Genomic DNA, 72,089 nt, shown 5'->3' on the forward strand with positions numbered 1-72,089 from the left:
TTGTCAAGTAAAACTTTGTATTTATTTTTTGCCATCGTCTCTGATCGTCCCTTTGTTCTGCGCTCCACTGACAACGTACTTCTGCTGCTACGCTGCGCGCATTACTCTGACACTTTCACCCTCCCTACTCAACTTGTATACAGTTACAGAACACATCATGTGACATACATGCGGGGCTTGACAAATCCAAGGCCAGAGTTTATTTATTTCATGTCAAAAGCATTGCATAATAAATAAACTTAAAAAGGGATGAAATAAAGGAAATCACAAGCAGCTAAATAGTTTTAGACCAAAAGCGGGCAACAGCGACCGCATTGTCCGTGGTTTTAAACAACTCTTCCTCCGTGTATGAGGCTAGAGTTAAAATTGCTGGAAGAAACAAGAACAACCTTAGGTATGCAGATGATACCTGTCATAGACAGAACGCCACCAAATAGAGTACAACACAGTTTATTAAAGTTACAGAACACAAAAATGCCCGTAGAAAACAAAGGACTAGGCAAACACTTGTCTTCAGTGTGAAAAGTAACAGAAACAGCTCCGTTTGAACTAAAACGGTTCGAAGGAATAAACCGGATTAAACAGGAGTTTAATCCGGATTAACTCAAACGTGCTTACTTCAGCCTGGCAGTTTAAACAAACAAAAGTTGGTAAACAAAGGTCAAAATGAACATCAAAAGCTGGAAGCAGATTCCTCTCTGCTACCAAAAGCTACAGATGAGTAACTCAGGCTGTTACTCATCCGTGCAACGAGCGAAATCCGGGTCCAGGCACATCAATCAGGATCACGGCGGTCAGCAGGGTCCCAGTCCAGTCCGAGGTCGAAAGCCAGGTGCGGGCGTCTAAGGTTCCACGAGTTCCACCGATAGCCACAGAAGGGATAGTCCAAGGTTGTAGTCAGTCAGTCAGTCCAGCGTCAATCCAGAGTAGGTAATTAATGTCCGTCAAAAAGACGACGGAGGTCCAAGCTATCAAGATTAAACACAAGTTGCACAGAAAAACCCCACACAGTTCCTCCCGCCGTCTATGCCCAGTGTCCTTGGTAACTTACGTATTCAGCAAACGAATCACACCCGTCTTCAGGAAGTTCCCCAACAAGAGCCCAAGCGTTCGTCCAGATTACCTTGCCCAACGCAATTAGCCATTGATCCTAAACCCCATTTTATGCCAGTTCATAACTCCTCATCGCTGTCAGCTGCTATCCTAATTCCAGGTGCCTCCTCATCATCATCCTCATCAGAGCTAAAACACCTTTGACTACGCCCCACAGCATCCCCAGCTGTGGATCCCGCTCCATCCCTCCAGCCCGTCCATGGGTCTGATCCTGCAACCCGCCAATCGCCTCCCATGCTATCATTGCCTGTGACACCCAAATCCTCCCTCACACGAGTCCACTCCATGCCATCCTCCTCTGAGCTAACCACCTCTTCCTCCATTCCCTCGGTAAAACCCTCAAAGGAGTCTTCGTCTGTTGGTTCTGCAAATAAGTCTCGGAGCCGTTTCCTTTCACACTCCTCAAAAGAGTCTGACTCTCGAGGAGTCTTACGACCCCGTCTCCCAGTACCGGAGCCAGAAGGCTCAACCATAACAATACCACTCTGATGGCTGAAAGCGAGGAAGAGCTGAGGAGCCTTATCACCAAGGGGAAAGGAAGAAGAAAGTGCAAAAGCTGGGCTGCAGTTAAACGTCAAGAAAACCAAGATCATGGCAACTACACCTATTGATAACTGGCAAATAGAGGGAGAAAACGTGGAGGCAGTGACAGAATTTATATTTCTAGGCGCGAAATCAGAAATCCTGCAGCCAGGAAATCAGAAGACGTTTCCTTCTTGGGAGGAGAGCAATGGCCAACCTTGACAAAAGAGTGAAGAGCTGAGACATCACACTGGCAACGAAGGTCCGCATAGTCAAAGCAATGGTCTTCCCCATAGTGACCTATGGATGTGAGAGCTGGACCATAAGGAAGGCTGAGCGAAGAAAGATAGACGCTTTTGAACTCTGGTGCTGGAGGAAAATCCTGAGAGTGGCTTGGACCTTGGCAAGAAGGTCCACCCAGTCCATCCTCCAGGAAATAATGCCCAATGGCTGCTCACTGGAGGGAAGGAGATGAGAGGCAAAGCTGAAGTATTTTGGCCACATCATGAGAAGACAGGAAAGCTTGGAGAAGATCACGATGCTGGGGAAAATGGAAGGAAAAAGGAAGAGAGGCCGACCAAGGGCAAGATGGATGGACGGTGTCCTTGAAGTGACTGGCTTGACCTTGAAGGAACTGGGGGCGGGGACGGCCAACAGGGAGCTCTGGCCTGGACTGGTCCAGGAGGTCACCAAGAGTCAGAAGGGATTGAACGAATAAACAACAACAACAAATAAATAAATAAATAAAATCCATGGGCTTCAGAGCAAAAAGAGGTGCCAGCACATAGAGAATATTTTGAAACGTTTTGAAATGGATCTTTTGCCAGTAAAGGTACAATTAGCAACATTTTCCCACTTCCTCTATGTATACTAACTTTTGGGATACCTTGTATATGTTTCTTACCATTCCTTTGTTTCAAAAATGGATTTTAACTATGTTGCACAGTGACTAAACTTGAGCTGGAGCTACAAAAATAAAATGTATTATCGTTGCTGTTGTTGTTGTTTAGGGCAAAATAACTGAGAATGACAACATTTCCAAAAGGATCTCTAGTGTAAACTATGGGAATTGGTATTCCAGTGACAAGCAAAGAGTTTAATGCATATAAGCACCAGCAGAGACTGGGAATGCATCTACAAATGCACTTTGATGCCACCTTGATTGCAATGGCTCAGTGCAATTGACCCATGGGAGTTGTAGTTTGCTCCAAAAGAGTCAAAATCGATGAAGGGGAGAGAAACGGAAAGCACTGCAGCACATAGAGAATGTTTTGCAAGGTTTTGGAATGAACATTTTGCCAAAAAGGTACATTGAGTGACAGTTTCCCACTTCCTCTATGTTAGGCTAACTTTTGGGATACCTTGTTTATGTTTCTTACCATTCCTTTGTTTCAAAAATGGATTTCAACTATGTTGCACTGTGACTAGTCTTGAGATGGAGCTACAAAAATAAAATTATTATTATTATATTATTATGACACAGCAAACAAGATAGACATGCTGGATTTCGTACCACAAAACCACAAGTCGAACACTTCCCAAGTGTCTAGGACTGTGTGATGTATTTTCGAATGATGTGTGCAGATCCCAGTAGGGTGGCCTTTTGCAGCTGGCAGATTGTAATTTTGTCAATGTCTATTGTTTCCAAATAGACTGAGATCTTTTGGCACAGCACCCAATGTGCCCCATTCTTGAGGTGTTGCCAATGCTATATTGCACTTTGTCCATTTTAACTGTGAAATTACCTTCCCCATTTCGGCCCATTTCGGCACATGTTGCACGTTGCCTGGGTTCTATGAATTAGTCTCCAGGGTTAATATTGTATGTTTTATGTTGATTTTAACGATTGTTTTTACTGTAATTGATGTTTTTATTGGATAACTGTTTTATTGCTGTGTTTTGATATTTGATTGTTTTATCGGGCAAGGCCCCATGTAAGCCGCCCCGAGTCCCTTCGGGGAGATGGGGCGGGGTATAAAAATAAATATAAAAATAAAGTTATTATTATTATTATTATCACCACCGGGGCCACCTGCACTGGTTTCTTTGAAGTTCAATCTTGAGGTCCTGAGAGCAGCTGAGTTTTTCCTGTTGTTTTTCATCAATGAGACTGTCACCTGGGATGGCGACATCAATGATCCAAACCTTGTTCTTTTCCACAACTGTGATGTCTGGTGTATTGTGTTCCAGAACTTTGTCAGTCGGGATTTGGAAGTCCCACAGTATCTTTGCGTGCTCATTTCCCAACACTTTTGCAGGTTTGTGATCCCACCAGTTCTTTGCTGCTGGGAGGTGGTACTTGAGGCATAAGTTCCAATGAATCATTTGGGCCACACAGTTGTGCCTCTGTTTGTAGTCTGTCTGTGCGATTTTCTTTCAGCAGCTGAGGATATGATCAATGGTTTTGTATTATTATTATTATTTAGAGCAAAATAATTGAGAATGAAAGCGATGGCAAGCATTTCCAAAAGCATCTCTCCAGAGTTCAATACATACGAGCGCAAAAAGTGATGCCTGCCAGATGGATATTTCACAAAGGCACCGTGGGCATCTGAGCCAACAGCAACATGGGATGCATCTGCACTGTGGAATTAATGCACTTTGATGCCACTTTAATTGCCATGGCTCAATGCTATGGGCCCATGGGAGTTGTAGTTTCCTCCAAAAGAGTCAATATCGATGGAGGGGAAAAGAAACGGAAAAGACTGCAGCCAGTGAGGTGCCGCAGCTGACCAAAGGGTCAACGTGTTTCCTTTTGGTTGCACTTCAGTCCCAGTCAATATTGGATTACTCAAAGCCAATTTGGAGGCATTCAGGGTTCATTGTACGTAAGACAAATTTAATAATAACCAATGAGTGAGGAAATCTTATTTGTTAATTGTCAGCGCCAGCGAGACGTAGCGACCGGAGGCACATTTGCACTGCAGAATGGATGCGGTTTCTGGCACCACTGTAGCAGCTGCGGTTCAGTGCTACGGCATCACAGGAGATGTAGTTTGATAACTACCAAAGAGGACTGGTGCCCAAGGCAAACTGTACATCCCAGGATCCTATAGCATTGAGCCATGGCACTAAAAGTGGTGTCAAACTGCATTCAATCTATTTATTTATTTTATTTACAGTATTTATATTCCGCCCTTTTTTCTCACCCCGAAGGGGACTCAGGGCGGATCACATTATACACACATAGGGCAAACATTCAATGCCCATAAACACATCAAACAGAGACCGAGACAGACACAGAGGCAATTTAACCTTCTCCTGAGGGGATGTTCGATTCTGGCCACAAGGGGGAGCAGCTGCTTCATCATCCACTCTGACTGCACTTCCTCATTCCAACGTTGTAAATTAGTTAAATTTGCCTCCCCACTTTATACGTGGTACCTTATTTCCTACTTGATAGATGCAACTATCTTTCAGGTTGCTAGGTCAGCAACGAGCAGGGGCTATTTTTATTTTTTAATTGACGGGTGTTCACCCTGCCACGGGCTGGCCTCGAACTCATGACCTCATGGTCAGAGTGATTTATTGCAGCAGGCTGCTCACCAGCCTGCACCACAGTCCGGCCCCAATCTATCATTTAGAGCAGGCATGGGCAAGCTTTGGCCCTCCCTCCACGTGTTTTGGACTCTAACTCCCACCATTCCTCACAACCTCGGGCCCTTTCCTTTCCCCCCTCGGCCATTTTCAATGAATACCTCACCATAGAGTCTCAAACAATTCAACCTGGACAGAATGTTACTGGAGAACACAAGAATGCTGGACCACTCACAACCACCACGTCAGGCGACACAGAGAAGCCACTGAAATCCACAAGAATTTCAACAGAAAGGAGGAAGGAAACCATGAAAATGAACACAATCTGGCGACCAGTATTTAAAAACTCTAGAATCAATGCACAGCACTCAGAACACAGGGAATACCAGACAGGAAACAATCAGGGCCAGCTAATTGCCTTCAAGCAAAGGATTCCCCCAGGCAGGAAGCAGACAGGCTTTGAAACTACAAGGCCATTCAGTGCTAATCAAGGTGACAAATGGAAACATTCACACTTGCCAGACAAGGGTTCCTTCTTTCCCCCACCTTGGACATTATTCCAAGTATCAAAACCCCACTGGCCTAGTTTCCAACAGACCTCACCGCCTCTGAGGGTGCCTGCCACAGATGTGGGTGAAACGTCAGGAGAGAATGCTTCTGGAAGATGGCCACACAACCCGGAAAATGCACAGCAAACCCAGCGATTCAACCTAGTTTGTGGCCAGGAAAACGAATTTTCCGAAGTAGAACAACTCCTTTCAAAGAAAGCCCTGCAGAATGAAGCAGGAAATAACACTTTCAAACCAGGGTCAGAACGTGCTTCAGGTTTTGTTTTCTCGTGTTCTAACGGCGTCTTGGCAAACCCTTTGGGGCAGAAACTTTAACTAACTTTGGTTTACTTCATCCAATCCGTTGAAAGTAATGCTGAGTTTGGTAGAAAAGAAGGCTGAAGACCGCACAGAAGGACAGCTCCCGCGGTTCCGCAGCACTGAGCCACAGCACAAAGCGGAGTCAAACTGCGTTAACTCTACTGTGTAGAACAGGGGTTCCCAAACTAAGGCCCGGGGGCCAGATGCGGCCCTCCGAGGTCATTTACCTGGCCCCCGCCCTCAGTTTTATAATATGATATATTGTATATACATATAATATTGATAATATTATTATAATGTAATACAATATAACACTAATAATAATACCATATAATAATATTAATTATATATTCTATATTACATATAATATTACTAATAATATTGCAGTACAGTGGTATAGTTCAATATAGTAATATATAATGCTAATATTGTTCTATGCTAATAGTATAATATATTGTATGTACATATAATTTGTAAGCCACTCTGAGTCCCCTTTGGGGTGAGAAGGGTGTGATACAAATGTAATAAATAAATGCAGTAAATAAATAAATAATAAATAAATACATTTTGGACTTAGGCTCGTCCAAAGTCTGAAATGACTTGAAGGCACACAACAACAACAAAAACAACAACAATCCTAACTAACTTGACTATCTCATTGGCCAGAAGCAGGAGCACACTTCCCATTGAAATCCTGATAAATGTATGTTGGGTTAAAATTGTTTTTATTTTTAAATATTGTATTGTTCTTTCATTGTTGTTGTTGTTGTTGTTGTAGTTTTTGCACTACAAATAAGACATGTGCAGTGTGCATTGGAATTTGTTTGTTTGTTTGTTTGTTTCAAATGATAATCTGGCTCCTCAACAGTCTGAAGGATTGTGGACCGGCCCTCGGATTAAAAAGTTTGAGGACCCCTGGTGTAGAAGAACCCCAAGTCACAGGATGCCAAAGACGCAGGTTGGGCTCAGAGTAGACTCTGCAACTCTATAAGCAACCACCGGGATGGCCGGAGGGTCAAGGCCAGCCTTGCAGTGGATAAGTGTGGGCAAGAGAGACCTAGAGGCCTCTGGCCAGCCATCCTCCTTCGCATAGGATGCTTTGGCCTGTCACGGCTGGACTCGCCATTCCAAGGAGCGGCAGGAAGGGTCTTTGGCCACTAGATGGAGCCCCAGGCACAGTTTTCCACAGCAAGGCTGGAAAATAATAATAATAATAATAATAATAATAATAATAATAATAATAATAATAATAATAATAAACTTTATTTATACCCCGCCACCATCTCCCCAACGGGGACTCGGGGCGGCTTACATGGGGCCATGCCCAGAACAATACAATATAACAAAATATAATAGAACAACAAATCATAGCACATTAAACAACACAATAAAAGAAAATATACACTACATTAAACAAGATCAAAAGAACAATAAAACCAAGGGCGGGCCACATGAACACTAGATTAAAACTCGAGGTGAGAAAGGAAGTAGGAGTAAAAACCACAGAGGACAGAGGCCTATTTAGCAAGAATCATCCTCATATAAGAATTTCTGAACATAGAGACAGCTTATATTACGTCATTAGAAAAGGCCATTCTTGGTTGAAATTTCTTTACCAAATCATCCCTTTGCGTGTGTTGTTGAAGGCTTTCATGGCCGGGATTGTCAGAGTAATACGCACAGCGTAGCAGCAGATGTTTGATGTCAGTTGAGCGCAGAGCGAAGAAACGTCAGAGATGAAGTAAAAAGTATTTACAAAGTTTTACTTGACAAAACAAACAGACTTGCAGACGATAGACACAGGATTTTCAATCTAGGCAAACAGCACAGATCTTCTCAGTAGGCAGAACAGATCTCATCTGATGCAATCAGCTCTATACAAACACACTTGTAGTCTGGACACTCCTCTCTGGTCCAGCCACATATCCAAGGTCAATACAGCTTCTTACCAAATTAACTCTTTACACACTACAGCATTTCCTGGATGATGCAATACATGCTAGACACAAATTTCATTTAAACACTACCTATACACAAATCCCACATTAACAGGGATCACAGGGTTGTTGTATGTTTTCCGGGTAGTCTGGCCATATTCCAGAAGTATTCTCTCCTGACGTTTCGCCCACATCTATGGCAGGCATCCTCAGAGGTTGTGAGGTATGGAGAAACTAAGCAAGGAAGGTTTATATATCTGTGGAAGTTCCTGAGTGGGGGCAAGAACTCTTGTCTGTTGGAGACCAGTGTGAATGTTGTAATTAATCACCTCCAACAGACAAGAGTTCTTTCTCCCACCCTGGACCTTCCACAGATATTTAAACCTCCCTTGCCTAGTTTCCAATATACCTCACAATCTCTGAAGATACCTGCCATAGAGGTGGGCGAAACGTCAGGTGAGAATGCTTCTGGAACATGGCCATACAGCCTGGAAAACTCACAGTAATCCAGTGATAGCAGCATTTTGAACTGCTTTTTCTGTCAAATTTGTTGTATAACATGTTTTTGGTGCTTAATTTGTAAAATTATAACCTAATTTGATGTTTAATAGGCTTCTCCTTAATCTCTCCTTGTTATCCAACGTATTTGCTTATCTGACGTTCTGCCGGTCTGTTTATGTTGGATAAGTGAGACTCTACTGTAATGTAAATAAATAAATAAATAAATAAATAATCAGAAGTCCCAGAACTACCCTGTTTCCCCTAAAATAAGACATCCCCGGAAAATATGACCTAGTAGAGGTTTTGCTGAATTGCTAAATATAAGGTCTCCCCTGAAAGTAAGACCTAGCAAAGTTTTTGTTTGGAAGCATGAACATCGAACAGAACACCAGAGCATGCAGGATCAATAAATGTATGTACCATATACATGGAAATAATGGTAGTAATAAGAAATTCTTGATAGGATTCACAGTTTGTCTGGTTTATGATGACAACTACTGTACAGTATATAATAAATGTTCATTTTTTTGTTCAACAATAAATGTGAATTCTTCTTCATGGAAAAATAAGACATCCCCTGAAAATAAGACCTAGAGCATCTTTGGGAGCAAAAATTAATATAAGACACTGTCTTATTTTCGGGGAAACACGGTAGATACTTCTGTTGTTTTGTCCTACAGACCTCCGGCACAGAGTGTCAACACTACAGCAAATGTTTTATCCTCTGCTACTGCACCGGCATCCTCCTTGGTATGCAGCCCCATACTTGTGATGTCTCATGGGCCTTGTAGTCCCGTTCCTAGTGCTATTGTGGCAGACGAGGAGGAAAACATGGGATTTCCACCGGTTCAGTTTGAAACGGAGCCTCTCCACCTGGAGGATGTTTGTCCTCAGGAAGTTACCCAAACAAGCTTTGGGCAGAATTCTCCCCCGTTTTCCCGAAAGGACAATTATAATAGAGATAGAGGAGTCAGGGAGGCTAATCGCCGGAGCCTCAGAATCGCTGCCAAACAACTAGCTGATTAAGTCTGCTTCCCTTGGGAAATTCTAAGGAGTCATGCATCTGGACAGAGTTGGGTTTCGCTTCTTGTTCTCCAGGGAAAGTGTTCTGTTGGCGGGAAAACAAGACCCTATATAGGGGTTTTGCCGCAAGGGGAACCTTGCGGAGTCAATTGATCAGCTTGAGAGAGAGATCGTGTGTGGACTTCGTACTCCTTGTTCCCTGCTTCCCGGATCTAGTTTCAAGTCTTGCCTTGTCTCACGTTTTGCCACGGACCTTGTTTCATGCTTCAAGTTGCCACGTTTCAAGTCTTTGATCCAGCCAAGAATCAAGCTCATGATCCAGCCTTGTTGTCAAGCTTCAATGGACTGAAAGACCTTGTCATCTCCCCACACTATTGCTTGGCAAAGTGTGTGTTTCGGCTAATGGATTATAACTTTGAACTCTAATATCTTATATTGGACAATATTCTCTTGGACTATATTTGGCCTTTCCTGAAAGGTCTGCTTCTGAACTATATTCTTCACTTGTTTTTATTGACTTTATATAATTCTTTAATAAAGATATTAGATAGAATCTGGTCTCTGCGCATGGTTATTGGTGCTCTGCAGCCTGGGTCCTGACAATACTTCTCTGTATGCGCGTGTCATTGAAAATGACTACACGTGTCAGTGCTGACACATGTGTCATAGGTTCGCCATCACGGATGTCGGAGGAGGCATCATTGCCTGTACAATCAATGGAAGAGGAGCAAAGGGGTCCCGGGCTGTGCCATCCAGCCATCCTTGCCCTTTCCGTGGAACGGCCTCCTTCACCTTCTTCTCCTTATAATAATATAATAATAATAGCCGGTTCTTGTAAGCTGCTCCGAGCCCTAGGGGAGTGGCGGCATATAAGTTTGAAAAATAAATAAATAAATAAATAAACATTATTTTTATATCCCGCCTCATCTCCCCGAAGGGACTCGGGGCGGCTCACAACAGGGACAAGCCCGAACAACAACAACAACATATTTAACATAAACTTAAAACATTCCAACAATACACAAAATAAAATAATGGACAATTACATTAAAATCCAAGCAGATAAAATCAGAGTAATTAAAAGCAACCCAGTGGGGACAGGTTTCATAAAGTGCTGTATCATGGAAATAAGTAGCAGTGATAAAGTGCCATATGCTTTCAAAACAGAAAGAAGTATTCTAATAACAGCTCTATTGGGCCTGTTCATTTAAACGCGCTCTGGAACAACCATGTTTTCAATTCCCGACGGAAAATGGGCAGAGAAGGAGCTAACCTGATCTCCTTAGGGAGAGAGTTCCAGAGCCGGGATGGGGGCCACTGCCGAGAAGGGAGTGGGGAGGCTAATTTACGACACCATAAAAATCATCCAGCTGCCACTGGAATGAGGAAGTGCTGTCGCAGTGGATGATGAAGCAGCTGCTCCCCCTGTGGCCGGAATCAAGTATACCCTCAGGAAGCTGGAAGCTGGAGAAGGTTTAAATTGCCTCTGTGTCTGTCTCTGTCTCTGTTCTATGTTTATATGGCATTGAATCTTTGCCTTATATGTGTACAATGTGATCCGCCCTGAGTCCCCTTCAGGGTGAGAAAGAAGGGCGGAATATAAATACTGTAAATAAATAAATAAATACACGTGTCAGTGCTGACACATGTGTCATTGGTTCACCATCATGGATGTTGGAGGAGACACCAATGGCTGTACAATCAATGGAAGTGCCAGCCAGCCAGCCAGCCATCCTTGCCCTTTCCGTGGAACGGCCTCCTTCACCTTCTTCTCCTTCCCTTCCTTTCCATTGAGTTGCCTTTCCCTCCGCCTTCTCCTCAATTCTTAGAAGATCCAGCCGCGTTGTTTCCTTCATCTCTCCTTGTTTTACAAGAGAAGGGCTTTGCTCCTTTCATCCCTGGCTTTGAACAATCGCTGTTTCTGAAGGTCTCCCTTCAGTCGGAGAGTTTCCAGCTGCTTTAATCACAGTGCCGTGTTTTACCTGTTTGCAACTCTTTCTAGTTAATAACCAGGCAAAGGATGAAAGGTGCCAGGGAGGGGAGAGGCAGAGGGGCTTATTTCCACCTCCCTCCCTCCCTCCTCTTACTCAAAAGTCTCCCCAAGGAATTCCTGAGACAACCCTCTGGCCTCAGTTTCCCCTTTTCCCCTGAGTCTCGCATTCCTGGGAATGCTCCAGTTTCTGCCATTGGATCCCACTGTTGTTATTGTTGTTAATGTAGACAAGCCATGGGTGTGTCTAATACAGGGGTCCCCAAACTAAGGCCCGGGGGCCGGATGCGGTCCTCCAAGGTCATTTACCTGGCCCCCGCCCTCAATTTTATAATATAATATTTTAATATCATTTTAATAATATAGTGTATTTACATATAATATTGATAATAATATGATAATGTTATACAATATAATACTAATACCATATAATAATATTAATTATATGTTATATATTACATATAATATTACAGTATAGTGCAGGGGTCTCCAAACTATGGTTTGGGGGCCGGATGCGGCCCTCCAAGGTCATTTTCCTGGCCCCCACCCTCAGTTTTATAATATAATATTTTTATATCAGTTTTAATAATATATTGTATATACATATACTATTGATAATAATATTATGTTATACAATATAATACTAATAATAATACCATATAATAAAATTAATTATATGTTATATATTACATATTATATAATACTATAGTGGTATAGTTCAATATAGTAATATATAGTGCTAATATTGTGCTATGCTAATAATATAATATATTGTATGTACATACAGCTGCTCTGAGTCCCCTTCGGGGTGAGAAGGGTGGGATATAAATGTAGTAAATAAATGCAGTAAATAAATAATTAATTTTAAACTTAGGCTTGCTCAAAGTCTGAAATGACTTGAAGGCACACAACAACAACAACAATCCTAATTAACTTGACTATCTCATTGGCCAGTAGCAGGCCCACACTTTCCATTGAAATCCTGATAAGTTTATGTTGGTTAAAATTGTTTTCATTTTTAAATATTGTATTGTTCTTTCGTTGTTGTTGTTGTTACACTACAAATAAGACATGTGCAGTATGCATAAGAATTTGTATTTTTTTTTCAAATGATAATTCGGCCCCTCAACAGTCTGAAGGATTGTGGAATGGCCCTCTGCTTCAAAAGTTTGAGGACCCCTGTATTACAGTATAGTGCAGGGGTCTCCAAACTATGGTTTGGGGGCCGGATGCAGCCCTCCAAGGTCATTTTCCTGGCCCCCGCCCTCAGTTTTATAATATACTATTTTTATATCATTTTTAATAATATAATATATTGTATATACATATAATATTGATAATACAGTAGAGTCTCACTTATCCAAGCCTCGCTTATCCAAGCCTCTGGATAATCCAAGCCATTTTTGTAGTCAATGTTTTCAATACATCGTGATATTTTGATGCTAAATTTGTAAATACAGTAATTACTACATAGCATTACTGCGTATTGAACTACTTTTTCTGTCAAATTTGTTGTATAACATGATGTTTTGGTGCTTAATTTGTAAAATCATAACCTAATTTGATGTTTAATAGGCCTTTCCTTAATCTCTCCTTATTATCCAACATATTTGTTTATCCAACGTTCTGCCGGCCTGTTTACGTTGGATAAGCGAGACTCTACTGTATTGATAGATTTTAATATGCATTGGTTTTATATTCTCTTTTAAATCATGTGGCCCTGTTGATGGCGCATATTGTAACTGTCTGATTTTGATCTTTGTGATTGTTTTGAATTCTATGTTCTTGTTTTATGTTTATTATTTTTTACTATTTTTAATTTGTTGTATGGTTTCTTTTGGGCAATTGAATGTTTTGCTATGTTGGGACCCGCCCTGAGTCCTCTTGAGGAGATAGGGCGGTATATAAATAATGATGATGATGATGATGATGATGATGATGATGATGACTGTACCCGCCAGGCTTCATGCTCGCCTCTCATTGGCACCAAACCTGGCCCTGGTTCTCCCTCACTTTGCCCATTTCGCCCTAAATGACTCCTCCTCCTCCTCCTGCTCACAATCAAGATGGTCCAAAGACCACCCAAAGGCCCCTCTTTGCAGCCTTTGCTGGGAGGCCTCCTCCTTAGGAAGGTTGCAAAGCGTAACCATCACCGCAAATCCTATTGACACACAGTTTGGGAAGGAAAGATTTTGCGTTTGAACACATCCAAGAAGAGGATTTGGGTTCCTGGGAATAGAGTTCCTGGGTTGCTGAGAGTTTTTCAGGCTGTATGGCCATGTTCCAATAGCATTCTCTCCTGACATGGGAGAAAAAATCCTTGTCTGTTTGAAGCAGGTGTGAATATTGCAATTGTTGTTGTTTATTCGTTCAGTTGCTTCCGACTCTTCGTGACCTCATGGACCAGCACACGCCAGAGCTCCCTGTCAGCCGTCTCCACCCCATGTTGCAATTAGCAAGCTTGACGAAGATTTCTCTCTCAGAAGACTGTTTTAATAGCATAACATGAAGGCATTTCTTTGCCCTTTGACCTCCCTCTTATTTGCTATTTTGAGACTTCTGCACACACCACGAAATTCCATCAAGAGAAGTGGCCTCATTGCTTTCGCTTTCAAAGCCACAGGGCTCATTAGTGTTATCAAACTGTGATGACTCATGGGCCATGTAGTCCCGTTCCAAGTACTATTGTGGCAGACGAAGAGGAAAACTTTGGTTTCCCACCGTTTCAGCCAGAATTGGAGCCCTTGCACCTGCAGGATGTTTGCCCTCCAGAAGTCAGCCAAACAAGCCTTGGGCAGAAATCTCCCCCATTTTCTCGCCGGGATAATTATAATCGAGATAGAGGCGCTAGGGAGGCGAATCGCCGAAGCGCCAGGATCGCTGCCAGACAATTAGCTGATTAAGCCTGTTTCCCTTGGGAAATCTTAAGGAGTCATGCATCTGGACATAGTATGGGTTTCACTTCTTGTTCCCCAGGGAAAGGGTTCCTTGGCGGGAAAACAAGATCCTATATAGGTGTTTACCCGCAAGGAGATCCTTGCGGAGTCAATTCGTCAGCTTCAGGAGTGAGATCGTGTGTAGACTACGCTACTCCAGTTCCTCGTTTCCAGGACCTTGTTCTTGTTCCAGCCCTGCCTTGTTCCCCGGACCTCGCCACGGATTTCGCCACGGACCCTGTTCTTGTTCCTTGCTTCTTGTTGCCTTGAATCAAGCCTTGTTTGCAAAGAATCTAGTTTGCTCTCCAGCCTTGTTATCAAGCTCCATTGGACTAAAGGACCCTGTCATTTCCCCACACTTTGCTCGGCAAAGTGTGTGTTTCGGTTATTGGATTATAACTTTGGACTCTAATATCTCATATTGGACATTGATTTCCTGGACTATATTTGACCTTTCCTGAAAGGTCTACTTCTGAACTATATTCTTCACTTGTTTTTATTGACTTTATATATTCCTTTAATAAAGATATTAGATAGATTCTGGTCTCTGTGCATGGTTATTGGTGCTCTGCAGCCTGGGTCCTGACACAAACTGAGACTGGGAGCTGCTCTCCCTTTCTGCTTCTTGAACTTGAAAACCATCGTCATTAACAACATCATTTCTTCCCGTGGGAATGCCTCCCTGCTCCTCTTCTCCCACAGCAGGAACACTCTGCACCTGAATCCCATAATTCCCATCCGAGTCATCTTGAAACTCATCCTGAACCTGAATCCCATCATCTGGAACCTGCATCCCAGAATCCTCATCAGAGTCACACAAAGGCTGAGTCACAACAGTCTCCTCCAAGTCTAGGATGTGTAGTTCTCTGAGCCTCCCTGATGCCGCCTTGGGGTGTGGACTGCAGATGTGGGAAGAGCATCTGCCAAGGGAAGGGGATCGGTGTAACGCTAAGTGCTGATGCAGACTTCACCTTGGCAGCGGAAGGAAGGAAGGAAGGAAGGAGCCCAGAAATGTGACACGGGACACTCACCTCCGCACCTGCCAATCCAGGGACCGAGGGCAGGCACGGGCCGCACTGCAGCAGTGACCTTTTGGCCTGAGAAGGGCTTCCTTCCAAGGAGCGGAGCAGAAACAGCACTGGCCGGAGAGCGGTGCCCAGGTGGATGGACACTGGGCAGAGGGAAGCTTTTCAGATGTTTCTTGTCTTATCTCCATACCTCTGTTGTTGATCTATGCCAGGCATGGGCCAAGTTGGGCCCTCCCTCCAGGTATTTTGGACTGCAACTCCCACCATTCCTAACAGGCCCTTTCCTTTTGCCCCTCAGCCGCTTAAGTACTTATATTCCGCCCTTCTTTCTCACCCTGAAGGGGACTATATGAACATATATATGGCAAACATTCAATGCCAACAGACACGCAACATACAGTATAGACACACAAAAAGGCAATTTTAACATTTCCAGCTTTGTGAGGGTATGCTTGATTCTGGCCACAGGGGGAGCTGTTGCTTCATCATCATGAGTGACACTGAGTGCTGTACTTCCTCATTCCTTTCCCCGTGCTGCTAGCAGTTTTATGGTGTTATAAATTAGTTAAGGGGCCCCTGATGGCACAGTGTGTTAAAGTGCTGAGCTGCTAAACCTGTGGATCAAAAGGTGCCAGGTTCAAACCCCGGGAGCTGTTCGAAAACATGCAAATGTGGTATATCAATAGGTACTGCTCCGGCGGGAAGGTAATGGCGCTCCATGCAGTCATGTTGGCCACGACCTTGGAGGTGTCTACGGACAACGCCAGCTCTTCAGCTTAGAAATGGAGATGAGCACCAACCCCCAGAGTCGGTCACGACTGGACTTAACATCAGGGGAAAACCTTTACCTTTTTTAAATTAGTTAAATTAGCCTCCTGCATAAAGCATACCTAAATATCCTACTTGACAGATGCAACTGTCTTTCGGGCTGCATAGGTAAACAGCAAGCCGGGCTATTTAATGGTCGGGGCCTTAACCCGACCCAGGCTTCAAACTCATGATCAGTAGTGATTTATTGCAGCTGGTTACTAGGCAGCTGCGCCACAGCCCGGCCCCCATTGGACTAGTCTGCTTGCAAGAAGGTCATGGCAGACTTTATGGAAGGAAGTCCTTCCTGAAATCAAGATCTGCTCCATCCGCAGCATTCCCTGCATCTACTAAGCTTGTAACTCTATTGGAAGAAGAGATAAGATAAAACCATGTTGACTTTGAGCGATCACGGCATTCCTTCCTAAGTGATTGCAGAGTGCCTCCTTCTTGATCTTCTGCAGATCTTTCCTGGTCCTGATGTCAGGCTGACTTGACCTTAGTCATTGTTTGGTTCCTCTTTTTTTCCCTTCTTGAAGATCAGGGCAGCATTGGCCCTCGTCCAGCCTGCTGGGATTTCTCCTGGGTCTCCAAAGTCCTGTCCTCAAAGCCAGTCCTGTGGCAGCAGAAGAAGAAAGCAAGAGGCATGCCAAAGCACATGGGAGCATGCTGCTGCTGCTGCTCAGTCTCTCCGACTCTTGGTGACCTCCTGGACCAGTCCAGGCCAGAGCTCCCTGTCGGCCGTCACCGCCCCCAGTTCCCTCAAGGCCAAGCCAGTCGCTTCAAGGATACCGTCCATCCATCTCGCCCTTGGTCGGCCTCTCTTCCTTTTTCCTTCCTTTTTCCCCAGCATCGTGATCTTCTCCAAGCTTTCCTGTCTCCTCATGATGTGGCCAAAATACTTCAGCTTTGACTCTAATATCCTTCCTTCCAGTGAGCAGCCATTGGGCATTGGGAGATGAGGAGCAGGGAATTTTTCCCATGGGAAGAAATGATGTTGTTTCTGATGATGGTTTTCAGGTGCAAGAAGCAGAAAGGGAGAGCAGCTCCCAGCCTCAGCCTAATAACACTAACGTGCCCTGTGGCTTTGATGATGAGGCTTCTCTCGATCGGGCTAGTCAGTTGGAATTTCGGGGGTTGTGCAGAAGCCTCCAAATAGCAAATAAGAGGGAGGTCAAAGGGCAAAGAAATGCCTTCATATCATGCTATTATTAACAGTCTGCGGAGAGGAAAATCTTCATCAAAGCAATCTCCTTGCTTGAATCAAGAACCAAGTCTGCTTTCCTGTATTATCTTGTAGCCTGGATGTATTCTCGTTACTGGGACTTTGGCTTCTTTGGAAAGGACCTTGTTTCATGCTTAATGTTTTTATGGATTCGTTGTTTACAGCTTTGTTTTTATAACTATCTTTTGGAACTGAACTTTTACCTTTTATGAACTATCTTTTCCCTATTTCCTAATAAACTACAAAATACAACGTTCTTTGTGCAGCCTGGTGTCTTTAGCAAGGTGAAGCTATCCTGAGGTGCGATAAAAGGAAGGGGCCTGAGGCTGTTAGGAATGGTGGGATTTGGAGTCCAAAACACCTGGAGGAGGGCCCAAGTTTGCCCAGGCCTGAACTAGCCCCTTCTATTTGCTAGCGGGGTGATGCTTAGCAAATTCCAAAGAGTCCCATGTACCCCTACAGAGCAAAAACCCACCAACGAAGAGACAATCAAAGCCCTCCTGACAGATGGCCACCCAGCCCCTGCTTAAAAACCCCCAGAGAAGAAGGAGACTCCACCAGACTCCAAGGCAGCAACATACTTCGCCATCAAACACCTTTAATGGTCAGGAGTTTCTTCCTGACGTTTAGAGGGAATCTCCTTTCCTACCATTTGAATCCAGCAGAAAACAGGGGCCGGGCTGTGGCACAGGCTGGTGAGCAGCCTACTGCAATAAATCACTCTGACCATGAGATCATGAGTTCGAGGCCAGCCCGTGGCGGGGTGAGCACCCATCAATTAAAAATAAAACATAGCCCCTGCTCGTTGCTGACCTAGCAACCCGAAAGATAGTTGCATCTATCAAGTAGGGAATAAGGTACCACGTATAAAAGTGGGGAGGCAAGTTTAACTAATTTACGACGTTGGAATGAGGAAGTGCCGTCACAGTGGATGATGAAGCAGCTGCTCCCCCCTGTGGCCAGAATCAAACATCCCCTCAGGAGAAGGTTAAATTGCCTCTGTGTCTGTCTGTCTCTGTTCTATGTGTATATGGGCATTGAATGTTTGCCCTATATGTATATAATGTGATCCGCCCTGAGTCCCCTTTGGGGTGAGAAAGAAGGGCGGAATATAAATACTGTAAATAAATAAATACTGTAAATAACTAGCTTGGCTCAATGGGACATCCTTTCGGATATTTGAACCTGGCTCTTGTGACCTTTCTCCGCCTTGGACTCCAACCTTGGGCTTGATAGACATACATCGATACACACTGAACTCCTAGGCGCAGAACCGACATTACGCGGAACAAATCTCTGCGCGGATCGTGTTTCTGAACACTTCCGTTTGAACAGTGATATTGTGCAACCGAAGGCACAACGCACGGTGTGGGCACACCAAGGCAGAACGGCACTGTGCGCTCAATGCCACTTCTGCAACCTTGAAGTGAGTTTGGATCTTCCACCAAAAAAAGGCTGAATCACCTCTATAAGGGAACTTGGATGTGAATTAGACACCGGCTGGATCTTGGCCAAAGAGGGAGGAAAAATGAATCAAAAGCAGGAACGCACACACCATGACACACACAAACACCTACGTCTCCCCAATTCAGGGCACAGTAGCCACAACTACTAGCTTTGAAGCCAGGGCAGACATCATAAGGCCACAGGCAGGGATCCCCCAGGGCCATCTAGTCCAACCCTCTCCTGCCATAAGGAAGACCTCCAAAGATGGAGAGGCCACCGCCCTCCAAGGCCATCCGTATTCAGCTCTCAAAGTCAAGAGGTCATAGATCCGGAAGGAACCTCTAAAGGCCATCCAGTTGGACCCCCTTCTGCCATGCAAAAAGATACCATCGAAGCCTTCCCGATAGACACCATCTAGAATCTTAGAATCCTAGAGTTGGAAGAGACCTCATGGGCCATCCAGTCCAACCCTTCTCTGGAATGGTAAAGAGAAGGCTAGATGGGCAGATGCGGGGAATGCTGTGGGTGGAGCGTACAGTTAGGTGGATCTGTAATTGGCTAAGCGAACGAACCCAAAGGGTGATTCTCACCAATGCGTTGTCTTCATCTTGGAAAGAAGTCACGAGTGGAGTGCCACAAGCAGGGTTCCGTCCTGGGCCCGGTTCTGTTCAGGATCTTCATTAACGACTTAGACCAATGATGGGCGACTTTTTGCACTTGGTGTGTCAAAATTCACCAAAAAACCTAGCATGACTTGGGTGGTGTGTCACTTTGAGAAAAAAACCATAATTTCACAATATATATAGCCCACATTTGACTGGCTTGTTTGCCAGAAGATCGTGGGGGACTTTGTTGAAGGCCTTACTGAAATCCAGGTACGCTCCACCCACGGCAATCCCCCATCTGCCCATCTAGCCTTCTCTTTACCAACAACAAGCCCTATGAGGAGCGGCTTAAAGAGCTGGGCATGTTTAGCCTGCAGAAGAGAAGGCTGAGAGGAGACATGATAGCCATGTACAAATACGTGAGGGGAAGTCATAGGGAGGAGGGAGGGAGCTTGTTTTCTGCTGCCCTGCAGACTAGGACACGAAACAATGGCTTCAAACTACAGGAAAGGAGATTCCACCTGAACATCAGGAAGAACTTCCTCACTGTGAGAAGGGCTGTTCGACAGTGGAACTCTCTGCCCCAGGGTGTGGTGGAGGCTCCTTCTTTGGAGGCTTTGAAGCAGAGGCTGGATGGCCATCTGTCGGGGGTGCTTTGAATGCGATTTCCTGCTTCTTAGCAGGGGGCTGGACTGGATGGCCCATGTGGTCTCTTCCAACTCTACTATTCTATGATTCTATGATTCTATGATTCTATCTGCTTTCCATAAATGCACCTTAAAGAGTGGAGCAAGATTGGCAAAAACTCTGGCTAAAATGCACCCGTTAAGTCCCAAAGATGCCACTAGATTCCTTCCAACTTGCTTTATTTTTTGTATGGGAGCAGACTGACGGCTTGGTCTTCCTTTTGGGAATTTCTGTCTCAGTTCTTGGCATTAAAAGCACAACCGTCTTTCAAAACACCTGCAAAGCGACACCTTGCAGAAGGGGAGGCTTGGAAGCCGACCTGGACCACCGTCTCCACCCTGTATGGTCTCTGTGGCCTTTGTCCACCCTCCCAGTGTGGGAAAAGGCCCCCCATTGAGATTCCCCGGCCCAGAGGAAATTTGGCATCCCATAACTGCATGCCCCTGAGCATGTACAGAGTGCCATTTCCAGTCCCCATCACATAAAACCACATACAGTACCTCTGAGCATGTAGAGAGTGCTTCCTGTCTCCCTCACAGAACTATGTGCCCCTGATCCTGAGTCAAGTAGCTTTCCAGTCTCATCACACAACCCATGAGCATGTACAAAGTGCATTCCCAGTCCCCATCACATAAAACCACGTGCCTCCGAGCTCTTGTCTCCCGCAGAGAATCCTGAGCATGTACAGAGTGGCTTTCCAGTCTCATCACACAACCCATGAGCATGTACAAAGTGCATTCCCAGTCAACATCACATGAAACCACGTGCCTCCGAGCTCTTGTCTCCCACAGAGAATCCTGAGCATGTACAGAGTGGCTTTCCAGTCTCGTAACACAACCCATGAGAATGTAGAAAGTGCATTCCCAGTCCCCATCATATAAAACCACGTGCCTCCGAGCTCTTGTCTCCCGCAGAGAATCCTGAGCATGTGCAGAGTGCCTTTCCAGTCTCACCACACAATCCATGAGCATGTACAAAGTGCATTCCCAGTCCCCATCACATAAAACCACGTGCCTCCAAGCTTATGTCTCCCACAGAGAATCCTGAGCATGTGCAGAGTGCCTTTCCAGTCTCACCACACAATCCATGAGCATGTACAAAGTGCATTCCCAGTCCCCATCATATAAAACCACGTGCCTCCGAGCTCTTGTCTCCCGCAGAGAATCCTGAGCATGTACAGAGTGGCTTTCCAGTCTCGTCACACAACCCATGAGCAGGTACAGATTGCATTCCAAGTCAACATCACATAGCCACATGCCTCTGAGCATGTACAGAGTGCCTTTCCAGTCCCCGTCACATAAAACCACATGCCTCAGAGCGTGTGCCTACTGCCTCCCTCACATAACCACGTGCCTCTGAGCATATACTGAGTGCATTTCCAGTCCCTGTCACATAAAACCGCTTTGAGTCCTCTTCAAGGAAGATAAAGCGGGGTATAAATAATAATAATAATAATAATAATAATAATAAACTACATGCCCCTGAGCATAACCATGTGCCTCTGAGCATGTACAGAGTGGCTTTCCCGGACTGTCACACAACCCATGTCGTGTACAGAGTGCATTCCCAGACCTCATCAGATAACCATGTGCCTCTGAGCATGTACAGTATGCATTTCCGGGCCCCGTCACATCAAACCACATGCCTCTGAGCATGTACAGAGTGGCTTTCCTGAACTGTCACAGAACCTATATTGTGTACAGAGTGCATTCCCAGACCTCATCACATAACCACATGCCTCCGAGCATGTACAGAGTGGCTTTCCCAGACTCACACAACCCATATCGTGTACAGAGCGCATTCCCAGACCTCATCATATAACCATGTGCCTCCGAGCATGTACAGAGTGGCTTTCCCAGACTCACACAACCCATATCGTGTACAGAGCGCATTCCCAGACCTCATCATATAACCATGTGCCTCCGAGCATGTACAGAGTGGCTTTCCCAGACTCACACAACCCATATCGTGTACAGAGCGCATTCCCAGACCTCATCATATAACCATGTGCCTCCGAGCATGTACAGAGAGGTTTGCCATTCTCCATCATCCCATAAGGAAAGTCCCCTCAGCTTGTATGGAGCGGCCTCCCAGTCTCCATCACAGTGTCCCTGAGCATGTGCAGAGTGCCTTTCCAACCCCACTGTGAAGCCCCCTCCCCAAATGAAGGGTGGCTTCTCCCCTGAAAAGGGGAGGGGGCGTGTCGTCTTCATGGCAGCTGCCTTCCCGAGACCCTGTTCTGGGAATGGGAGGGGTCTCTCTCTCTCTCTCTCTCTCTCTCTCCCCCCCCCAAGCCCCTCGGAATGGAGGCCAAACCTGGGGCGGGGTCCTCCTCCTCCCCCTCCTCCCCTCCTCCTCTTGGAGCCCCCTCCCCAAAATGGCTGGCGAGGGGGAGAGGCAGGGGAGACGCATCCATCCTTCTCCATCCTCCTCCTCCTCCTCCTCCTCGGCCCCACCTGGGCGCCTACCTGGCTGCACCTGGACCTGGACCTGGGCCGGGGCGGCGGCCCTTTCCTCTCCGGCGGTGACCGTGAAGCGGCGGCTCATGGCGACCCCCTCCTCCTCTTCCTCCGGCCACAAGTGGAGGCGTCCGGCCGAAAGAAAGGAAGGAAGGAAGGGAAGAAGGGAAGGGAGGAAGGATGCTCCGGAGGCGCCCGAAGGAGGGATGAAGGCAGAGAGGCAGGCAGGAAAGCGGGCGCCCCGCGGTCCTAGCGCCCCCGGGTTGGCTCCGCGCGGGCAGGGCAGGGCAGAGGGGGCTCCGCTGTCGTCACCGCTGACGTCACTCCTCACCCAAGGGGAAGGGGAAAAGGGGAAGGGGAAGGCAAGACCCCCGCCCCACCTCCCGTGCCTGTCAGTCCAAACAAGAGAGGCGCACGCCCTCCCCATCCAGCAGGTGGCTTCGAGACGCCACCAAGGGACCAGATCTTGATTTATTTATTATTTATTTACAGTATTTATATTCCGCCCTTCTTTCTCACCCCGAAGGGGACTCAGGGCGGATCACATTATAACACACACATAGGGCAAACATTCAATGCCCATAAACACATCAAACAGAGACTGAGAGACAGACACAGAGGCAATTTAACCTTCTCCTGAGGGGATGATCGATTGTGGCCACAGGGGGGAGCAGCTGCTTCATCATCCACACTGACGGCACTTCCTCATTCCAGGTCGTAAATTAGTTAATCTTGCCTCCCCACTTTTATAAGTGGTACCTTATCTCCTACTTGATAGATGCAACTATCTTTCGGGTTGCTAGGTCAGCAACGAGCAGGGGCTATTTTTATTTTTTAATTGACGGGTGCTCACCCCGCCACGGGCTGGCCTCGAACTCATGACCTCATGGTCAGAGTGATTTAAGGCAGCTGCTCAACAGCTGCGCCACAGCCCGGCCCCAACTTCGGCCCTCCTTCCCTCCCGCCAGGTGTCATGGACTTCAACTCCCAGAATTCCCAACAGCCTACACAGCCTCAGGCCCTTTCCTCCCCCCCCCCCTCCTCAGACGCTGAGGGGCCAGGGTGTGGCGCAGGCTGGTTAGCAGCCAGTTGCAATAAATCATGAGTTCGAGGCCAGCCCGTGTTGGGCTGAGCACCTGACAATTAAAAATAAAATATAGCCCCAGCATTTCCAGCATTGCTGGAAATGCAAGGAACACATAGGAGATTTTTTGCACATGTGGTGGAAGTGTAAGAAGGTAAAAGGGTTTTGACAGACAATTCATAAGGAAGTGGAGAAAATACTTCAAAATAAGTTCGAATTAAAACCGGAGTACTTCCTTTTAGGAATAACGGACTTTTCGATGGAGCAAAACATGGAGAGGCTTTTCATTTACATGATAACGGCAGCCAGAATATGCATAGCAAAGCTATGGAAAACGCCAGAAATTCCCTCTTTAGAACAATGGATGTTAAGACTAATAGACATCAAAAATATGGACACATTGACACAAACAATATCACAGAGTATTGTACCAAGACGGAAGACAGATTGGAACAAGTTGAGACAGTACTTGAAAGGAAAGAAAATTGAACTCGTGTGATGTATGATAAGAAATAACCCAAGGTGTTAGAAGGTGTAATGTAGTTTTAGCCAGAACATATTTGGTTTAGTAGATATACTTCGCGATGCAGAGGACCTGGAACGGAATAATATTTTTGGTGAGTCTTTTCTTTTCCTTTTCTTTCTTTTCTACTCTTTTTGATCTTCATATATTGTTCCACCACTTTTTATGTATACTTAAAATGATAACTAAAATATTTTTTAAAAATAAAATATAGTCCCTGCTCGTTGCTGACCTAACCAACCCGAAAGATAGTTGCATCTATCAAGAAGGAAATTTAGGTACCACTTATATATGGGGGGAGCCCCGGTGGCGAAGTGTGTTAAAGCGCTGAGCTGCTGAACTTGCAGGCCGAAAGGTCCCAGGTTCAAATTCCAGGAGCAGAGTGAGCACCCGCTGTTAGCTCTAGCTTCTGCCAACCTAGCAATTTGAAAACATGCCAATGTAAGTAGATCAATAGGTACCGCTCCAGCGGGAAGGTAACGGCGCTCCATGCAGTCATGCCGGCCACATGACTTTGGAAGTGTTTACGGACAATGCCAGCTCTTGGGCTTAGAAATGGAGATGAGCACCAACCCCCAGAGTCAGACATGACCGGACTTAACGTAAGGGGAAACCTTTACCTTACTATATGTGTGGGGGGGGGGGCTAATTTATGACACCATAAAAATAATCCAGCTGCCGTTGGAATGAGGAAGTGCCATCGCAGTGGATGAGGAAGCAGCTGCTCCCCCTGTGGCCAGAATCAAGCATACCCTCAGGAAGCTGGAAGCTGGAGAGGGTTTAAATTGCTTCTGCGTCTGTCTCTGTCTCTGTTCTATGTTATATGGCATTGAATGTTTGCCATATATGTGTACAATGTGATCTGCCCTGAGTCCACTTCGGGGTGAGAAGGGTGGAATATAAATACTGTAAATAAATAAATAAACTTTATTTGTGCCTCTCCCAGAGCAGTGTTTCCCAATCTTTTCTTGACCAGGGGCCACTTTGACCAGGGCCCACCCACTCCCCAACATTAGTGCCAAAAGGGTTACAAATCAGTGTGGTTGTTTGGGGTGCTGATTCAGAAAATTGCATTGGCTGGACCACATCAGCTCTAGGTTTGGATACAGAACATAGGCCACCCAGTAGTTGCCATACATATGATAGGGCTGTCTCCTCTCTCCCTCCCTATTCAACTTGTATGCAGGACACATCATGCAACATATGAGCGGGGCTTGAGGAATCCAAGGCTGGAGTTAGAATTGCTGGAAGAAACATTAACAACCTTAGATATGCAGACGATACCACTCTGATGAATGCTGAAAGCGAGGAGGAGCTGAGGAGCCTTCTCACTAAGGGGAAAGGAAGAAGAAAATGCAAAAGCTGGGTTGCAATTGAACATCAAGAAAACCATGATGATGGCAACCAGACTGATTGATGACTGGCAAATAGAGGGAGAAAACGTAGAGGCAGTGACAGACTTCGTATTTCTAGGCACAAAGATTCCTACAGCCAGGAAATCAGAAGACACTTCCTTCTTGGGAGGAGAGCAAGGACCAACCTCAGTGATAAAATAGTGAAGAGTAGAGACATCACACTGGCAACGAAGGTCCGCATAGTCAAAGCCATGGTATTCCCCAGAGTAACCTATGGATGCAAGAGAGAGCCAGACCATAAGGAAGGCTGAGCAAAGGAATGAAGAGAGATTGTAGTGTTGGAGGACAATCCTGAGAGTGCCTTGGACCTTGGCGAGAAGATCCAACCAGTTCATCCTCCAGGAAATGATGCCCAACTGACTGCCCGCTGGAGGGAAGGAGATGAGAGACAAAGATGAAGGACTTTGGCCACATCATGAGAAGACGGGAGACCTTGGAGAAGAGAATGATGCTGGGGAAAATGGAAGGAAGAAGGAAGAGGGGCCGACCAAGGGTGAGATGGACGGATGGTCTCCTTGAAGGGACTGGCTTATCCTTGAAGGAGCTGTGAGTGGCCACGACTGCTGATAGGGAGCTCCGGCCTGGGATGGTCCACGAGGTCACCAAGAATTGTAACTGACTGAACGAATAAACCGAAAAGTCGCCATCTGCTCACCCACAGAAAACCATATTTAATCATCTAGAGTTCATTTTTCCCACATGTCTCGCAGACCTCATTTTTGGTCTCACTGTGGTCCACAGGTTGGGAACACTGTCCCAGAGGGACTCGGGGTGGCTCACAAAGCCCTCAAAGGAACAACCACACAAAATACAAAAAGTGTTAAAAAAACATCAATAACTTAAAACAATAAACAACCAACATGAAACATCACAACTTCACAATGCCCTCTGGTTAAAAAACAATCAAATACAGCGATAGCTGCAGATGAAAAACAACAGAAATCAGACTCAGTCTTGTAAAGGGCTTGGTAAAAACATCTCAAGATCCTCACATATATTCATAAAAGGAATTTAAATATGGTCAAAGGCTTGTTGAAAAAAATACGTTTTCAATTGTGTGTGGAAGGTTTGGAGAGTGGGGTTCAGCCTGATCTCTCTCAGGAGGGCATTCCAAAGAGTTTCATCTATGCTAACGATCGTGCCATCACCGCCCAAGCAGGGAGATTTGAAATGGTTGAACACAAGCTCTCCGAAGCTTGAGGTGCTCTTACTGCCTATTACAGGGAAAAACAGCTGATCCCTAAAAGGTAAAGGTAAAGGTTTTCCCCTGATGATAAGTCCAGTCGTGACCGACTCTGGGGGCTGGTGCTCATCTCCATTTCTAAGCTGAAGAGCTGGTGTTGTCCGTAGACACCTCCACGGTCATGTGGCCATAGGCATGACTGCATGGAGCACTGTTACCTTCCTGCCGGAGCGGTACCTATTGATCTACTCACATTTGCATGTTTTCGAACTGCTAGGTTGGCAGGAACTGGGGCTAACAGCGGGTGCTCACTCCGCTCCCGGGATTTGAACCTGGGACCTTTTGGTCTGCAAGTTCAGCAGCTCAGTGCTTTAACACACTGCGCCACCAGTGGCCCCTAGCTGATCCCTAATTCATCTAAAATGCAGACGTGTGCTTTCCACCTTAAGAGCAGACAAGCATCTCGAGCTCTGGGGATGACATGAGATGGAATCCCACTAGAGCATTGCAGCACAACAACCTGGGAGCAGAGCCGGCCCTAGGTAATTTTCAAGTGTAAGCGAACAGAATTTTGGCACCCCCCCCCAAAAAAAACCAATCACTGAAAAATAAAAGAATTGGATAAGTGAAAATGTTGGATAATAAGGAGGGATTAAGGAAAAGCCTATTAAACATCACATTACATTAAGATTTTACAAATTAAGCACTAAAACATCATGTTTTACAACAAATCAACAGAAAAAACAGTCTCGACTGCGCCCCCTTATGTTTTGCGCCACAGGCGAATGCCTAACTCGCCTCACTGTTGGACCGCCTCTGCCTGGGAGTGACCCTGGACCGTGCTCTGACTCCCAAGAAGCAGTACTTGACTATCAAGCAAAACGTGGGTGCTAGAAATAATATTGTACTGGCACAACCTGGGGATCACAACCAGGCACTGTGAAGACATCTGCCTTTGCGCTTGACTGCTCTGCTTCTGAATACGCATGCCCAGTGTGGAATTTATCTCACCACGTTAACACAGTGGATGTGGCTCTTCATGAGACATGCCACACTATCACTGGATGCCTACTCCACTGGAGAAATTATACTGTTTAACTGGCATTGCACCACCTGAAGTAGGAGCCAGCAATGAAAGGACCAAGGCAGTGACATCTCCGGCCCATCCTCTGTTTGGATATCAGTCAGCATGCCAACGCCTTAAATCAAGAAATAGCTTCCTAAAGTCCACAGAGATACTCACAGGAACACCTCCGCAAGTGAGAATCACAAGTGGGATGCCAAGACCTGGAACCTCAATCCATGGCTGAGACCAGATGAGAGTTGGAGTCCAGAACACCTGGATGGCCCAAGTTTGCCCATGCCAGGCCTAGAACCTTTACGCAGAGAACCCCAACGGTATTTGTCTGGAGCGACAAATGGTCCTGCAGCTATCAATCTTCCGCTTCCAAATGGGTTCGTTTTAAGTGGCTTTTAATTCTGCAGGCCTTTCACATACATCCATTTCCAGCCTGCCTTTTAGCTTGTAGCTGCGTGAGTGGTCTTTCTTTGCCTCTTGCAGGCAGCCTTGAGTCCCAGCTGTGCGGGTAAATGCAAGGTATATATAGACCTGTGCCATGGTTGCTCTGCAAGCCATTTCCCGGTTCAGGCAAGGTTTGTTTGGAAGAGGTTTCCTTCCAGGATTTGAACCCTGCCCTCTCAAGAGTCCTAGGAGGCATCTAGATTGTTGCATTAATACAGGTTGGCACCACATTAAGTGCCATGGCTCAGTGCTATGGGATCCTGGGAGCTGTATTTAGACATGTATTATTATTATTATTATTATTATTATTATTATTATTATTATTATTATTATTATTATTATTATATTGTATGACACAGAAAACAAGACAGATATGCTGGATTTCGTATCACAAAATCACAAGTCGAACACTTTCTAAGTGTTCGGGATTGTGTGATGTATTTTCGGATGAAAATAAAATACATCATCATCATCATCATCATCATTATTATTATTTTATGACACAGCAAACAAGAGAGATATGCTGGATTTCGTTTCACAAAATCACAAGTCGAACACTTCCCAAGCGTTGAGTTGTTGTTGTTGTTGTTGTTGTTATTATTATTATATGACACAGCAAACAAGATAGATAGGCTGGATTTCATTTCACAAAATCACAAGTCGAACACTTCCCAAGTGTCTAGGACTCTGTGATGTATTTTCAGATGATGCGCGCAGATCCCAGCAGGGTGGCCTTTCGCAGTTGGCAGATCGTAATTTTGTCAATGTCTATTGTTTCCAAATGCCGGCTGAGATCTTTTGGCACGGCACCCAGTGTGCCCATCACCACCGGGACCACCTGCACTGGTTTCTGCCTGAGTCTTTGAAGTTCAGTCTTGAGGTCCTGAGAGCGGCTGAGTTTTTCCTGTTGTTTTTCATCAATGTGACTGTCACCTGGGATGGCAACATCAATGATCCAAACCTTTTTCTTTTCCATAACTGTGATGTCTGGTGTGTTGTGTTCCAGAACTTTATTTATTTATTTGTTATTATTATTATTATTTGAAACACAATGAGTCCACAGTAGACACTCTTCTGGCTATTGTATTGGATCACACGTCAGACACTTCCCATATTATAATTAATATATTATTAATATATTATTAATAATATTTATTATTATTATTACTATTATTATTATATAATTATTATTTAGACATTTAGACACCTAGACCCAAGAATGCTGGTGCCTCATCAAACTACAAGGAAACTAGGATTGCATCGCACTGAGGAGTGGCTGTTGTTGTTGTTGTTGTTGTTTATATCCTGCTTTTCTATCTTAACCTGAGAAGCAAAACGACTCAAGTGGTGCTGATACTGCAGTCCTTTTGCACCACAGATGCAATCCTAACCCAACGATCAAACCGCTGCACCGGCTTCCCAAGCTGTGCAATCAATGCCACGCAATGTAATGCAATAATGTGAGACACTTTGAATGGTCCAAGGTTTCCTTTTATTGCAAACGTGCGCAAGATGGCAAGAGCTGCAACATGAAACTGAGTGCAGCAAAGACAGAGACAGGCATTCTTGTGTGTGTGTGTGTGTGTGTGAAGGCAAAGGACTGTTGTCCTCTTCCTGGCAAGGAGAATGGGGCCCTTGCAGCAAAATGTCTCTGAGCCTCCTCCGCTCCGTGGCAGCAGTCAGAACGCCTGCATCCAGCAAGGCTTTAGCAAGACCTCTAGCAAAGGAGGCTGGACAGTCCACTTTCTGTCCCAGTGGCATCCCATGGCAGCCGTCTCCCAGAACTGGTGGCCCAAGCTGGGGCTAAATGGGCAAGGGGCAAGGGCCCAGAGGCCCCGGGGCCACAAGAATTGGGGCAGGAAGGGGGCACAGGAGGGTCCCCTGGCGTCCGGCCGACGGGCCCTACTGCTGCTCCGGACACTTCAGGACGTCGTACTTGAGGTAGCCCACCTTGACCACTTGGTACTGGGCATTGACCTGCCAGCAGAAGGGGGTCTGGCAGAAGTGGTATTTCCCTGGAAGAGAGGAAGGAATTGAAGGGAGGAATTGAAGGAGAAAGAGAAGGAAGGAAGGAGACAGCAGAAGAGGGAGGGAGGAAAGAAAGAGAGGAAGAGAAGGAGAAGAAAGGAAGGATGGATGGAAGAGGTGAAAGGGAGGGAAGGAAGGAGAAGGAGAAGGAGAAGGAAGGACGGAAGGAAGGAAGGAGACAGCAGAAGAGGGAGGGAGGAAAGAAAGAGAGGAAGAGAAGGAGAAGAAGAAGAAGAAAGGAAGGATGGATGGAAGACGTGAAAGGGAGGGAAGGAAGGAGAAGGAGAAGGAGAAGGAGAAGGAAGGACGGAAGGAAGGAAGGAAGGAGACAGCAGAAGAGGGAGGGAGGAAAGAAAGAGAGGAAGAGAAGGAGAAGAAGGAGAAGAAAGGAAGGATGGTTGGAAGAGGTGAAAGGGAGGGAAGGAAGGAGAAGGAGAAGGAAGGAGGGCAACAGCAAAGGAGGTAGGAAGAGAGGGAAGGAGGAGAAAGAGAAGGAGGAGAAAGAGAAGGAAGGAAGGGTGGAAAAGGTGAAAGGGAAGGTGAAAAGAAGGGGAGGAAGGAAGGGAAGAGGGGAGGAGAAGGAGAACAGGAAGGAAGGAAGGAGACAGCAGAAGGAGGAAAGGAGGAAAGAAAGAGAGAAGGAGAAGAGGGAGAAGAAATGGATGGATGGAGAAGGTGAAAGGGAGGGAAGGAAGGAAAAGGAGAAGGAAGGAGGGCAACAGCAAAGGAGGTAGGAAGAGAAGGAGGGAGGGAAGGAAGGAAAGAGGAGAGGAGTAGGAGAACAGGAAGGAAGGAAGGAGACAGCAGAAGGAGGAAAGGAGGAAAGAAAGAGGAAGAGAAGGAGAAGAAGGAGAAGGAAGGAAGGATGGAGAAGGTGAAAAGGAGGGAACGAAGGAGAAGGAAGGAGGGCAACAGCAAAGGAGGTAGGAAGAGAGGGAGGGAGGGAAGGAGGAGAAAGAGGAAGAAAGGAAGGAAGGGTGGAAAAGGTGAAAGGGAAGGTGCAAAGGAGGGGAGGGAGGAAGGAAAGAGGGGAGGAGTAGGAGAACAGGAAGGAAGAAAGGAAGCAGCAGAGGAGGGAGGGAGAGAAGGAAGGAGAAGAAAGAGAAGGAAAGAAGCAGTCAGCAGGGGAGGGAGGGAAGGAAAGAAAGAGAGGAAGATGAAGGAAGGAAGTGAGGAAGGAAGGAAGGAAGGAAAGAGAAGGTGAAAAAGAGGAGAGGAAGGAAGGAAAGAGGAGAAAGAGAAGGAGAATGGGAAGGAAGGAAGGAGGCAGCAGCGGAGGGAGGGAGAGAAGGAAGGAGAAAAAAAGAGAAGGAAGGAAGCAGACAGCAGGGTTGGGAGGGAAGGAAAGAAAGAGAAAGATTAGAAGAGGAAGGAAGGAAGGAAGCAAGGAAGGAAAAGGTGAAAGGGAAGGTGGGAAAGAAAAGAAGTAAAAGTATGGGTGGAGACAGCAAAGGAGGGAGGGTGGAAAGGAAGGAAGGAAGGAGAGAAGGAGAGAAGAAGGATAAGGAAGGAAGGATAGGGAAAGTGAAAAGGAGGGAGGGAAAGAGAAAAAAGAGAAGGAGAAAGCAAAGGAGGGAGGAAATGAAATATGGATGGAAGGAAGGAAGGAAGGAAGGAAGGAAGGAAGGAAGGAAGGAAGGAAGGAAGACACAGTTGGTTTGTGGGGACCCCAGTTCAAGGCATTTGGAAAGGTGTGTGTGTGTGTGTGAGTGGGGGTCTCTCTCTTCCCCGGTCCCCCTTGAGTGCCCCCACCCTCCTCCCAGGTGCACGGTTGGGCCCCCTGCCCCCCCCCCCCCCGCCCTGATGCTGGGCCCCTCACCTTTGTGGAGGAAGACGTGCTGGGCGTCCAGAGGGACCCCCGCGAAGAGAGAGTCCATGTGGCGTGGGAAGCCCTTGTCCACCCGCTCGGCCTTCACGTCCAGCCTGGAGGCAGGAAAGAAGAAAGGCCCTGAAGCCCACTTGGGCCAGATCGTCCCCCTTGGACCCCAGTTCCCATTATCCTCCTGAGGACAGAAGGGCCCATTGGGCAGCCTGGGGAGGTCAGCTGGGCCAAGATAGACTCCCAGGGGACCTTAAAGGGCCAGGTTCCCCTCCGGTTTTTAAAAACTCCCCCAGGGTCCCAAAACACTTTCTTTGGTTTTTGCATATTTTAGGGCGAATTATTTGAGGAGGAAGCTGGCCTGTGGGAAAATTGATCCTATTCCTAGGCCTATAACTTGCTTGCATTGGGAAGAGATAATTGTCTTCCTGGGGGGTCCTAAGTGTTGTGAAATGGGCCCAAATTGGGGGACATTTTGGGGGCGAAAAGTGTTTCAAAAGGCTTTGTAGATCCTCCCAAAAGGAACCCCGGCCTCATGCGGCCCCCAGTCTGGACTATCCCACCATCGTCCTTGGACTTTCCACAGCAGCCGGTCCAATGGCAGTGAGACCCTGGTATGATGCCTTTGCCTGCCCTGAGACCCCCCACCCACATCTCCATCGGAGGTGACCCCGTTTGAGTTTTGCCCTGAAACTCTCTAGTGATAAAGACGACCCCGGACTGATTTACGGCTACAGCACGAGGATTTTGGAGGAATGGATTTTAATCATATGTTTTATATTTTTATATTGTTTTAATTGTTTTATTGGATTTTCATTGCTGTTTTAATTATGTGTAGGCATTGAATTGTTTTAATTATGTGTAGGCATTGAATTGTACGCCGCCCTGAGTCCCTTCGGGTGAGAAGGGCGGGATATAAATGTTGTAAATAAATAAATAAATAAATAAATAGTGTGCTACGTACAATCGTGATTAGAATGTGGAAGGATGGGTGTTTGGCTTTTGTAATTTTTCACATGGGATGTGCATTGGGGGTGGCATTTAATTTCCTTGCACAATGTACAATGACAATAGAGCTATTCTATTCTATTATGTTCTGTTCCCACTTGGGCAGGGATACATCCAATTCGCTCCCAATCAACCTTGGAAGGTAGTCTCTTTCTATCTTCCCTCAGGTGCAGCAATGGGCTCTCTAGATGGTCCCACTGGGGATTCCTTCCTCAACAAGCAAGAGGGGCTGGGCCGCATGACCTCCCCGAAGACCCCCATTCTACCTCCAGAACTGCTCTCCGCTGAAGAGGAGGACTTTGCCGTTCTTGCGCTGGATGGCGCCCACGATCTTCTGGACGTCTCTCCCGAGGCCCAGCTTCTCGATGCTCCGGGGGCCCAAGACCCGTGTCCCCTGGTACACCCAAAAGCGCTGCCCTGCAGAACGGAAAGAGAGGGAGTTGGAGTCCAAAACACCTGGAGGGCCCAAGTTTGCCCATGCCTGGTCTACACTGAGCATCTAGTGCAGTTTCCACCTGCATTATATGACAGCATAGAGCCAGCCTAAGCTTACAGAAGAGTCTGGTGCGTGCTAAGCTAGCACAAAGCCATGGGCCTCATGGCCACAACTTCTTCAATGGCAAGAATCAATCAATCCGGTCTTGGAAGGATGGAGGACTCGCTCACCTGCGAAGAAGAAGACCTTCTTGGTCAGCTGGTCCTGGAAGGCGGCGTCGATGGTGCTGGGGAGGGCCGGCCAAGTGTCCTGAATGCGCAGTGGACCCTCGAGGGACCCCTTGGCCACTTTCCGCCAGTATTTCCTAAAGATAAGAGAAGTGCAGTGAGGACCCCCTTATCCACACTGAAGCCTTTTTGCACACATTCATTCGAAAATTATCCTATAAGATACCATTCTGTCCCCCCAAAAAGCATTCTTATGTATAATGTCTTCTTCAATGAGATCCTATAGAGAAAAATGTTCAATGGTCAAGATTTTTCATATTTGGGAACTTTCTACCCATGAAAACCTCATGTCCTCTTTGGCACACACACACTCCAGCATTTTACTCTCATATGCCATGTTGAGATATACAGACATTACCTACGCAAACAAGGGGCTTTGTGCAAAGAAAACCAACATTTTGCAGTAATATAATTCTAAGTTATTAAAAGAAATTCAGACAAATGCTATTTGATTGTCTTATAAAAACATAGAAGAGTTGGAAGAGACCACACGGGCCATCTAGTCCAACCCCCTGCCGTGTGGGAAAAGCACAATCAAAGTAGTATGCAATTTTAGTTCCAGTAGTTAAAGCTGATTTTGTATTAAATTTTATTTAAATTTTTAAATTTTTTGCTGGTTGCTTGAAAGTTCCACTTGCTTGAGTTCCAGTTAACTGAGAGTCTACTGAAGGTATGTGAGGGTGTGTGTGTTATATGTGTGCATGTGTGCATATGTGTGTATATGTGTGTATGCATGTGGGTATATGTGTGCATGTGGGTATATGTGTGCATATGTGTGTGCATGTGTGTATATGTGTGTGCATGTGTGTATATGTGTGTGCATGTGTATATGTGTTCATGTGTATATGTGTTCATGTGTGTATATGTATGTGCATGTGTGTATGTGTGCATGTTGTATGTGTGTGTGCATGTGTATATGTATGCATGTGTATATGTGTGCATATGTGTATGTGTGTGTACGTATGCATGTGTGTATATGTGTATATGTGTGTGTGCATGTGTGTATATGTGTGTATATGTGTGTGCATGTGTGCATATGTGTGCATGTGTGTATATGTGTGCGCATGTGTGTATATGTGTGTGTGCATGTGTATATATGCATGCATGTGTGCGTGTGTGCATGTGTGTTTGCATGTGTGTATATGTGTGTATATGCATGCATGCATGTGTATATGTGCATGTTGTATGTGCGCGCACATGTGTATATGTGTGCATGTGTGTGTGCATGTGTGTATATGTGTGTGTGTGTGCATGTGCATATGTGTGTGTGTGTGCATATACACACATTAACACACACACACACAGAGGTTTTACTTTGCACAAACCCCACAGTTAATGTTTTGCAAGGATGTTCCAAAGTGCACAAAGGGACTGGCGAAGGCGCCTTCCTCTGACCCGTCCTTGAAGAGGTGCAGCTCCTTCTTGATCTCGGCCACGGTGTCGAATCCCGGGACCGTGCAGGCGTCCTCCTCCGGCCGCTCCACCGGCGTGGTCTCCGTCACGGGCGTCACCGAGGAGCCGTCCTCGTCCGTGGTGGAAGCGTCGTCGTAGTCGCCTGCCTCCGTGGGGGGCTCCGTGTCCGGGATGTCGGGGCTTTGCGTGGGCTGCGGCCCTGAGCCCTTCCCTGCGGAGCCAGATGGACCATCATCCTCCAGGTCAGAGGCCCTGTCCGTCCGGAGGGGACTCCAGGCTGGGCTACTCAGAGAGTCCCAGGTTCCTGGAGTTGGAAGGGACCCCAAAGTCCATCCAGGCCAACCTCCTTCTTTCTGCCATTATGCAGGAAGGCACCATCCAAGTCCTCCCGACAGATGGCCATCCAACCTCTGCTTAAAGACCTCCAGAGGAGGAGATGGATGGATGAAGAGATGGAGAGAGAGGGAGGTATAGATAAATAGAATAATAGAGTTGGAAGGGCCTCCAAGGCCAATTCCAGTCCACAGCCCTTTCTGCCAGGCAGGAAGACACCATCTAACCCCTCCTGACAGATAGCCATCACGCCTCTGCTTAAAGACATCCAGAGAAGGAGACAGACAGATACAATCCTAGAGTTGAAAGAGACCCAAAGGCATCCAGTCTAACGCCCAGCCATAAAGGAAGACAGAATCCAATCTCTCCTGACAGATGGCCATCCAGCCTCTGCTTAAAGATCTCCAGAGAAGGAGATGGATGGGTGAATAGATAGATAGATTAAGAGAGAGAGGGGGGGGGGAGGGAGGTATAGATAAATAGAATAATAGAGTTGGAAGGGATCTCAAGGTCGAATCCTGCCAGGCTGGAAGACACCATCTAATCCCGCCCGACAGATAGTCATCAAGCCTTGGCTTAAAGATCTCCAGGGAGGGAGATGGTGGTTGGATGGATATATAGATAAACAGATAGAGTGGGAAGGGACTCCAAGGCCTATCCTGTCCAGACCCATTCTACCGTGCAGGAAGGCACCATCCAATCCCTCCTGGCAGATGGCCATTCAGCCTCAGCTGAAAAACCTCAAGAGAAGGAGATAGGTAAGTAAAAAGATAGAGAGATAGACAGATAGAATTAGAGTTGAAAGGGACCCAAAGGCCATGCAGTCTAACGCCCAGCCATAAAGAAAGACACAATCTAATACCTCCTGACAGATGGCCATCCAACCTCTGCTTAAAGATCTCCAAAGAAGGAGATGGATGGTGAATACATAAATAGAGAGAAAGGGGGGTTTAGATAGATACAACTGTAGAGACCTACAAGACCCACCCAGTCCAACCCCCTTCTTTCTGCCAGGCAGGAAGGCACCATCCAATCCCTCCCGACAGATGGCCATCCAGGGATTCTGCCTAAACATTAGGAAGAACTTCCTGACGGTCAGAGCCATTCAAGAGTAAATGATGCTGCCTAGTAATACAGCAAAGCCTCCTTTTCTCTAAATCTTTAAGCAGAGCTGGATGGCTGCCTGTCAGAATGGGGCTGGACTGGATGGCCTTTGCGTGCCCCTTCCAGCCCTTCTATGGACACCAAGAGGGACCCTCACTGAGGAGGAGAGGGCGGGTGGGGGTCCACTCACCGTACAGGTACTGGATCCCTTCTATGTCGTCCGGGTGCAGCTGGAGGTCGGCCAGGTAGGTGTACATGGGGTACATGAGGGCCTCGCGCACGGTGGAGTGCTCCAGGCCCAGCGCATGGCCAAACTCGTGGGCGGCCACCAGGAAGAGGCTGTATCCTGCAAGGCAGAAGACGAGCAATGGGTCAGAGCAGCAGCCCCACTGGGACCACCATAAGCCCAACACAATGATCACACTCCCCCCAATCAGGGTCTTCAACATCCCCCTCCCCATGTTGGAGCTCAACCCATATGCATTGTCCATTATTTTGCCACTTAAATTATACGTCTGCTTCTCTTAGGCTGGCTCTACTATGCTCTATATGCTAGGATCTGATGATGAAATAGTCCAAAATTAGGATTGTTGTTGTTGTGTGCCTTCAAGTCATTTCAGACTTAGGTCAAGGGGCCAGGTAAATAACCTTGGAGGGCCACATCCAGCCCATGGGCCTTAGTTTGGGGTTCCCTGATCTAGACGATCTCATAAGACCATTGGTAAGGAAAGGGACCCTCAAAGACCATCTAGATCAGGGGTCCCCAAACTAAGGCCCGGGGGCCGGATGCGGCCCTCCGAGGTCATTTACCTGGCCCCCGGCCTCAGTTTTATAATATAATATATTGTATATAATATAATATTGATAATAGTATTATAATGTAATACAATATAACACTAATAATAATACCATATAATAATATTAATTATATATTCTATATTACATATAATATTACTAGTAATATTATAGTATAGTGGTATAGTTCAATATAGTAATATATAATGCTAATATTGTGCTATGCTAATAATATAATATATTGTATGTACTGTACATATAATTTGTAAGCCACTCTGAGTCCCCTTTGGGGTGAGAAGGGTGTGATACAAATGTAGTAAATAAATGCAGTAAATAAATAATAAATAAATAAATACATTTTAGACTTAGGCTAGCCCAAAGTCTGAAATGACTTGAAGGCAAACAACAACAACAACAACAACAACAACTACCCTAATTAACTTGACTATCTCATTGGCCAGAAGCAGGACCACACTTCCCATTGAAATCCTGATAAATGTATGTTGGTTAAAATTGTTTTTATTTTTAAATATTGTATTGTTCTTTCATTGTTGTTGTTGTTGTTTTTGCACTACAAATAAGACATATGCAGTGTGCATCGGAATTTGTATTTTTTTTCAAATGATAATCCGGCCCCTCAACAGTCTGAAGGATTGTGGACCGGCCCTCGGATTAAAAAGTTTGGGGACCCCTGATCTAGATGATCTCATAAGGCCATCAGAAGATCATAGATAAGGAAAGGGACCCTCAAAGAACATCTAGATGGTTTCATAAGACCATAGGTAAGGAAAGGGGCCCCCAAAGGCCATCTAGACAATCTCATAAAACCATAGGTAAAGAAAGGGACTCTCAAAGGCCATCTAGATGGTCTCATAGAACCATAGGTAAGGAAAGTGACCTCCAAAAGCCATCTAGATGGCCTCATAAGGCCGTAGCTAAGCAAAGAGACCTTCAAAGACCATCTAGACGATCTCATAAGACCATAGGTAACCAAAGAGACCCTAAGTATAAAGTTTAGGACAGGGGCCAGGTAAATGACCTTGGAGGGCAGCCTCCGGCCCACGGGCCTTAGTTTGGGAACCCCTGAAGTAGGAAATGACATTGATCACTCGGGAACAACAATATGATAATGTTGATGTTAATGTTGATGTATACCCTGCTTTTTCTCTCCACTCTCGGGGAGTTCCCGTTGCCTGGCTTCCAGTCAACTGAGAGTCTACTATTCCATCCTTTGGTGTCCTAATCGGGCCTTGGGGTCTCAGCCCTTCCCTTGGAGGGAGACGGGGTGCTCCCTCCTGCCTGGGTGGCTTTCTCACCTTGGTCGGGGCACAGGCCCCACTTCTTGTCGGTGTCGTAGTTGCTGGTGGTGGCGCACCAGAGCCGCCCGTCCTCACGGCCCTCGGAGGTGCAGGAAGAGTAGCTCTTGCCCTGGAAGGTGAAGGGGAAGGCGCAGGGCTCGCCTTGGGAGTTGCCCCCAACCACAGCCGTGTCTGGGAAGGAAGCAAGGAAGGAAGGAGAGGCAAGAAATAAATGAAACACACTGATATAGGGCGTGTTGAAGCCTGGTCGGATTCTGCATACTCAGAAGATGAGGAAGGGGATGCTGGGATTCATTCAGAGCACCCAGAGGAGGACAGAAGTGGCTGAAGAGAGTGGTTTTGGAATCTCCTAGCAATAATAATAATAATAATAATAATAATAATAATAATAATAATAATAATAATAACCAGTGCAGGTGGTCCCGGTGGTGATCGGCACATTGGGTGCCGTGCCAAAAGATCTCAGCCGGCATTTGGAAACAATAGACATTGACAAAATCACAATCTGCCAACTGCAAAAGGCCACCCGACTGGGATCTGCACACATCATCCGAAAATACATTACACAGTCCTAGACACTTGGGAAGTGTTTGACTTGTGATTTTGTGATACGAAATCCAGCATATCTATCTTGTTTGCTGTGTAATAATAATAATAATAATAATAATAATAATAATAATAATAACAATACTTTATTTTTGTATCCCGCCACCATCTCCCCAGAGGGACTCAGGGCGGCTAACATGGGGCCAAGCCCAAAGGCAAAACATAACAAGATTAAAAGCATACATAAACAATCTCAACAATGGATAAACTAAAACAGATTACAACACAATAAAACAATATAACTCAATCATAGTAAAAATAATATGTTAAAATGACATACTACAACACAATGGGTCCCCCTGGGGGAAAAGAGCAGTATATAAATTAATTAATTAAATAAATAAATAGATAAATAAACAGATAGTGGTTAAAATAGGGAGGGAGCAGTCAGGACAAAGTGCCGTTATGTATAGCTATGGGACCCTTATAAAAAGTGCCTAGACAAAGTGCTCAGGTGTTCTCTGTGGGAAATTGGGGTGCGATATGAGGTCAGGTTTTTCTCCAAGTTCCCATGAGACTGGAGAAAGCGATATCAGTTCTCATGAGAATCTGCCAGAAGTGCATACTGAGAAATGTGGGAGACAAATGTTTGTCCGGATCAAGGTGCTTGGAACTTTGGAGGCAGATCATACAACAGAGACAGATTTTGTTTTCCCGGAAGCTTAGAGATAAGGAGAGGAAAACCAGGTGTGTGAGGAATGATGTCATGGGAGGGACTGGGGCCTTTTAAGTGGTTTTCTGCTGTTATAATCCTTTGTGAGAGCAACATTGTATTCAGGTGAATAGCTCTACGTCCCTCCTACGTTTGTATATTCATGCAATCAATTTTTAAAGTTTGTTCTGGGTTCCAGTTTCATGTGTGGAATAGGTTGCCTGCCGTGGATTCGTTTGAGAGTGGCATATGCTACTGCCTGGGAGTCCAGTTAAGCTGGATGTCTGTCTGTTGAGAAGATTTGGATGGTGTCATCCTGCCTGGCAGAAGAGGGCTGGACTGGATGGCCTTTGGAGGACCCTTCCAACTCTGGGATTCTATGACCCAAGCCCTCCCCTCCAAGGCTTGGCTGTACCTCTGTTGGGGCAGAAGCCGTACTTCTTGTCCCGGTCAAAGTTCCCAGTGGTGGCACACCATCGGTACCCGTCGTCCCGTCCTTCGGTGGTGCAGCCGTCATAGGACTTGCCGTCGAAGATGAACGGGAAGACGCACTTCTCCCCGTTGCCGTTTCCTCCGTAGGTGAAGAGAACTGCAGAGGAAGAAGCACATAAGGAGGGTCTCATTGCAGGTGGGCCCAGGGAGGACGGAGGGGAGCTTGCAGCAGAGAGTTGTCCTCATTTGACCCTCTAGGTTGGGGGACATTGCACTAAGCCATGCAGGAGCCCCCGGCCTGTGATGAATGAGGAGGTGGCCAGTCCTAGAGACCCCCCTTTGAAGCATCCAGAGCAGATGGCAATCATTCCAATTGGGTGACTTCCCAATTAGAGCACCTGAAAGGCCACTATATTGGGGCCGGGCTGTGGCTCAGGCTGGTAAACAGCTGCTGCAATAAATCACTCTGACCATGTGGTCATGAGTTCGAGGCCAGCCCGTCAATTAAAAATAAAATATAGCCCCTGCTTGTTGCTGACCTAGCAACCCGAAAGATAGTTGCATCTATCAAGTAGGAAATAAGGTACCACTTGTAAAAGTGGGGAGGCAAGTTTAACTAATTTACAACGTTGGAATGAGGAAGTGAAGAAGTGCCATCAGAGTGGATGATGAAGCAGCTGCTCCCCCCTGTGCCCAGAATAGAACATCCCCTCAGGAGAAGGTTAAATTGCCTCTGCGTCTGTCTGTTGTCTCTGTCTCGGTTCGATGTGTTTATGGGCATTGAATGTTTGCCCTATATGTACATAATGTGATCCGCCCTGAGTCCCCTTCGGGGTGAGAAAGAAGGGCGGAATATAAATACTGTAAATAAATAAATATATTGACAGGCATGGCCTACACTCCTGAACTAATGCAACATGATACAAGTCTAAGTGCCATGGCTCAACACTATGGGTTCATGGAAGCTGCAGGTTTGCAAGGCCTTGAGCCTTCTTTGCAACCCCTCGACTCACGTTCGCTGGGGCAGAAGCCATAGGTCTTGTCCTTGTCGTAGTCGGCGGTGGTGGCGCACCAGGAGAGGCCGTCGGTGCGCCCGGCGGTTGTGCAAGTGGAGTAGGACTTTCCCTCAAAGACGAAGGGGAAGTGGCAGGAGGCGCCCTTGGCGTTCCCGTAGTAGGTCTTCACCACTGGGCAGAAGGAAGGAAGGAAGAGGAAGGGTTGTGGTCAGAACTGGGGAAGGAAGGAAGGGAGGGAGGGAGGGAGGGAGGGAGGGAGGGGATGGGGATTGCATTGGGTGCAAGCCCAGCCTGTGGCCCAACTCACCAATCCCAGTTCCCAGGGTCCAGAACTCATCGTCGTCAAAGTGGGCATCTCCACTGAAGCGGTCCTTCCCCGGAGGGAATGCATGGGCCAGGAGCCCGTCCTTGCCGTCAAAGGGGTAGCCATCGCCATGCTCTGACGGGAAAAGGAAGATTTATTATTATTATTATTATTATTATTATTATTATTATTATTATTATTATTATTATTACACAGCAAACAAGATAGATATGCTGGATTTCGTATCACAAAATCTCAAGTCGAACACTTCTTAAGTGTCTAGGACTGTGTGATGTATTTTCGGATGATGCGTGCAGATCCCAGTCGGGTGGCCTTTTGCAGTTGACAGATCGTAATTTTGCCAATGTCTATTATTTCGGCTGAAATCTTTTGGCACGGCACCCAGTGTGCCGATCACCACCAGGACCACCTGCACTGGTTTCCGCCAGAGTCTTTGCAGTTCGATCTTGAGGTCCTGAGAGCGGCTGAGTATTTCCTGTTGTTTTTCCTCAATGCGACTGTCACCTGGGATGGCGACATCAATGATCCAAACCTTTTTCTTTTCCACAACTGTGATGTCTGGTGTGTTGTGTTCCAGAACTTTGTCAGTCTGGATTTAGAAGTCCCACAGTATCTTTGCGTGCTCATTTTCCAATACTTTTGCTGGTTTGTGATCCCACCAGTTCTTTGCTGCTGGGAGGTGGGACTTGAGGCATAAGTTCCAATGAATCATTTGGGCCACATAGTTGTGCCTCTGTTTGTAGTCTGTCTGTGCAATTTTCTTACAGCAGCTGAGGATATGATCAATGGTTTCATCGGTTTCCTTGCACAGTCTGCATTTTGGGTCATCAGCTGATTTTTCGATCTTGGCCTTAATTGCATTTGTCCTGATGTCTTGCTCCTGGGCTGCAAGGATCAGGCCTTCCGTCTCCTTCTTCAGGGTCCCATTCGTGAGCCAGAGCCAGGTCTTCTCCTTGTCAGCTTTTCCTTCAATTTTGTCAAGGAACTTTCCATGCAATGTTTTGTTGTGCCAGCTGTCAGCTCTAGTTTGTAGTGCGGTTTTCTTGTACTGTTTTTTTGTCTGCTGTGCTTTGAGGAGTTTCTGATTTTTGACTTCAATCAAAGCAGGTTCTTCCCTTCTAACTGGAGCAAATTATAGGGAGCGGTCAACCCTCCTGCTTAAGGAGCTCCACTGGCTGCCGTTCACCTTCCCGACCCAATTCAAGGTGCAAGTGATCACCTACAAAGCCCTGAACGGTTTGGGACCCTCCTACCTTAGTGATCGCCTCTCCCCCTACGAACCTGCACGATCTCTTCGTTCGTCGGGGGAGGCCCTCCTCTCGCTCCCACCTCCGTCACAAGCACGGTTGGTGGGGACGAGAGAGAGAGAGGGCCTTCTCCGTGGTGGCCCCCTTCCCGGCTCTGGAACTCGCTCCCCAGGGAAATCAGGCAAGCCCCCACCCTGGTAGCATTCAGAAAGAGCTTGAAAACCTGGCTCTTTACTCAAGCCTTTAGATAAAGATTGCTCATCCAGAAGCAATCTGTATCTGTGACCATTCTTGTACCGGTTTGCACCTTTTACCTTTGTCAACTCGATATAGACACAGGTTCTATTCCCATCCCAATTTGCACCTCCAGAATTTGCAGCACTTTATCAGTCACCTTGTGTTTACAATATTTATATGGTGCACCTTACCCAGTCTACTTTTACAATCTCTCCGTTTTAATCCATGTTTTTATTAGTTCTTGTTTTTATTGGCTAATGTTTAAATTTTTTAATTGTGCATGTTTTTGTCTATTGCTGTGTTTTATACTGCTACTGTTTTTATTCGGGCTTGGCCCCATGTAAGCCGCCCTGAGTCCCCTCCGGGGAGATAGAGGCGGGGTATAAAAATAAAGTTATTATTATTATTATTATTTGCTTTACATCTTCTGCCAGGGCATGTTCTTCTTCTTTGACTGCTTGCTTTACTTGCAAGAGTCCTCTGCCCCCTGATCTTCTAGGCAGATATAGCCGGTCAACATCACTGCGAGGGTGCAGGGAATGATGAATGGTCATGAGTTTTCTTGTTTTTCTGTCCAAATTGTCCAGTTCCATCTGTGTCCAATTTATAATGCCAGCAGTATATCTTATGACAGGTATGGCCCAGGTGTTTATGGCCTTGATGGTGTTGCCTCCATTGAGCTTGCTTTTGAGAATTTTTCTTTGTGTGTATTCTTTGCTGACCACAGTCTTCACATGTTCATGCTTGATGTTGTCCAGCTGTAGTATGCCCAGATATTTATAGGCCTCTGGCTGGTGACACTTTATTGTTTGGCCATTAGGCATATTTATGCCCTCACTTTCAATGATGATGATGATGATTATTATTATTATTATGATTATGTTTATTTATATCCCACTTTTTCTCTCCACAAGGAGACCCATGTCCTGGTTTAAAGGGGAGTTTCCTTCTCTGAGACTGCATGGCAGAAGCAGAGTTGGACTGGATGGCCTTTGGGGTCTCCTTCAGACTCTTTTGGAATGTAAGATTACTTACTCTGTTGGATCCTCTTTCTCTGGAGGTTTTGAAACAGAAACTGAATGGTCATCTCTCATGAGGGCTTGGGTGGTGCCTTCCTGCCTGGCAGAAGAAGGTTGGACTGGATGGCCTTTGGGGTCCCTCCCGTCTGGCTCTAGGATTGCATGGTTCTCAACCTTCCTGATGCCACGATCCCTTAATACTGTTCCTCATGTTGTGGTGACCCCCAACCATAAAATTATTTTCATTGCTACGTCATAACTGTCATTTTGGCTACTGTTATGAATTGTAATGTAAATATCTGATATGCAGGATGTATTGTCATTCACTGCACCAAATTTGTCACAAATATCCCATACACCCAAACCTGAATGCTGGTGGGGTTGGGGAGGATTAATGTTGCCATTTGGGAGTTGTAGTTGCTGAGATGTATAGTTCACCTACAATCAAAGAGCATTCTGAAATCCACCAACGATTAATTGAACCAATTTTGGCACACAGAAGTTTGGTGGGCATTGATCTTGAGTCTGGGAGTTGTAGTTCACCTATATTCAGAGAGCACTATGGACTCGAGCAACAATGGATCTGGACCAAACTTGGTACAAATACTCAATATTCCCAAATGTGAACACTGATGGAGTTTGGGAAAACAGACCTTGACATTTGGGAGTTGTAGTTGCTGGGATTTACAGTTCACCTACAATCAAAGAGCCCCTTGAACCCCACCAGTGATAGAATTGGAACAAGGACAGGCAGAGGGATCTTCAGCCTTCTCTGCCAGAGGGATCACCCAAGACCATCAGAAATGTGTGTCTTCTGATGGCCTTTGGCGACCCTTCTGAAGCCCCCTCATGACCGCCCAGGGGTCCCGACCCCCAGGTTGAGAAACATTGCCCCAGGAAGCCCTCCCACAGGAACGCCCCTCCCCTTCCTCACCGTCGGTGCCAAACATGATGAGGATGTCCACGTCACCGCTCTCCCGGCGGGTGAAGGTCAGCGGGGTCACGTCGCTCCAGACCCGGAAGGCCCGGGCAAAGGCGTCCTCGGTGATGTCGGTGTCCAGGTCGGGGGAGTAGTTGACCACCCTGAGGGACAGAAGGGGAGCCAGGCTCGTTTCACAGAACCATAGAAGCAGAGTGGGAAGAGACCTCCTGGGACATCTAGTCCAACCCAATGATGCCGTGCAAGAATAGCACAATCCATTTGATAGCTTGGGAAGGATAATAATAATAATAATAATAATAATAATAATAATAATAATAATAATAATAATTTTATTCTTATACCCCGCCCCATCTCCCCGAAGGGACTCGGGGCGGCTTACATGGGGCCAAGGATGTCACATTGAGGAGTGGGCAGGAAAGGACATTCCACCTAAATATCAGGAAGAACTTCGTGTGGGCAGGAGCTGTTCAGCAGAGGAATGCACTGCTGCTTCAGAGTCTAGTAGAGTTTAAGCAGATGCTGAGTCTGGGTGGCCATCTGTTGGGAGGGTTTCTATTTATTTATTTATTTATTTATTTATTTATTTATTTATTTATTTACAGTATTTATATTCTGCCCTTCTTTCTCACCCCGAAGGGGACTCAGGGTGGATTACAATGGACACATTATGGCAAACATTCAATGCCAACAGACAAACAACATACAGTATAGACAGACACAGAGGCATTTAACATTTTTTTCCAGCTTCACGATTCCGGCCACAGGGGGAGCTGTTGCTTCGCCGTCCACTAGTGGCTGTACTTCCTCATTCCTTTCCTCGTGTTTTGCTGGCAGTTTTATGATGTTGTAAACTAGTTAAATTAGCCTCCCGCATAAAGCGTACCTAAATTTCCCTACTTGACAGATGCAACTGTCTTTCGGGGCTGCATAGGTCAACAGCAAGCCGGGCTATTTAATGGTCGGGGGCTTAACCCAACCCGGGCTTCGAACTCATGACCTCTCGGTCAGTAGTGATTTATTGCAGCTGGTTACTAGCCAGCTGCGCCACAGCCCGGCTGGTTCCTTCCTGCTCAAGGGCAGAATGGACTGGATAGCATTTGTGGCTCTCCTTGTCACGATGAAATGTGACGTGCAGATTTGATAAATGTGGATTTTGTATGTGTGGGGATGAATGAACTGACTGAAAGGTGTATGACTGGGGCCTAATTCGGCTGAAGATGCAATTCTCAAAGATTGGAGGCCTGAAAAACAACTAACTCTCATTAACAATTGCTGAAGAGACCTGTGACAATGATTACCTGTTGAGCCTTTGGGGAAAAACAGCCTAGTTTTTCAGCCCTCTTTTTAAGACTGAAAAAGTCCTGCTCGGCTTATACTCGGCTGAGGGTCCTGGTTGGCTTATATTTGGGTCAGCTTATACTCGAGAATATATGGTACATTTATTATTTTTCTCTATTATTATTGGTATTATTACATTTATTATTTTTTCCTATTATTGTTGCTACTATTACATTTATTTTACTCTATTATTGTTGCTACTATTACATTTATTTTACTCTATTATTATTATTATTATTATCATTTATTATGACACAGCAAACAAGATAGATATGCTGGATTTCGTATCACAAAATCACAAGTTGAACACTTCCCAAGTGTCTAGGACTATTATTATTATTATTATTATTATTATTATTATTATTATTATTATTATTATTTCACTCTGATCTTCTTATTATTATTGCATTTATTATTTTACTCTATTTATTATTACATGTATTATTTTCCTGTATTTATTATTAGTATGTTCTTTATATAAGACCTTAAAAGTTCTGATATACCCTCTCACACTGAAATTGCAATACAGTAGAATCTCACTTATCCAACATAAACGGGCTGGCAGAATGTTGGATAAGTGAATATGTTGGATAATAAGGAGGAATTAAGGAAAAGCCTATGAAACATCAAATTAGATTATCATTTTACAAATTAAGCACCAAAACATCATGTTTTACAACAAATTTGACAGAAAATGTTGTTCAATATGCAGTAATGCTGCAGTAATTACTGTATTTACGAATTTAGCACCAAAACATCACAATGTATTGAAAACATTGACTACAAAAACATTGACTACTAAAAGGCAGACTGCGTTGGATAATCCAGAATGTTGGATAAGCGAATGTTACATAAGTGAGACTCTACTGTAATTATAGTTATGCTATTTTAACCATGGTTTGTTTAATCTGTTTTTAGTTTGATACTTGTGTTTTAATTGTATATTTTATGATGTAAATGTGACTGATGGGGCTTGTCCCCGTGTAAGCCGCTCCGAGTCCCTTCGGGGAGATGGTGGCGGCATAGAAAAATAAAGTTGTTATTATTATTATTATTATTATTATTATTATTATTATTATTATTATTATTATTTTATTATGACATATAACAACAATAATAATAATAATAATAATAATAATTATTATTATTATTATTATTATTATTATTATTATAAAAAGAACCTAGGTTTAAAAAATATTCATGACATCCTTCCAACCCTAACGGAACATAATCTACCTGGGAGTACGGCAGAATCTCTTTCTCTAGGGTTCTGAAGGAGCAGCCAGATGGCCATCTGTCAGGAGGGCTTGAGTGGTGCCTTTCTTTACGGAAGAAGGAGGTGGCACTGGATGGCCTTTGGGGGGTCCCTTTGGGGGTCCCTTCCAACCATTTTTTATTTAGAGGTAAAGGAAAATGATAGCAAATTATATATATCATGAAGACCCCGCCTACACTGCTATATAATGCATTGAACTGGTTATATGACTCTACACTGACATATAATTCAGTGAAACTTCATTCTGGAATCTGGCAGAAAAGGGTTGGACTGGATGACCTTTGAGAGTTTCTTCCAACTATATGATTCTGCTTCCATTTGATGTTTGATGTTTTGTTTTATGACTGATATAATAGTTTGCATTTTTATGACTGATATAATAGTTTGCATTTTTTATTTAATTTTATTTGTTACATCATACTGTTGGGGGTGCTTAGATGGTGCTTTTCTTGCCTGGCAGAGCAAAGGGGTTGGGCTAGATGGCCCTTAGAAGTCCCTCCTAACTTTAGGATTCTATTATTATTATTATTATTATTATTATTATTATTATTATTATTATTATTATTATTATTATTTTATTGTATGACACAGCAAACAAGATAGATATGCTGGATTTCGTATCACAAAATCACAAGTCGAACACTTCCCAAGTGTCTAGGACTGTGTGATGTATTTTCGGATGATGCGTGCAGATCCCAGTAGGGTGGCCTTTTGCAGTTGTTGTTGTTGCTATTATTATTACTATTATTATTATTATTATTATTATTATTATTATTATTATTATTAAGCAGAGACTGGACAGCCATCTGTTGGGGGTGCTTTGATGGTGCTTTTCCTGCCTGGCAGAGTAAAGGGGTTGGACTAGATGATCTTTAGAAGTCCCTCCCAACTCTAGGCTGTTATGCCACCCCTTGCACAGGGACGAAGGGTCACTCTCACACCCTTACTCACCGGTAGGTGATGTCCTTGTGGTCCCACTTGAGGTCCCCCTGGAAGGTCTGGAAGTGGCCGAAGTCGGGGACCCCGCAGCGAGGGGCCCGGATGGCGCTGAGCGTGGGCCCGTCCAGCTGCCCGGTCTCCGGGAGGCTCAGCCGCCGCTGCATCTTCTTCAGGGCCTCGTCCAGCGTCACCTGCCCGGCCAGATGCCCCGACCCTTCCAGGTAGCCGTAACGGTAGAGGTAGCGCTGCAGCAAAGAAAGGAGCAGGTTGGCAGGTTCTGGGCTGGTGGAGAGGCTGGGTGGCTATCTGCTGGGAGTGCTTTTTTTATTCATTTATTTTATTTACAGTATTTATATTCCGCCCTTCTTTCTCACCCCGAAGGGGACTCAGTGCAGATCACATTATATACATATAGGGCAAACATTCAATGACCATATACACATAGAACTGAGACAGAGACAGACGCAGAGGCAATTTAACCTTCTCCTGAGGGGATGTTCGATTCTGGCCACAGGGGGGAGCAGCTGCTTCATCATCCACTGTGACGGCACTTCCTCATTCCAACATCGTAAATTGGTTAAATTTTCCTCCCCACTTTATAAGTGGTACCTTATTTCTTACTTGATAGATGCAACTCTCTTTTGGTCAGCAATGAGCAGGGGCTATTTTTTATTTTTTAATTGACGGGTGCTCACCCTGCCACAGGCTGGCCTCGAACTCATGACCTCATGGTCAGAGTGATTTATTGCAGCAGGCTGCTCACCAGCCTGTGCCACAGCCCGGCTTTGATTGTGTCTCCTTCCATGGGAGAAAGGGGTTGGGCTGGATGGCCTCTGGGGACCTCTTACAGGTCAATGATTCTATGACTTGCCCATGGGTTTCTCAGTCTGGTTTCTAACCTACACTTTGCGTGAAGATTGTGCACCGGAGCCCAAAACACCCGGAGGGCCAAAATTGGCCCAGGCCTGGCCTAGAGGGTCAATGGCACCGGAGCCTCTCCAAGGTGCAGATGCAAAACCCATTCCAGCCCTAATACGGCTTCCTTTGGCCATCCCTTGACCAGCTTTTTAGCCAGATTTTGTTTTGGGGGGGGGATGCTACTCTAGAGGCAGGGCAGGCCCAAGGTAATTTTCAAGTGTAGGCGAACAGAATTTTGGCGCCTCCCCCCAAAACCAATCACTGAAAAATAAAAGCGTTGGATAAGCAAAAATGTTGGATAATAAGGAGGGATTAAGGAAAAGCCTAAATAAAGAACAACACTCTGAAAACAGGGGAAATCCAGACAGGAAACAATCAGGGCCAGCTAACACCTTCCACCCAAGGAAGCCCCCAGGGAGGAAGCAGCCAGGCTTTGAGTCTGCAAGACCATTAAATGCTAATCAAGCAGGCCAATTGCAACATTCACATTGACCTTGCAGTGGGGCCCAGTGCCCCCTCCTCGTCCCGCCCCTATTGCACCCACTCACCTTGGCCAGGTCTTTCTCGGACACCTGGCTGACCATCTCTCCAGGGAAGGCGATGACCAGGGGTCCGCTGGGGTCCTGGAGTGGGGCGGCCTGGGCGCAGAGCAGGGCCAGGAGCCCCAGCAGGAGGGGGGCCAGGAGGGAGGGACCCATGGCTGGGACTCAGGGGGTCTTTCTGGGTCTTGCTTGGACGTCTGGTGGCCTCGGAGCTCCGCTTCTGCCTCTTCTCTGCCAGAAGGAGCTGGCCAGCCCGGCTTTATACCTTCAAGGAGGGAGGGGGGAGGGGGGGAGGGGGTGACTCACCCTCCACCCCACAAATCACTCACTCACTCACTCACTCACTCATTGCCCTTGGAAGGAAGGAACAGGAGGGGGGGTGCAGGTCAACCACTTCCTGGGACTTTCTCAACACTTTGTTTACTGAGCTTTGCAGGAAGTGTGAAATCCAGCAAGAAATAGCCCACACTGTGGTTTTGTATTGGGGGGAAATTAGCCCATTTGTGTGTGTGTGTGTGTGGGGGGGGGGGGGGGTTGAAGTGGACTGGGGCCAGGCATCACCATCAGCAGCATCAGCATCATCATAGAATCATAGAATCCTAGAGTTGGAAGAGACCTCACCTCATGGGCCATCCAGTCCAACCCCCAAGAAGCAGGAAATCACATTCAAAGCACCCCCGACAGATGGCCATCCAGCCTCTGTTTAAAAGCCTCCAAAGATGGAACCTCCACCACAGTCCGGGGCAGAGAGTTCCACTGCTGAACAGCCCTTCTCACAGTGAGGAAGTTCTTCCTGATGTTCAGGTGGAATCTCCTTTCCTGTAGTTTGAAGCCATTGTTCCATTGCGTCCTAGTCTGCAGGGCAACAGAAAACAAGCTCCCTCCCTCCTCCCTAGGACTTCCCCTCACATATTTGTACATGGCTATCATGTCGCCTCTCTCTCAGCCTTCTCTTCTGCAGGCTAAACATGCCAAGCTCTTTAAGCCGCTCCTCATAGGGCTTGTTCTCCAGACCCTTAATCATTTTAGTCGCCCTCCTCTGGACGCTTTCCAGCTTGTCAACATCTCCCTTCAATTGCGGTGCCCAGAATTGGACCCAGTGTGATTCCAGGTGTGGTCTGACCAAGGCAGAATAGAATAAGGGCGAGCATGACTTCCCTGGATCTAGATCATCATGAAATAGAGCAATTTCAAGCAGCCACGGATAATGAAATCTGGGCCTTGGATAGTGAAATCCATGGAGCGGATAACTAGTCCTGTTAAGCAGATACTGGCACGGAAAGCAGGCCGCCTGTGGGTCCGTCTGCCTGGCGAGACGAAGACGCTAGCTAGCCCAATGTTCTCAAATCAAGAAATCTCACCAAGTTGAAGAAGAAGCCGCCAAGATAATTTATTCAAGACAGCTGAAGTGGATGCCAGCTCAATCACAGAGACTGGGCTCAGGCTTTGTGGCTCATTGGCCTCTGTGGATCCCTGCCACCAGGTCCCAATCATCATCATCATCATCATCATCATCATCATCATCATCATCATCATCATCATTTCATATCTGTGCGGTTTTCTGGCATTGTATATTTCTGCCGCTTCTGTGACTGTTCATTTGGGTTTTGATGATTCCGTAGCCCACTTGTCGATGGATGTCCAGAATCAGCAGCATCCACCGCGGTCCTTTTTATCCTGGGCGACGACCGAGCCAGTATAGACTTGGTTTTGGTTTGATTCTCCATAATGCTAATGGGTTAGGTGCTCTTAGTTCTGCTCCTCAGCTGAGGCCTCTCTGGCTTGGTTGGACCTGCCGGTAGTTACACTACTGCCAGCACAGCTCTCAGTCTTAAAAATCTCACAAAATTTCGCATCTGATGTACATGGATGACCTGAAGCTATCTGGGAAAATGCAAACTGAAATCCAGTCTCTGACTAACACTGTCCGATTTTTTAGCACTGATATCAGCATGGAGTTTGGCTTGGACAAATGTTCGACAGTGGCATTGAAGAAGGGAAAAATCATTGAAAGTGAGGGCATAAATATGCCTAATGGCCAAACAATAAAGTGTCACCAGCCAGAGGCCTATAAATATCTGGGCATATTACAGCTGAACAACATCAAACATGAACATGTGAAAACTGTGGTCAGCAAAGAATACACACAGAGGGTCAGAAAAATTCTCAAAAGCAAGCTCAATGGAGGCAACACCATCAAGGCCATAAACACCTGGGCCATACCTGTCATAAGATATACTGCTGGCATCATAAACTGGATACAGATGGAACTGGACAATTTGGACAGAAAAACAAGAAAACTCAAGACCATTCATCACTCACTGTACCCTCGCAGTGATGTTGACCGGCTATATCTGTCTAGAAGATCAGGGGGCAGAGGACTCTTGCAAGTAAAACAAGCAGTCAAAGAAGAAGAACATGCCCTGGCAGAATATGTCAAGCAAAGTGAAGAACCTGCTTTGATTGAAGTCAAAAATCAGAAATTCCTCAAAGCACAGCAGACAAAAAACCAGTACAAGAAAACCGCACTACAAACTAGAGCTGACAGCTGGCACAACAAAACATTGCATGGAAAGTTCCTTGACAAAATTGAAGGAAAAGCTGATAAGGAGAAGACCTGGCTCTGGCTCACGAATGGGACCCTGAAGAAGGAGACAGAAGGCCTGATCCTTGCAGCCCAGGAGCAAGACATCAGGACAAAGGCCATTAATAATAATAATAATAATAATAATAATAATAATAATAATAATAATAATAATAGAAGACCTGGCTGTGGCTCACAAATGGGACCCTGAAGAAGGAGACAGAAGGCCTGATCCTTGCAGCCCAGGAGCAAGCCATCAGAACAAAGGCAATTCAGGCCAAGATCGAAAAATCAGCTGATGACCCAGACTGTGCAAGGAAACCGACGAAACCATTGATCATATCCTCAGCTGCTGTAAGAAAATTGCACAGACAGACTACAAACAGAGGCACAATTATGTGGCCCAAATGATTCATTGGAACTTATGCCTCAAGTACCACCTGCCAGCAGCAAAGAACTGGTGGGATCACAAACCTGCAAAAGTATTGGAAAATGAGCACGCAAAGATACTGTGGGACTTCCGAATCCAGACTGACAAAGTTCTGGAACACAACACACCAGACATCACAGTTGTGGAAAAGAAAAAGGTTTGGATCATTGATGTCGCCATCCCAGGTGACAGTCGCATTGACGAAAAACAACAGGAAAAACTCAGCCGCTATCAGGACCTCAAGACTGAACTTCAAAGACTCTGGCAGAAACCAGTGCAGGTGGTTCCAGTGGTGATGGGCACACTGGGTGCCGTTCCAAAAGATCTCAGCTGGCATTTGGAAACCATAGACATTGACAAAATTACGATCTGCCAACTGCAAAAGGCCACCCGACTGGGATCTGCACGCATCATCCGAAAATACATCACACAGTCCTAGACACTTGGGAAGTGTTCGACTTGTGATTTTGTGTACGAAATCCAGCATGCCTATCTTGTTTGCTGTGTCATAAAATATAAAAATAATAATAATCATCATCATCATCCGAACCAAATGTTGGAAGTCACAATCAAAGCACTACTGAAAGATGGCCATGCAGTTGAAGGGTAGCCACCAAATCCCGCTCTCTGTAGCCACACATGGGATTTACTTAGGGTTGACAGAGGTCAGGGCTTGGCCCCAAGTCTCCAGGTTTTTCTGGAGACCAGAGGGCACATTTTCCAGGGTTGCTTTTTTTTTGGGTGGGCAGGAGGTCACTTCTGTGCAAAAGGCCTATGTGAAACCCCCCATCTTGTGGGAGACTAGCCCGGAGGGGAAGTAAAGGAGAGAATTCCTGGAGAGCAATCAAACAAGCCTTCTATTGTTATCACAGCTGATGATAAGGCAAAATAGCCGTAAGTACCTACTCTAATGGGTTCGTACTATGCAAATGGCCATCGCAACATGTGTGTAGCAAACAAAGAATTTTATATCTCGGCTTCTCTAAAATTGACCAATGGTTGAGGGTCTTCCTCACCTTCCACACCCACTTTGGCATAAGTGATACCTGTGACCTCACTTGTTGATTTCAAACTAACTTTTGGTCTTGGAACTTTCTGGAGAAAGGCACCAGCTCACAGGAAGGGAAGGGCATATTCACAGGCAAAGCTACATAGGCAAAAGTTTACTATTTTCTGGCTTATGGTCCCTACAATCTTATCCAGTAGGACATAATTTGCAAGCCTTTGCCAATGACGTTCTTCAGGGGTCTATGTTAATAGACACTTGGCTTCCTCCCTCCCTATCAATCGTGATGGGTCCAGGGCTCACCCTCCACTCTGCTCTGCACCAACCCTCTGGCTAGAAGCAACGAAGAAAGGCCAAATGGGAACCTGAGGGGAGCTGCGGTCCATCCACACGAGGAGAATCACTTGATTCCTTTCCTTTCTTGCATCCTTCTCCGTATGCCAGGAATCAGGCATGAAGGCCTGGAAATGCTGCCCTTTGGAGACTACACTTCCCAGAATCCCCCATGAGACACAGCGAAGCCTGCATTAAATTTATTTATTTATTTATTTATTTATTTTCCAAACTTATATGCCGCCACTCCCCTAGGGCTCGGAGCGGCTTACAAGAACCGGCTAAAATCAACAATTTAAAGAACATCTTAAAAATATCTTTAAAAACATCTTAAAAACATCCTAAAAGCACCTTTTAAAACATCAATACCAGAACTCAAAGGCCTGCCGAAACAGGTGTGTCTTACATGCCCTGCGGAAGGCCGACAAGTCCCGCAAGGCACGGACTTCAGGTGGCAAAGTGTTCCAGAGAGATGGAGCCACTGCTGAAAAGGCTCTGCGTCTAGCTGCTGTTAGACGCAAGGTCTTGAAACTGGGGGCTTCCAATAGGTCTTGGTCCTCAGAACGGAGGGATCTCTGGGGTTTGTAGGGAGTGAGGCGGTCCCTCAGGTACATTGGCCCTAGACCATGTAAGGCCCTGAAGGTAAGCACCATCACTTTGAAAGTGATCCGGTGCTCAATTGGTAACCAGTGCAGCTGCCGTAAGATTGGTGTTATGTGGCATCTTATGGGGACTCCCGCAAGGAGCCGGGCAGCTGCATTTTGCACCAATTTGAGCTTCCGGATCACCGACACAGGAAGGCCGATGTAAAGGGCATTACAGTAGTCCAGTCTCAAGATGACCGTAGCCTGGATCACCATAGCCAGGTTGTCCCTAGACATATAGGGGCCCAACCGTCTAGCCTGCCGAAGATGAAAAAAGGCAGTTTTGGTAACGGCGGAGACCTGGGCCTCCATCGTCAGTGAAGGGTCCAAGAGGACTCCCAGACTCTTTACCAGTAAAGACGGGCGTAGCACTTCGCCATCCAGGGTTGGCAACTGGAGATCCCCACTGCCCGGTCGGCCCAGCCATAGGATCTCCGTCTTTGCTGGATTCACCCTCAACCTACTGGAACGCAACCATCCAATAATGGCCTCGAGGCACTGATGAAAACTGTCGGGTACACACTCCGGTCAGCCCTCCATCTTTAACACAAGCTGAGTGTCGTCAGCATATTGATAACACTCGGGCCCGAAATCTCGGACCAGCTGAGCAAGTCATGGAGCCTCTTGATGCTCTTGTATGTGTGTTTGGGTCAAGCGGATACACGTGTTTGCAATAATGCTTCCCTTTTTGCGACCTGACTGTTTGTTATTGTTGGCTGCCCTGGGAAGGTGACCGCAATGAGTGATGAAACCGTAAGAGTTGAAGAGGAACCCAAAGGGCCATCTAGTCCAGCCCTTGGTACAAGTGGGACACACCTGGCCAACGGCATTAATCCTGGGTCTGTTTTCCAGCTGCATTTTAAAATGCCTTGGTTTCTTTTTCCTCTTCTGCCCATTTGTTCCTTTTGTCCTCAGCTGCCCCAACTTGCCCTTGTTTCCGGAGAGGCCTTGGAGGGGCTTGTCCTCACTTGCCCCCATTTATCGCGCATGTAAACACACACATTTCCCTTCAACACAGATACTGCACAGCATTAGCAGATAAAGGCATCAACCCCGTGTAGACAGAAACCTCCTCTGACCCCTAGTCAAGTCCAAGTAATGCACAAATATCTATAAGTAATCACAAAGTATGTATATCATTATCTACGTCTCTTTACAATATCTTCAAGAGAAATAACATCATGATCTATTTCCCAGAATTAATATATAGAACCAACTTGAAAGTAAATCTCATGGAGATCTTTTATAAGGCATAGCATATTTCTAAACATCGTGGACAAAGTTCAAACCAAACATTAAGGGATATTGTCAGTGATAAAGAAAGACAAAGGTGTCCATAGTAATCCTGAAACTGTATACAAATAATAAGACTGTTTCAAGTGGCAGCTTAGGTAAGAGTCAAAATAAAGTTTCCACACAGATTCCAAACAGTTTCCAAGTAGAGAGGGATTCTTCATGGAGGTGATAACAAGACACAAAACATGACAAGGTCTCCCTGGGTTGTTCCACCTTGTTATAAATCTTCTTCAGGTATTCTTCACTTTCACTTCACTTCACTTTATTTCTTAATTAGTCGCTCTCCACCCGAGTGCTCCGAGCGACTTACAATTTAAAATATCATTCCACAATATAGAAACATTCAACAGTGACAAATTAGATCTGATTTACTTAAATGCACAGCCAAACAGCCAAGTCTTGAGCGCTTTTACAAAAGGTCACAACTCCGACATTGCTCTTACTTATGGAGGCAATGAGTTCCACAGAATTGGAGCAAAGGCCGAAAAGGTTCTATTATTTATTATTTATTTATTTACAGTATTTATATCCCGCCCTTCTTTCTCACCCTGAAGGGGACTCAGGGCGGATTACAATGAACACATATATGGCAAACATTCAATGCCAACAGACAAACAACAGACAAACAACATACATTAGACAGACTCAGAGGCATTTTTAACATTTTTCCAGCTTCACGATTCCGGCCACAGGGGGAGCTGTTGCTTCACCGTCCAGTAGTGGCTGTACTTCCTCATTCCTTTCCTCGTGTTTTGCTGGCAGTTTTATGGTGTTGTAAATTAGCCTCCCGCATAAAGCGTCCCTAAATTTCCCTAATTGACAGGTGCAACTGTCTTTCGGGGCTGCATAGGTCAACAGCAAGCCGGGGCTATTAATGGTCGGAGGCTTAACCCGACCCGGGCTTCGAACTCATGACCTCTCAGTCAGTAGTGATTTATAGCAGCTGGTTACTAGCCAGCTGCGCCACAGCCCGGCCCTTGTGGCTTCCAGGTGTGCCTCCCTAGGGCCCAGTACATATAGGAGATTTTCCTGGGAGGATCGAGGGGCAAAAGGAAGGGGCCTGAGGCTGTTAGGAATGGTGGGAGCTGAAGTCCAAAACACCTAGAAAGAAAGCCAAAGTTGGCCCTTGCCTGTGACAATGGAATAACACTCTGCACGTGCCCAGAGGCACCAGGCAGAACCTCTCACATGCAACACCAGGACTCTTGGAAAGAGAAGGCTCACCACCTTGCAACCGACCCAGGATATCATCACAGTGGACCACCATGGCAGTTAAAGCATTTGCATTTATTCTGCAGCATAGATGCATCACTTTTGTGAACCTCTAAAAAGAAAGAGAGAGACATAGAGCGCTTACTGTGGAAGGTCCAGGGTGGAAGAAAGAAAGAACTCTTGTCTGTTGGAGGCCATGTGTGAATGTAGGTGTGGGTGAAATGTCAGGAGAGAATGCTTCTGGAACATGGCCATGCAGCCCGGAAAACACACAACAACCCAATAGATTAATTATTGGTTTAGTTGCATCTATATCATGATCTCCAATCTTTGACATCTCCGGTCGGCTGACAAAGAACAGATGCCAGCCATAAAATGGGCCAGCCATAAAACCTCAATTACTCTTTGGTATGTGAGAGCCCCTATATAAATGGGCTAAAGAGAAGGTTCTGGTATTCTATACAATAAAACCTGTTGGAATCTACCAGCGTGTGTCTTGGTGCTTTTCTGGTGGAAGATTGACCCACAGCACAACTGGAAGAAGAGATCCTGACAATTTGTACAGAATACCAGAACCTTCTCTTTAGCCCATTTATATAGGGGCTCTCATATACCAGAGGGTAATTGAGGTTTTATGGCTGGCATCTGTTCTTTGTCAGCCGACCGGAGATGTCAAAGATTGGAGATCATGACATAGATGAGATCCTGACAATCTAATAGAAGGTAGGTTAGTTGCCTACTGGTTGTTAGAAATTGTGGGAGTTGAAGTGGAATCACCCTGTGTCCAATTCTGGGCACTCTCAACAGGAGGGTGCCCAGAGGATGGAGGCTACAAGGATCAAAGGTCTGGAGACCATGAATCCCTCTGAGGAGCGTCTTAAAGAACTGGGCCTGTTGAGCCTGCAGAAGAGAAGGTTGAGAGGAGACATGAGAGCCATTGATAAATATCTGAAAGGGTCTCCTAAGTAGGAGGGAGCAGGCTTGTCTTCTGCTGCCCACGAAACTAGGACTGGGAGCCATGGCTTCAAGGAGATTCCACCTGAACATTAGGAAAAGCTTTCTGACCAGCAGTGGAACTCTCTGCCTCTGAATCCAGTGGAAGCCCTTTCCATGGAAACTTTATCTGGCCATCTGTCAGGGATACCTTGATTGTGCTTCTCCTGAATGGCAGGGGGTTGGACTAGATGGCCCATGTGGTCTCTTCCAACGTTGTGATTGTATGACACTTGCCTATGAGCCGCTCTTCCCACTTAAAGGGGCTTTTTGTGGAAACTAAAAAGAGGGAAGCAGCAGAGACCAAATGCCGGGTGCTGCTGCTGCTCCTTCTCCTTCTCCTTCTCCTTATTCTGGGAGGCCCTTTTCTCCTTGGAAATCTCAAAGGGAAGGACGAAGCCCTTCTTGGGAAGCCCATGCACACAACCCACCCCCCAAAACCTTGCATTCTTTTCCCCTCTTTTGAATTATGCTTTCATTATTTTGCTTGCAATTATATATATATATATATATATATATATATATATATATATATATATATATATATATAATTGCAAGCAAAATAATGAAAGCATAATATATATATAAATACTAGCTGTGCCCGGCCACGCGTTGCTGTGGCAAAGTATGGTGGTATAGGAAATAAAGTATTGAGGAATTGGTTCTGGATTATCCAACACAGTCTGCCTTTTAGTAGTCAATGTTTTTGTAGTCAGTGTTTTAAATTCATTGTGATACTTTGCTGGTAAATTTGTAAATACAGTAATTACTACATAGCATTACTGCCCATGGAACTACTTTTTCTGTCAAATTTGTTGTATAACATGATGTTTTGGTGCTTAATTTGTATAATGATTACCTAATTTGATGTTTAATCGGCTTTTCCTGAATCCCTTCTTATTATCCAACATATTCACTTATCCAACATTTTGCCGGCCTGTTTATGTTGGATAAGTGAGACTCTACTGTATATTTATAATCTGATATTATCTGCTTAGAACTGGATTATATGAGGCCCCTTCTACACAGCTGGATAAAATGTACACTGAAGTGGATTATATGGCAGTGTGGAGTCAAGATAATCCAGTTCAAAAGAGATAATATAAGATTATAAATGGGTTACATAGCTGTGTGGAAAGGCCTTGAGTCTACACTGCCATATAATCCAGTTAAAATCAGATAATCTGTATTTTATAGGCAGTGTGGAAGAGACCTAACTGAGGCCTAACTCTGCCTGTCCTCTGGGCTGAGTGGGTTGCTAGGAGACCAAGTGGGCGGAGCTTAGCCTTCTAATTGGCAGCAATTGGATAAAAACAATGATTCCTCTCCCTCTAATTAGGACTTTATATTTCTTTTCTTTTTGTTGTATGAACGTAGAGGCATGGATGAGGGGTTGTGCTGCCAAGTTGAGTGTTTCTGGGATGTGTAGTTTTGTTGTTTTGTCCTAGGCCGAAATTTCATTACCCTTTTATATATATAGATGTGGTGTGCCTCTGGGCAGCTTGCTTCGTGTTCCTCTCCCGTTCTCTCCTCCGCTCTTGTTGCACTGCACCCCGTTTTGCTGCTTGCCTTTTTGTTTCCCTTTGCATTCACAAATGTATTTTTTTTATTACCAGTGGTTTAACCCACTATGGCACTGGGGGCCACAATAATAATATACCGTATATACTCGACCTGAATATAAGCCGAGGCATCTAATTTTATCACAAAAAAACTGGGAAATTATTGACTCCAGTATAAGCCGAGGGTGGGAAATTTCAGAAATAAAAATAGATACCAAAAAATTACATTAATTGAGGCATCAGAAGGTTAAATGTTTTTGAATATTTACATCAAGCTCTAATTTAAGATAAGACTGTCCGACTCTGATCAAATCATTATTCTCATCTTCTTCAATGTAAATGTGCTTATGTATCCTTTTAATGTATCCTTTATGTATCCTTTTAGTCTCTTGTTTTTAATACTGTATCCTGCTTGTTGATTTTAATGATTGTTTTTATTGATGTTGATTTTTTTTTTACTGGGATAATTGTTTTATTACTTTGTTATTGTTATTTGTTTGTTTTATCGGGCTAGGCGACATGTAAGCCACCCCAAGTCCCTTCGGGGAGATGGGGCGGGGTATAAAAATAAAGTTATTATTATTATTATGATTAATAATAATAATAATAATAATAATAATAGAGTAAAATAATACATGTAATAATAATAATAAATACAGGAAAATAATACATGTAATAATAAATAGAGTAGAATAATAAATGTAATAATAATAATAAGATCAGAGTGAAATAATAAATTTATTAATAATAATAATAATGATAATAAAAAAATAAAAATAGTGTAAAATAAATGTAATAGTAGCAACAATAATAGAGAAAAATAATAAATGTACCATATATTCTCAAGTATAAGCTGACCCAAGTATAAGCCAACCAGGACCCTCACCTGAGTATAAGCCGAGGGGGGCTTTTTTAGTCCTAAAAAAAAGGGCTGAAAAACTAGGCTTATACTCGAGTATATACAGTACTTTATTTATATTCAACTCTATCTCCCCGAGAGGACTCAGAGCGGATTATAGGTACTGTACATCTATATGGCAAACATTGAATGCCATTATACAATTGACAGAGACAGACAAAACATAAACAGAGGCAGGCTTCCCTCTTTCATTTTCAGCATCTGGATGCTGTGCTCAACTCAGCCATGGGAGGGGCTGTTTGTTGGATGTTGTAGATGTAAATAAATAGAAGCTTTACCATGGCTTCTGAACCAACGTTTACCCTGCAGTGTAATAACGTGCCACTCAGGTTTGTGAAATAAGTGACAGTAACTTTACTTCAGTTCAATAGATCAAACAGAGCAACAATATATACAGTAGTCTCTTTGGCTTCTTACAGAGAACAGAGGAAATAAACAGTCCTTTTAAAACAGTCTTTAAATATGCCTCATTGCTTTTAAAATGATCAGGCTTCAGAGAGTCGTCAGCCATTAATTCCATAGCTGTTACCTCTTCGCTCTCTGAGGTAAAAATGCCCGCGCAAACCGTTTCTCTCAGCAGCAAGCCAGAGACAGTAGCCAATCAGAATGTTGGCTCCTGGCATGCTTAGCCAATCAGCAGCTGACACATGTCTTTCCAATCAACCGATTACATCATGGTGCCTTTTACAAATCCCCACACTGTGGTTCTGTTCTTCCACGCTGAGGAGGCTGTCAATCGAACCGCCAGCATATTTAGGATTTCCGGGAGTTGAAGGCCAAAACACCTGGGGAGGGACCCACAGGTGGAGGACCACTGTTGTAGAGCTATGCCGAATTCCACGGCTTTGCATTGATGTGACATTAGGGGCTGGAGGGTGGTGGTGGGAATGTGGAGGGGTGGGAGTGTTGCTTTGTGATGTGTGCGGGGGAAAGCATGTAATTTCATGGTGCAATAGCGCAATGACAATAAGGCCATTCTATCTATCTCTAAGCCTCGTGCTGCTTGTTCTTCCAGGTTTTCTGGAGCCTGAGTCCGGAGGCCGCGCTGGGCTTCCCCTCCTGGCCCAGACGGACGGACGGGGTGAGTGGGCGAGGGAAGTGTCTCAGACTCCCATTGAGGCTCCTGGAAATCCCCAGGAGGGCAGGAACGCAAGGGAGGGAGGGAGGGAGAGGCGCACCTGGGAGAAGACACCTTCTGCCCCGGGGATCACGGCAGGCCAGGAGAGCTGTGCCCACCACCATCAGTCTCCCCGAAATGAACGAGAGGAGGGAGGGGGTCCTGCCAGGGGTTTTATTCCAGGCCCTCCCTCCACGTGTTTTGGACTCCAACTCCCACAATTCCTAACAGCCGGTGATGTCTGAGACAATTAATTATGAGAAACACCAGAGGTGGCCTTCTGTGATGTCTCATGGGCCATGTAGTCCCATTCCTAGTACTATGGTGACAGACGAAGAGGAAAACTTGGGTTTCCCACCGATTCAGCCAGAATCGGAGCCCCTGCACCTGGAGGATGTTTGCCCTCAAGAAGTCAGCCAAACAAGCCTTGGGCAGAATTCTCCCCCGTTTTCTCGAAGAGACAATTATAATAGAGATAGAGGAAATAGGGAGGCGAAGCGCCGAAGCGCCAGAATCGCAGCCAAACAATTAGCTGATTAAGTCTGCTTCCCTTGGGAAATTCTAAGGAGTCTTGCATCTGGACTAAGTTGAGTTTCACTTCTAGTTCTCCAGGGAAAGGGTTCTTCTGGCGGGAAACGAGACCCTATTTAGGTGTTTGCCGCAAGGGAAACTTTGCGGAGTCAATTCGTCAGCTGGAGGAGTGAGATCGTGTGTAGACTTCGTACTCCAGTTCCCTGTTTCCCGGATCAAGTTTCCAGCCTTGCCTTGTCCCGCGTTTACCACGGACCTTGTTTTTGCTCTTGTTGCCTTGTTTCAAGTCTTGTTCTAGCCAAGTATCAAGTTTGCTTTCCAGCCTAATTGCCAAGTTTCTATGGACTTAAGGACCTTGTCTTCTCCCCACACTTTGCTTGGCAAAGTGTGTGTTTCGGTTATTGGATTATAACTTTGGACTCTAATATCACATATTGGACATTATTTTCCTGGACTATATTTGACCTTTCCTGAAAGGTCTACTTCTGAACTATATTCTACACTTGTTTTTATTGACTTTATATATTTCCTTAATAAAGATATTAGATAGATTCTGGTCTCTGCGCATGGTTATTGGTGTTCTGCAGCCTGGGTCCTGACACCTTCTTCGTCCTAGCACTTCTATGGAATGATTTATTTATTTATTTATTTATTTATTTACAGCATTTATATTCCGCCCTTCTTTCTCACCCCGAAGGGGACTCAGGGCGGATCACATTATAACACACATAGGGCAAACATTCAATGCCCATAAACACATCAAACAGAGACTGAGAGACACACGCAGAGGCAAGTTAACCTTCTTCTGAGGGGATGTTCGATTCTGGGGCTATTTTTTATTTTCAATTGACGGGTGCTCACCCCGCCACGGGCTGGCCTCGAACTCATGACCTCATGGTCAGAGTGATTTAAGGCAGCTGCTCAACAGCTGCACCACAGCTGGTTCCCATTAATAATATGAGTTGCCTGATGGCTACCGGTTAGACCAGGGGTCCCCAAACTAAGGCCCGGGGGCCGGATGCGGCCCTCCAAGGTAATTTACCTGGCCCCCGCCCTCATTTATAATATAATATTTTTATATCATTTTAAATAATATAATATATTGCATCTATATATATAAAAGGGTAATGAAATTTCGGCCTAGGACAAAACAACAAAACTACACATCCCAGAAACACTAAACTTGGCAGCACAATCCATGCCTCTACGTTCATACAACAAAAACAAAAGAAAAATAAAGTCCTAATTAGAGGGAGAGCAATAATTGTTTTTATCCAATTGCTGCCAGTTAGAAGGCTAAGCTCTGCCCACTTGGTCTCCTAGAAACCCACTCAGCCCAGGGGACAGGCAGAGTTAGGTCTCACTTAGGCCTCTTCCACACTGCCTATAAAATACAGATTATCTGATTTTAACTGGATTATATGGCAGTGTAGACTCAAGGCCCTTCCACACAGCTATATAACCCATTTATAATGGACTTAATGTAAGGTAAAACCTTTACCCTTGACCTTAACTACCACCAGTTCCTCAATACTTTATTTCCCATACCACCAGACTTCGCCACAGCAACGCGTGGCCGGGCACAGCTAGTATGCATATAATATTGATAATAATAATATCATTTTATACAATATAATACTAACAATAATATCATATAATAATATTAATTATATGTTATATATTACATATAATATTACAGTATAGTGGTATAGTTCAATATAGTATAATGCTAATATTGTGCTATGCTAATAATATAATATATTGTATGTACATACAGCTGCTCTGAGTTCCCTTCAGGGTGAGAAGGGTGGGATATAAATGTAGTAAATACATGTAGTAAATGAATAAATAAATAATTTTGGACTTAGGCTTGCCCAAAGTCTGAAATGACTCGAAGAAACACAACAACAACAACAACAACAACAACAACAACAACAACAACCCTAATTAACCTGACTATCTCATTGGCCAGAAGCAGGCCCACACTTCCTGTTGAAATCGTGATAGGTTTATGTTGGTTAAAAAAACATTCATTTTAAAATATTGTATTGTTCTTTCATTGTTGTTGTTGTTGTTTTGCACTACAAATAAGATATGGGCAGTGTGCATAGGAATTTGTTGGGTTTTTTCCCCCCAAAATGATAATCCGGCCCCTCAACAGTCTGAAGGATTGTGGACCGGCCCTCTGCTTAAAATGTTTGGGGACCCCTGGGTTAGACCAATATGGAGAACTCATTAATGGGAACCACAGACTGATTTATCATTCCATAGAAGTGCTAGGACGAGGAATGCCACATCTGGTGTGATCTGGCATTCTTTGTTTTAGCACTTCTATGGAATGATCAATAATAATAATAATAATAATAATAATAATAATAATAATAATAATAATGTCCTAGACACTTGGGAAGAGTTCAACTTGTGATTTTGTGATATGAAATCCAGCATGTCTATCTTGTTTGCTGTGTCATAATAAAATAATAATAATAATAATAATAATAATAATAATAATAATAATAATAATAATTGGAACTTATGCCTCAAGTACCACCTCCCAGCAGCAAAGAACTGGTGGGATCACAAACCTGCAAAAGTCTTGGAAAATGAGCACGCAAAGATACTGTGGGACTTCCGAATCCAGACTGTCAAAGTTCTGGAACACAACACACCAGACATCACAGTTGTGGAAAAGAAAAAGGTTTGGATCATTGATGTCGCCATCCCAGGTGACAGTCGCATTGACGAAAAACAACAGGAAAAACTCAGCCGCTCTCAGGACCTCAAGACTGAACTTCAAAGACTCTGGCAGAAACCAGTGCAGGTGGTCCCGGTGGTGATGGGCACACTGGGTGCCATGCCAAAAGATCTCAGCCGGCATTTGGAAACAATAGACATTGACAACATTACGATCTGCCAACTGCAAAAGGCCACCTGACTGGGATCTGCGCGCATCATCCGAAAATATATCACACAGTCCTAAACGCTTGGGAAGTGTTCGACTTGTGATTTTGTGATACAAAATCCAGCATGTTTATCTTGTTTGCTGTGTCATACAATAAAATAATAATAAGGTGACAGTCGCATTGACGAAAAGCAACAGGAAAAACTCAGCCACTATCAGGACCTCAAGATTGAACTTCAAAGACTCTGGCAGAAACCAGTACAGGTGGTCCCGGTGGTGATGGGCACACTGGGTACTGTGCCAAAAGATCTCAGCCGACATTTGGAAACAATAGACATTGACAAAATTATGATCTGTCAACTCTCAACTTGTGATTTTGTGATACAAAGTCCAGCATGTCTATCTTGTTTGCTGTGTGATACAATAAAGTAATAATAATAATAATAATAATAATAATAATAATAATAATAATATTGATCATCTCCTCAGCTGCTGTAAGAAAATCGCACAGACAGACTACAAACAGAGGCACAACTATGTGGCCCAAATGATTCATTGGAACTTATGCCTCAAGTACCACCTCCCAGCAGCAAAGAACTGGTGGGATCACAAACCTGCAAAAGTATTGGAAAATGAACATGCAAAGATACTGTGGGACTTCCAAATCCAGACTGTCAAAGTTCTGGAACACAACACACCAGACATCACAGTTGTGGAAAAGAAAAAGGTTTGGATCATTGATGTCGCCATCCCAGGTGACAGTCGCATTGACGAAAAACAACAGGAAAAACTCAGCCGCTCTCAGGACCTCAAGACTGAACTTCAAAGACTCTGGCAGAAACCAGTGCAGGTGGTCCCTGTGGTGATTGGCACATTGAGTGTCGTGCCCAAAGATCTCAGTCGGCAATTGGAAACAATAGGCATTGACAAAGTTATGATCTGTCAACTGTCAACTTGTGATTTTGTGATACAAAGTCCAGCATGTCTATCTTGCTTGCTGTGTGATACAATAAAGTAATAATAATAATAATAATAATAATAATAATAATAATAATAATAATAATATGGATCGCCTTCCAAGACTACCCTGGAAAGCGATGCGACTCATGGGCCATGAGTGACAGCCCACGATGAGAAAGAGTGTTTCCTATCCTCTTTGAACCAGTTTGGGCCCCACTTCCTCCATGAGGTCACCCCCAGCCGCTCCTTGCAGTCTATATATGGAGCTGAGCCTTGAACCTGAGCCTCTTGCAGTGACTTCTGCCCACTTCCCTTATGACCATCCTCCGCTGGCCCAAGAACGGAAGAGGAAATGAGGCCACCCGAGGACTCATTCATTGGGCTCTTCTCTTTCCAGGTCATAGAAGGAGTTGTGGCGCTGGGGGGTCAGGGGGGTCGCTGGTGGGTGCAATGGACCCAGGAAGCCCCAATAGCAAGGCCTGTCTCTCCCTTTCCAAAGGGCCGGTGAGTGTCCCGGTTCCCAGGGCCGAAAGGGGAAGGTGGGCCTGTCAGTCAGTGCCCCACGGGCCCTGAGTCACTGCCAGTCGCTCGGACACAGCGGGGAATCCCACGCCCACGGCCCCGATCCCAGGCCTGAACAAGGGCTATTTCTGGAGCCAGGAGGAGGGGCAGACCCAGCCCAGAATAGGAAGAAATGCACCGTGTTACGCTCTAGCAGCGGGAATAAAATGCCGAGATATAGGATGAGTGACACCTGGCTGGAACAGAGTCTATTATAATAATAATAATAGTTTATTCTTGTACCCCGCCCCATCTCCCTGAAGGGACTCGGAGCGGCTCACATGGGGCCTTGCCCAACATCACAATATAAAATCAAAACAAAAACACAAATTTACAACAATAAATCAGCAATATCGGTAAAACAATCGAAAAGGACAATCTTACAAGATAAAATGTTAAAAACAGGTATATCAAACACAAGTCTGGGCCGAAAGGTGAATGTGTCAAATCGGGAGGAGATAGCTACAAAAGAGATCCAGGAGTCATAGAGCCAACAGTGTGATGCAGCATCTGAAAAAGCCAATGCGATTCTATGCTGGAAATGCCCAGGTGAAAGGAAATCCCACTCTCTTCTGCTTTGGTCAGACCTCACCTGGGGAAACCCTGTGTTTACTTCTGGGCTCCACAATTCAGGGAAATATTGAGAGGCTGGAAGATGTCCAGAGAAAGTCAACTAATAATAATAATAATAATAATAATAATAATAATAATAATAATAATAATAATAACTGCAAAAGGCCACCCTGCTGGGATCTGCACGCATCATTCGAAAATACATCACACAGTCCTAGACACTTGGGGAGTGTTCGACTTGTGATTTTGTGATACAAAATCCAGCATATCTATCTTGTTTGCTGTGTCATACAATAATAATAATAATAATAATACCAGTAATAATAATAATAATAATAATAATAATAATAATAATAATAATAATAATAATGACACAGAAAACAAGATAGAATCCAGCATATCTATCTTGTTTGCTGTGTCATAATAAAATAATACCAGTTAATACATTTATTACCCTCCTCTCCATGCAGCTCGAGGCAGGGTCAAACATTGTTAAAATAGAGATAAAAAAATGATTAAAATCCAAGAAACACAGAGTCCAAACACAGGTGAAATAGTTTCCAGACCTTTGATCAAACCATGAATCCTTCTGAGGATCTTGGCTTAGGGAGCTGGAGCAGGAAAAAAGATTCCCCCTCAATATGAGGAATAACCTCCTGGTGGGAAGGGCTTTTCAACAGCGGCATAGTCTGCCTAGGAGCCCAGCAGAACCCTTTTCTCTAGAGGATGTTAGAGACTGGCTGGCCATCTGTCAGGAGTGCTTTGGTTGTGCCTCCCTGCCTGGCAGAAGGGTTGGACTGGGTGGTCTTTGGGGTCCCTTCCAACTCTAGGATCCTATGGAACAGGCCTGCAGAGAGGAGCCATCTCTCGGGATGGCCATCTGTCGGGAGGGCTTGAGTTGTGTCTTCCTGACTGGCAGAAAGAAAGGGGTTGGACTGGATGGTTCTGGCAATCTGTTCCAAACAGTTTGATCCTATGAACCTGGCCAAGGTGACCCTATGAGTGGCTGGTTCAAAGGGGCAGAAAGACTGGCCTTCCCTCCTGTCCGCCTTTCAGAACGTGGTCTGCTTCAGGACCAGGACTGGGGTCCACCTCCTAGGAATATTTTGCAGACGGAGAAGCATCAGTGCCAGAAACGGAGGCCCCCCTTCCTGGCAGGCCAAGTAGCCCAATTCCCATCCAGGTCTGGGCCGGGGCCAAGCCCCAGGGGTGGCCAGCGCCTGTCTCACCAACGCACCGCGGGCGCAGGAAGCGCATAACTCTGGAGGCCACATCAAAGCAGGTCTGGGCAAGGCGTGTGGCTCTGCGGCCAGGCCAAGGCGAGGTCAGGCTCAGCACCATCCGACACCTCCACCACCCTCAAAAACCCTGAAACAGGGAGCCTGTTGCTATCCCCAAAACTCAGGGTGGCCCTGGGCTCTGTTGGTCTGGAAATAAGCAATGGGAAAAAGGGTTTGCTCTTTCTCCCTTCCCTTCCTTTCTCTTCTCTTCTCTTCTCTTCTCTTCTCTTCTCTTCTCTTCTCTTCTCTTCTCTTCTCTTCTCTTCTCTTCTCTTCTCTTCTCTTCTCTTCTCTTCTCTCTCTCTCTCTCTCTCTCTCTCTCTCTTTCTTTTCTCTTTTCCTTCCTTCCTTAATCCCACCTGTCTTTCAATTGATGAGGAAGTGATGGAAAATAAACATTTTCTGACACATATTGTACAGTAGGGTCTCACTTATCCAAGCTAAACGGGCCAGTAGAACCTTGGATAAGCAAATATCTTGGATAATAAGGAGGGATCGAGGAAAAGCCTATTCCACATCAAATTAGGTTATGATTTTACAAATTAAGCACCAAAACATCATGTTATACAATAAATTTGGCAGAAAAAGTAGTTCAATACGCAGTAATGCTATGTAGTAATTACTGTATCTACAAATTTAGCACCAAAATATCATGATATATTGAAAACATTGACAACAAAAATGGCTTGGATAATCCAGAGGCTTGGATAAGCAAGGCCAGTTCCTCCGCAGGGAGCTGGACAGGGGAAGTGTGACCCTGCTGATTCTCTTGGACATCTCAGCGGCTTTCGATACCATCGACCATGGTATCCTTCTGGGGAGGCTCTCTGGGATGGGGCTCGGTGGCACGGTTTTGCTGTGGCTTCGGTCCTTCCTGGAGGGCCGATCCCAGATGGTGAAGCTGGGGGATACCTGCTCGGACCCCTGGCCATTGACCTGTGGGGTCCCGCAAGGGTCTATTTTATCCCCCATGCTATTTAACATCTACATGAAACCGTTGGGAGAGGTCATCCGGAGTTTTGGAGGGTGTTGCCATCTCTACGCAGATGACACGCAAATCCACTACTCCTTTCCATCTGAATCCAAGGAAGCCCCTCGGGTGCTGAACCAGTGCCTGGCCGCTGTGGCGGACTGGATGAGGAGGAACAAGCTGAGGATCAATCCTGACAAGACAGAGGCCCTCCTGGTCAGTCGCCCATCTGATCGGGGTATTGGGTGGCAACCTGTGCTGGACGGGGTCGCACTCCCCCTGAAATCACAGGTCCATTGCAGTTTGGGGGTCCTCCTGGATTCAGCGTTGACGCTTGAGGCTCAGGTGTCGGCCGTGGCCGGGAGGGCCTTTGCACAACTCAAACTTGTGCGCCAACTGCAACCATACCTCGTGAAGTCTGACTTGACCACGGTGGTGCATGCCTTGGTTACCTCTAGACTGGACTACTGTAATGCGCTCTACGTGGGGCTTCCCTTGAAGACGGCCCGGAAATTACAACTGGTCCAACGCTCGGCTGCCAGATTAATAACGGGGGCGAGTTACAGGGAGAGATCTACTCCCCTGTTTAAGGAGCTCCACTGGCTGCCGTTCATTTTCCGATCCCAATTCAAGGTGCAGACCATCACTTATAAAGCCCTAAACGGTTTGGGACCCACCTACCTTCGTGACCGTATCTCCTACCATAAACCTGCCCGATCTCTGCGATCATCAGGGGAGGCCCTCCTGTCGCCACTGCCTGTATCCCAGACCCGCCTGGTGGGAACAAGGGAGAGGGCCTTCTCTGCGGTGGCCCCCCGACTGTGGAACTCACTGCCCATTGAAATCAGGCAAGCCCCCACTCTGTTAGCCTTTAGGAAAGATTTAAAAACATGGCTCTTCCGATGTGCTTTCGGAGAGTAACTGTTCCTTTGTTACTCCCCCCCAACATTTATCCTCTAGACTGTTTCACTATCTGATGTCCCTGTCCCCCGAGGTTTTTATTCTTATCTTATCACCTCGAGTTTTAACTTAGTGTTCATGCGGCCCGCCCTTGTTATATTGCTTTCTTGACTTTGTGTTGTTGTGTTGTGCTTTCTTGACTTTGTACATTATTATATATTGTATTGTTTAATGTGTTATGATTTGTTGTTCTATTTATATTCTGTTATATTGTATTGTTCTGGGCATGGCCCCATGTAAGCCGCCCCGAGTCCCCGTTGGGGAGATGGTGGCGGGGTATAAATAAAGTTTTATTATTATTATATTATATTATTATTGGATAAGTGAGACTCTACTGTATTGGGGAAAAGTCCCATCCCTTCTCTTCTCTCTCTCCTCCCCCTCTCTCTCTTTTCTCTTTTACTTCTTTCCTTCCTTTTTCCCCCCACCTGTCTTTCTTTCCCTCTCCATCCATTCCTCTCCTTCCATTCTTTCCTTTCCTTCCATGTCTTCCTTTCCTTACCTCCTTTCCTTCCCTTCCCCCTTCTTTCCCCCTTCCTCCTCTCTCTTTTTCCCTCTCTCTTTCCTTTCCTTTCCTTACCATCCCATTGCTTCCCTTCTCCTTCTTTCCTTCCTTCTCTCCTTCCTTCCTTTCCTTTGTGTCTTCCCTTTCTTTCCTTCTTTCTTTCCTTTTTTCCCCTTCTCCCTCCCTCCCTCCCTCCTTCCTTCCTTCCTTCCTTCCTTCCTTCCTTCCTTCCTTCCTTCCTTCCTTCCTTCCTTCCTTCCTTCCTTCCTTCCTTCCTTCCTTCCTTCCTCAGTGGGTTGTTGTGCAT

The 72,089-nt window shown here is 45.5% G+C and overlaps 1 protein-coding gene across 1 annotated transcript; it reads right to left on the minus strand.

Annotated features, from left to right (window-relative positions):
* Positions 1 to 30,168: 30,168 nt before the first annotated feature.
* mmp9 (matrix metallopeptidase 9) lies at positions 30,169 to 50,793 on the minus strand. The gene is made up of 13 exons (XM_062979293.1): positions 50,451 to 50,793; positions 48,997 to 49,229; positions 45,423 to 45,571; positions 41,968 to 42,099; positions 41,658 to 41,831; positions 40,628 to 40,801; positions 38,952 to 39,125; positions 37,031 to 37,186; positions 35,386 to 35,614; positions 33,934 to 34,067; positions 33,534 to 33,684; positions 32,260 to 32,363; positions 30,169 to 30,427 (listed from the first exon to the last, which is right to left on the minus strand). Exons 1-13 carry the CDS (start codon positions 50,598 to 50,600, stop codon positions 30,315 to 30,317), a joined length of 2,073 nt encoding a protein of 690 aa, XP_062835363.1. The 5' UTR covers positions 50,601 to 50,793; the 3' UTR covers positions 30,169 to 30,314.
* Positions 50,794 to 72,089: the final 21,296 nt, after the last annotated feature.

The sequence above is a fragment of the Anolis carolinensis genome, chromosome 4 (genome assembly GCF_035594765.1).
Source record: "Anolis carolinensis isolate JA03-04 chromosome 4, rAnoCar3.1.pri, whole genome shotgun sequence".
Taxonomy (NCBI): Eukaryota; Metazoa; Chordata; class Lepidosauria; order Squamata; family Dactyloidae; genus Anolis; species Anolis carolinensis.

Excerpts from the sequence above, each read along its gene's own strand:
- mmp9 (XM_062979293.1), bottom strand. The coding sequence starts at position 50,600 with ATGGGTCCCTCCCTCCTGGCCCCCCTCCTGCTGGGGCTCCTGGCCCTG. Across the intron at positions 49,230-50,450 it reads CCGAGAAAGACCTGGCCAAG|CGCTACCTCTACCGTTACGG; the intron begins GTGAGTGGGTGC and ends TCTTTGCTGCAG. Across the intron at positions 37,187-38,951 it reads GGGCCTGTGCCCCGACCAAG|GATACAGCCTCTTCCTGGTG; the intron begins GTGAGAAAGCCA and ends TCTGCCTTGCAG.